Source organism: Crinia signifera, chromosome 7 (assembly GCF_055691185.1).
Source record: "Crinia signifera chromosome 7, ASM5569118v1, whole genome shotgun sequence".
NCBI classification, from domain to species: Eukaryota; Metazoa; Chordata; class Amphibia; order Anura; family Myobatrachidae; genus Crinia; species Crinia signifera.
The window spans coordinates 164,306,347-164,378,435 of record NC_139223.1 but is presented as its reverse complement, the minus strand read 5'-3'; the positions used below and the strand labels follow the sequence as shown (position 1 = coordinate 164,378,435).

At 43.3% G+C, this 72,089-nt stretch overlaps 2 protein-coding genes across 2 annotated transcripts; one reads left to right on the top strand and one right to left on the bottom strand.

Moving 5' to 3' along the window:
• The first annotated feature begins 1,850 nt into the window (after positions 1-1,850).
• On the top strand, positions 1,851-18,740 carry LOC146021266 (gamma-crystallin-4-like). The gene is made up of 3 exons (XM_083155060.1): positions 1,851-1,964; positions 5,030-5,272; positions 18,468-18,740. The coding sequence occupies exons 1-3, from the start codon at positions 1,851-1,853 to the stop codon at positions 18,738-18,740; spliced, it is 630 nt and encodes a 209-aa protein (XP_083011186.1).
• A 2,101-nt stretch (positions 18,741-20,841) lies between these two features.
• Positions 20,842-64,689, bottom strand: LOC146019612 (carboxypeptidase O-like). Its single transcript, XM_083152121.1, has 10 exons — positions 64,624-64,689; positions 61,685-61,809; positions 60,660-60,774; positions 59,326-59,427; positions 55,932-56,036; positions 52,830-52,937; positions 50,725-50,815; positions 45,581-45,783; positions 44,259-44,343; positions 20,842-21,237 (listed from the first exon to the last, which is right to left on the bottom strand). Exons 2-10 carry the CDS (start codon positions 61,720-61,722, stop codon positions 20,942-20,944), a joined length of 1,143 nt encoding a protein of 380 aa, XP_083008247.1. The 5' UTR covers positions 61,723-61,809; positions 64,624-64,689; the 3' UTR covers positions 20,842-20,941.
• Positions 64,690-72,089: the final 7,400 nt, after the last annotated feature.

Here is a 72,089-nt window from a genome sequence, read left to right as displayed (position 1 = left end):
GGGAGGGGGCGCAGGTGTCGGCGAATCGCGGGAGAGGGCGGGGGTCCGCAAAGCGTGGGAGGGGGCGTGAATTGCGCGAGGGGGGGTTGCGAATCACGGGAGGGGGGGTGCACAGGGGGTCCGTGAATTGCGGGGGGGGCACGGGGCGCGATTAATCACCTAGTTGGTTATATATTCTTGTAGAAGGATGGTAGGATGTTGCTGTCATTCAGAATGCATTTACATAAACAGTCATAGTAGCAGTAAAAGGTCTGACTTAAAACACCTACAGTAAAACAGAACAAGTGTTATATAATATACAAAGAATTGGTTGATGATGTGTAGGTTGACGTGCACATAGTTCATAGTTGTCACTGGAAAAAAATTGCTACAAGAAAAAATCAACACAGAAAGTTCAACACATGTAAATGTTGACATAAGTGTGGCACTTCATCGGTGTCCATGTTGACACATGAGAATGAATATGAAAACATTCAAAAAAAGAAAAATAAATCTTCAAAAACTCATGTCAACCTTTTTCATTGTCGACCATAGCCGTGCCAGTGTTTTGCATGTGCCATTTAATCCTGGGGTTGCCGTGAATCGTGCGCGGGGGTGGGGGGGGAGGGAGGAGGTGAGGGGTGTCAGCGAATCACGGGAGGAGGGGTCGTGGGTGGATGCCGTGAATTGCGGGAGGGGGGGTCACGGGGGGGGTGTGTGTGGGTGCCACGAATCGTGGGAGGGGGCGCGGGGGGTTGCAGTGAATCGCGGGAGGGTGAGTCGCGGGGGCTTGCCGCAATGACAGAAGGGGGGTAGTGGGGGGCACCGTGAACCGCGGGAGGGGGGGCCCGGGGGGTTGGCGCGAATCGTGGGAGGGGGGGTCGCGGGGTGCCGCAAATCGCAGGAGGGGGGGGGGGGGTGGGCCGCGAATCGCCACAAGAAAAAATCAGCACAGAAAGGTCAACACATGTAAATGTTGACATAAGTGTGGCACTTCATTGGTGTCCATGTCGACACATGAGAATGAATATGAAAACATTGAAAAAGTGAAAAATAAATCTTGTCAACCTTTTTCATTGTCGACCATAGCCATGTCAGTGTTTTGCATGTGCCATTTAATCGTGGGGATGCCGTGAATGGGGGGGGGGGGGGGGGAGGGAGGTGCATACCTCCCAACATGACCCTCTCCAGGAGGGACACATTGCTCTGTTTCTGTTTCTTCTTAATTTATGGATTGCCATCACCTGTGCTTAAACACCTTTCTTATCAATTACCCTGTTTAAAATGACAGGTGATGACAATCATAAATTAAGATGGAAGTCCACAAACAGAGCATTCTGTCCCTCCTGGAGAGGGTCATGTTGGGAGGTATGGAGGTGTGGGGCGCTCACCTTGTGTGTCTGGTGAGTAGCTGTGTCTTTGCTGTGTAACATGGAGAGGCAGAGGGTGTCTGGCACTGTCTGTGGCTCACTGGGCTGGTTCTCTGTCATGTGAGTCAGTCATGTGAGTCAGAGGCTCCACCCAGCGTTACAGCTTCAGACACACTTTGAGTGACAGATGTAGCCAAATATATAAGATATATATATGTATATGTATATATATATGTATATGTATGTCTCCCCCTTCAGTTAACCATTGACCAAGTTTATACTGCCTTTACTCTGTGTTTTGACAGTGTAATATTCTCCCATGCAGTTTGCAGCCAGTAATGACAAGTGCAAGGGGTCCCCCCTGTCTGAAGTGCCCCGGGCCCCCCGAAGTCACCCTGTCTGACACAAAAGGGAGGCCGCCCCGCCTCTAGAATAAATAATTCCCATCCCGGCACCCCCGGTCACACTGCGTGCCTGGCTCTGCTCCTGATATATCGTGCAATGATCTCTGTATTACTGCACTGTGACTCTGCTGATGGATTCACCACTCGAGCATCTGTATATGATGACAATGACAAGCAAATCCCTCGCACAATGGATGAAGCCCTACTAGATGTTTGTACAAAGCGGCCTCACTCTACACCCTGCAGGGCACAAAGTGACCCGAACACAACGGCTGGGGCCTCATGTGCTTTTTATGCACTTTTTTAGCCTATGTGACATATATAAGGGACATCTGTTAGAAAATCAACAGGGATAGCGGAGCAGCAAATCCATTGACATGGGGAAGGTGAGATACATTCAGCTCATGTATTGTTATTAAGGATACTGCATTTTATGGTATCAGTGACGTAGCTACATATGTGGCAGACCCAGCAGCGGCTTGGGGAAGCAGTGCCAGCAGGGTCTGTGGTGGGCGCCACTGGCTTAACTGAGAGGTGACCTAGGAAGCAGTGAGCGTTGAGCTGGTCCCGCTCCATGCATAACTAATGAGTGGGTACCCAGAGCAGTGCATATTTAATGAGTGGGTCCCATTCATTGCATATGCACGGGGCGGGGACCCACTCATTAAATGTGCACTGCTCTGGGTCCCCGCTCATTAGTTATGCATGGAGCGGGACCAGCTCAGCGCTGACTGCTGCCAGCTCAGCCAGCAGTGTCCGTAGTCCATTGCCTCGCCCCTTCGCGTGGGTGGGGGGTAAAATATTACGCGAAATAAAAAAGTAAAAAAAATATAAAATGTAAAAAAAAAACACGCACAATTGTTTTCTGTATTGTAAAGCAAATTGGCATATAGTATACATCCATATATGTCCATAGTAATTCAATTTATATTCTAATGACATTTCTATAGAATCACAGGTATTAAAGGGGGGGGGAACACAAATGAGTTAAGAGAGCGCAAATTCAGTAAAACGTTATTAGTCAATGTTTATTATACATAAATTCGCTAATAATGACCAATAAATTAATAACATATAAAATATATTTAAAAAATCGGCAATATTCTAATAGATATGGTTCCACCGTAGCCCAAAAGACCAATATTGGAGTTTATTAAGAGCAATAATTCCAAACTCTTTAAGTAAAGTCCCTTGAATTTCAAGGAATAAACCACAGGGAAAACTGTGAAGTGTAATCAAAATAGGGAATAGATGGACATCAGTACAATGTAACAGTCTATGCAGTGGCAGAACTCTGGGAGGCAATGGAGTCATCTGCCGCCGGGCTCCTGCTCCAAAGGGGGCATCTCTCCTCCCCTTCAAGTTTGAATCAGTTAATTGAAAGCAGTTGATATTGCTAATGTGGCAGACTCCCCCTTCTAACAGCATTTTTGCAAGTGTCACACCCTGTATTAGGTAGATTCCCAGTGGTGCAAGTAGAATTTTTTTCTTGGTGGTACTGATAGCCTCCACCAAAAATGTGCGTGGCCATGTGTCATGAGGGGGCGTGGTCACACAAAGCTAGAGGAGTGACTAAATGCCAATACTGGCATCAGGAGACAGAATGAGAAACAGGGAATGACGGGTGGGTTGGCTCTTGCTTGGGGGAGAGCTGAGCAGCTTGTGCTTACAATTGTGGATTTTTGGCGGGGCACAGAGCTTCTCAGCTCAACAGACCACCTTCCTACTTCACCTCAGACCTGGGAATTTCCCGTGTCTGCCCCTTTCACACTGTGCTTTCCATGGTCTGCCTTCCAACAAATGTATGGAATTTGATTGGGTGTTGGGAAATTTGTACAAATTGCTGTAATTGGCTGTTTAAAAACCAGCTTTTATTGGCTGGCTGTCACATATCTCATGATTACATCCACCAATAAGCTTGTTTTTTGGCATCATGTGTGAAAAACCCGGGTGTAGCCTGTTCACACTGCCATACACCAGTGTATTACCCAGGAAAAACCCTGCAAAAAACCTGTGTGTAATTCCCAGGGCATAACACCCGGGAATTTCACAAAGACCCTTTTACACTGAGACAGGACACGGGAAATTACTGCTTGCTCTAGCAAAAACCCAGGTTTTTGCGGCAGTGAGAACGGGGTATAAATCAGCAGTAGCCGGTAGCTGCATACAACACCAATCATAACGCTGGGTGGGCGGGCTGCGGATGCATTATATTTAGACTTAAAATAAAAATAGAATTGACAGTGGGTCAGTGGGGAAAGTGGTACTGCGTACCTGCAGCATATTTCTTACAGGTACTCCGTACCACGCCGTACCCCCTTACTTGCAACACTGTAGATTCCTTGACCTTACTGGGGACAGGCACTTTACTGATTGAGCTATTTGGGGGGCATCAATACTTATCTTGCCTCCGGGCTACTGGGATGAACTGGGATGATACTTTGCCACTGAGTCTATGTGCACCTCCACCTGGAGGGAGCTAAATAAGCTCTTAGTATAGAAGCCGAGATACGGTACAATCTGACCTGTTAAGGCAGACATGTCCAAACTATGGCCCTCCAGCTGTTGTGAAACTACAAGTCCCATCATGCCTTGCCACAGTTTTGCTATTATGGAATGCTAAAACAATGGCAAGGCAAGGAAATAACGGGATTTGAGTATTTAAGCCTGACCGATTTTGTTTGGGAAATGGCTGGAAATTGGCGTCTGCAGATTCGGCTCTGAAATGCTGAAACGCTGAATTGTGACTGAACACACATTTACCGCAATCGCAAATCTGCAATTATACAATTGCATGGCAAATATAGGGCCTAATTCAGACCAGTACATTGTTCTGCGATTATCGGAGAAGACCACTTTACAACGGTTCGCAGGAAAGAGTGACGGGTGGCCAGTGTTTGGGGGTGGTAACTGGATGTTTCCTGGGAGTGACCAGAGAAAAATGTTGACAGATCTAGGCGTTTTGTGGGAAGACCTCTGATGTCATCGAGGGCCCTGATCTGGTATAATCCATTGCATTGCAGAGTAAGTCTACGGATGCGGTGCCATCTGCAGCCATGTAGAGGGGTGATTTTTCACTCTGGCAGGAGTATTGAGCAAATGCTCCCCCCCCCTACCCAGCCTATCCCTAAGTCCAACCCCCCCCCCCCCCAGTACTCTACTTGGAAGCTCAAAGTTCGGTGTATTCAGTTTTCACCAAATAGCTCACATCTAGTTTTAAGTGGGTAATACCAGTACACACAGTTTGCAGATCGTAATCCCTTTGTGTTGCCCCAGATCATCTTCTATGAGGACAGGAACTTCCAGGGGCGCTCCTATGAGTGCAGCTCCGACAGCTCCGACCTGCTGTCCAACTTCAACCAGTGCGGCTCCATCCGCGTTGAGCGCGGGAACTGGATGATCTACGAGTTTCCCAACTACAGGGGGTGCCAGTTTTTCCTAAAGAGAGGCGAATATCCTGATTTCAACCAGTGCTTGGGGTTTGGAGACACCATCAGGTCTTGCAGGATTATACCCCAGGTACCTTCTGCTTTATATATATTTTTTTCCAACCAACATCAGCTCCACTTAATAAAAGTGGAAACCCGGGACATGTTCTAGTGGTTTCTTCATGGTACTTAATCTAGTCCATCAGCTGTAGAAGTTCCCAAACCTCTAAAACACATCCAGGTTATGCAAGAATGGTAAGATCTACTTGATTACAAATTCAATACAAATTAATTCCAGATTGAATTTTGAATCAATTAGAAGAGTAAATACACATCGTAGTAGGAACTCTGACATCCACACCTGAGGAAGGACTTTGATCCGAAAGGTGTTGTGAGGATGTCAGCCTATCGTTTTAACAAAGGGGGTTTCTGTATAAGGACCTTTCCAGCACTTAAGCCACCTGCGGTGGTGTTGAGCTTTTCTTGCTCGGGACTGACCATATGCTGTATGAACATAAATATGCAAAAATAGGATTCAGATCACTAGACCATGCGCTAATAAGCAGCTATTGGAAACCAGACAAAAAGTGAACAGCCAATTCACACACAAATACAATACCAAACAGGATATGAATGGTTTCCTCAGCGCTAATATAGATTCCTTCTGATTCTCATATGAGTATACACCGAAAAAGAAGAAAGAAAAAAACACAATAGTATAATATTGTTTGACAAAAAAGATTAAATGTGATACGCCTTTAAATGTTTGAAGACTCGTACCAGATTTTTTGTCTACCTGATTAAGAGTAGACAAATACGTTTGTGGTTTGAGGGGGATATTCACCACCGAGGGAATCCACTCTATCTTCTATTGCCCGTATTCCAGACTCAAAGGGATAAGAAAGATATCATGGTGCAATACGTTTTATTTAATAAAAACAATTCCTTAAAAATCCACGTGAGGTATATAACAGAGGACTCTCACCATTTGCGCATGTCCACAATGCAATTGTAGACAAAAAGAGCTTTAGTTGTAACAATAACAGGCGTCCCTGGAAACTCCTTCGCAGTGATGAGAGCCTCTGCAATCCTCCTCAGCGTGTAGATAGCCGACCGGTTTCGATACAAAGTATCTTCTTCAAGGCTGGTGTATGGATGACACCCTGTGGGGTTTTTATACCCCAACGGAGAAATGCAGAGGCTCTGCCTAATTCCAGACACAGATTACCTGTCCATTTTAAGTCTCCAGGGATGACACACAATATACATAAAGTCCGTTACACATATTATCGCAAACCCCGCTGCCGCAGCTGTTCTTAATCTGACATATCTCACGCCGGAGACAGTGTTTTCCGGCATCGTCGTCTTTAGCCGGATATGACGTGTGCGTTCCAAAGGCTACGCGTCTGGTGGCCGTCACCGGATGTGAGGTATGCGTTCCATTTGCCGATTTGCGTTCCATGCTGTGCGGAAGTGGGGTTGATACCACTCCGTTTCTCTGTTTCATGTCCTTTAATAGCGTAGATAGCAGCATGTATTCTATTTAAAGTGCGGGTGCTTATGCATCCTCGGGGAAAGAGGTATAAAAATCAGAATATTAGCGAGGATCATATTTATCATAAAAAGGTAACGGATAAAAACAATTAATATCAGACAGAATATAAATATGATAAAAAATGAATAAAAATCATAGAAACCACTTAGTCTCAAAATCCTTATTTAGTCCTCCAGGTATGAGTGTCCCATAATTAAAAATTATTGACATCTCACATTTCGCTAATTTCTTATTAAAATCTCCTCCTCTTGTACCTGGGGTTACTTTTTGTAAAATATAGAAATTCTTTATTTCAGTAGTATTGCACTGGTGGAAATTTTTAAAATGTGCTGATAACGCATGCACATCTAGACCCTTCTTAATATTCCTAAGATGTTCGCTGAGTCTGATTTTAAACGGTCTTGTGGTTCTGCCAATGTAGAACTTAGAACAATTACATTCGATAGCATATATCACATTATTCGAATGGCAAGTCAAAAAATCCCTTATTTTAAAAGTTTTGCCATTAATCTCGAGCACCTCTTTCTTCATTCCAAAAGTATTTGGTATATTTTTACATCCAACACAATCCCCGCATCGATAAAAACCTTTAGATGAAACAATAGATTTTTTGGGGGAAGGTGGGCACATACTCTGGACTAATTTGTTCTTCAGATTCGGGGCTCGTCTGAAGATAATGTTAGGAATTGGGGGGATTTTATCTCCAACAACGGGATCCTTTTGGAGAAGCGACCAATGTTTTTTGAGTATTTTTTTAACACTAAAGTGATGAGATGAAAAATTGGTTGTAAAAGACCATTTAAAACGTTCAGATTGATCACGTTCAGTTCTTCTTTTTTTAACCAGCAGATCATCTCTTTTTAATTGTTCAACTTTAGTTATAGTATTGTCTACAGATTTTTCCTCATATCCACTATTGATGAAATTCGCTTTCATTTCATCTGCTTGTTTCAAATAGACTGAGGTATCGGTACAATTTCTCCGAAGTCTCTGTAATTGGCTCATTGGTATGGTATCGAGCCATTGTTGTTGGTGGCAACTTTCTTTATTAATATATGACCTGGAATCTGTTGGTTTCACAAAATTACGTGTCTTGATAGTGCCATCTTCAATATAGATGACAAGGTCCAAAAAGTTGACATGGTTTTTGCTAATGTCATATGACAATTTAATGCCCCTATCATTAGTGTTGAGGTACTCACAGAAAAGGTCAAGGGTCTCTCTGTCACCTTTCCAAAGAAAAAGGATATCATCTATATACCGCCGCCATGAGACCAGGTTTGCCCCGTATGGGTTGTGGGACCAGATGTAATCGGTCTCCCACGCACCCATAAAAATGTTGGCATAACTGGGGGCAAACCTGGTACCCATGGCGGTCCCCCTTTTTTGTATATAGAAATCCTCCTTAAACAGGAAGTAGTTATTATACAAGATAAATTCAATGCCTTTTACCAAAAATTCTTGTAAATTATGTTCTAAACTGGTTCTCTGTAAGGCCTTTTTAGCTGCGTCGACTCCTTGTTGGTGTTCTATAATTGTATATAATGTCGACACATCCGCTGTTATCAAAAAATAATTATCTTCCCATTTAACTTCTTTTAGAAAGTTTAACACATCTGAAGTGTCCTTTAGATGGGATGGATTGTCTAATACTAACGGTTGAAGATGGTGGTCTATGAACATCGATAGATTAGAAGTAGGGGAGTCTACCCCCGAAATTATGGGCCTTCCAGGGGGATTGAGGGGGTCTTTGTGTGTTTTGGGTAACACGTATATGGTGGGGATAGTAGGTTCCTCTATATAAAGAAATTTTGACTCCATATTAGTTATAGTCCCCTTTTTTTTCATATTTTTCAATAAGTTCTTTTAATGTTTTATTAATTTTGGAGGTTGGATTAATTCTTATTAGCTTATAGGTGTTTTTATCTGCTAATTGTTTAAGTATTTCCTCCTCATAATTTTTTTTATTCAAGAGAACTATCCCCCCCCCCTTATCGGATGGTTTAATGATTAAATTTTTATCATCCGTCAGGCTTTTTAGGCCCTTTTTCTCTTTCAGGGTAAGATTATGTGTAATCTTTTTGGGATCTATTTTACGAATGTCATCCATGACAAGAGTACTGAAGGATTCTAAGAAGCATCCCTTTAAATGGGAGGGAAAAAAGGTTGATTTAGGTTTAAATGGTGTTGGTGGAACAGAGTCTTCTATATTCTCATCCGTTTTCATTAAAAAGAATTTCTTTAAGGTGAGCTTCCGAATGAACTTCTGTATGTCTATGAATACATCAAATTGATTCACAGGAATGGATGGGCAGAATTTTAGGCCCTTTTCCAACACTGCTCTCTCTTCTGCTAGTAACAAATGATCACTGAGATTGAAAATCTTCACAGTTTCAGGTTTTTTCAAATCCGAAACTGTTTTAGACTTTTGGAGTCTCTTTTTTTGTCTTTTTTTCTTAGCATAAATAATCCTTTTTTCCTTATTATTACCTCTACAACCTCTTTTTCTCAAACAGTTTTTTACCTCCAGTGCTGGTGGTTTGTTCCTGATTCTAAAAAACGTGGTCTAATGTTTCTATCATTCTCCAATTCTTGGGGTATATCATTGAGGGGTTCATAATGATTCCTCCATGAATTGGTGACTCTTCTATTTTGGTGTTCTTCCTTATTTACCCATCTCTTAGATCTCCTCCAATTATCATTTTGAGGTGTGGAGTTATTTTTATTATATTCCGGGTTTAAATCCTTTGATTTTTTTTGATTCCTATAGGGAACTTTCTTAAATGGTAATTTAACTGATTGTGGATTTTCCTTTCTAATAGGGAGTGTGTGCTTCTCCCTACCCGTTGGAGAAAGTCTAGGGGTTTCATCCTTGTCAGGTGTTTTGGAGTCTCTCTGTAATTTTTTAAGCTTTCTACTCATTATTACAGACTCTGCCTTTTCTATTTTATGGCATATAATTTCTTCCCGTTCCTTATAGTCGGGGAGGTCTTTAAAAGGAATGGACATCTCTTTAAGATCTTTAATCTCATTATTCAAAGTTTCTAAATCATTTTTTCTTTCCTTAATGATAAGATTTATAAGGTTGCAGGAACAATCGAATAATATGGTATCCCACATTTTCTCAAATGTCCCATTAGATGTTGAGAAGCTGGCTTTTTTATCAACTTTTAAACCCTTTGGAATAATACCTAAACTTAGGTATTTCTCCAATGTGGCAATCTCCCAGATTAATTTACTTTCTTTTAGGAGTGCTTTTTCTAATTTATCTAAAACACCTTCCAGACTCTCGTCGACAATTACTATGTCGTCAATTTGTTTAGAAAACAACTCATTAAGCCGTTTAAGACGTTCATCTCTTGCTTTAAACATGATAGAGCAGCACGGTTGTGATCTGATTTGGCAAAAGAAACACAAATATGCAAAAATAGGATTCAGATCACTAGACCATGCGCTAATAAGCAGCTATTGGAAACCAGACAAAAAGTGAACAGCCAATTCACACACAAATACAATACCAAACAGGATATGAATGGTTTCCTCAGCGCTAATATAGATTCCTTCTGATTCTCATATGAGTATACACCGAAAAAGAAGAAAGAAAAAAACACAATAGTATAATATTGTTTGACAAAAAAGATTAAATGTGATACGCCTTTAAATGTTTGAAGACTCGTACCAGATTTTTTGTCTACCTGATTAAGAGTAGACAAATACGTTTGTGGTTTGAGGGGGATATTCACCACCGAGGGAATCCACTCTATCTTCTATTGCCCGTATTCCAGACTCAAAGGGATAAGAAAGATATCATGGTGCAATACGTTTTATTTAATAAAAACAATTCCTTAAAAATCCACGTGAGGTATATAACAGAGGACTCTCACCATTTGCGCATGTCCACAATGCAATTGTAGACAAAAAGAGCTTTAGTTGTAACAATAACAGGCGTCCCTGGAAACTCCTTCGCAGTGATGAGAGCCTCTGCAATCCTCCTCAGCGTGTAGATAGCCGACCGGTTTCGATACAAAGTATCTTCTTCAAGGCTGGTGTATGGATGACACCCTGTGGGGTTTTTATACCCAAACGGAGAAATGCAGAGGCTCTGCCTAATTCCAGACACAGATTACCTGTCCATTTTAAGTCTCCAGGGATGACACACAATATACATAAAGTCCGTTACACATATTATCGCAAACCCCGCTGCCGCAGCTGTTCTTAATCTGACATATCTCACGCCGGAGACAGTGTTTTCCGGCATCGTCGTCTTTAGCCGGATATGACGTGTGCGTTCCAAAGGCTACGCGTCTGGTGGCCGTCACCGGATGTGAGGTATGCGTTCCATTTGCCGATTTGCGTTCCATGCTGTGCGGAAGTGGGGTTGATACCACTCCGTTTCTCTGTTTCATGTCCTTTAATAGCGTAGATAGCAGCATGTATTCTATTTAAAGTGCGGGTGCTTATGCATCCTCGGGGAAAGAGGTATAAAAATCAGAATATTAGCGAGGATCATATTTATCATAAAAAGGTAACGGATAAAAACAATTAATATCAGACAGAATATAAATATGATAAAAAATGAATAAAAATCATAGAAACCACTTAGTCTCAAAATCCTTATTTAGTCCTCCAGGTATGAGTGTCCCATAATTAAAAATTATTGACATCTCACATTTCGCTAATTTCTTATTAAAATCTCCTCCTCTTGTACCTGGGGTTACTTTTTGTAAAATATAGAAATTCTTTATTTCAGTAGTATTGCACTGGTGGAAATTTTTAAAATGTGCTGATAACGCATGCACATCTAGACCCTTCTTAATATTCCTAAGATGTTCGCTGAGTCTGATTTTAAACGGTCTTGTGGTTCTGCCAATGTAGAACTTAGAACAATTACATTCGATAGCATATATCACATTATTCGAATGGCAAGTCAAAAAATCCCTTATTTTAAAAGTTTTGCCATTAATCTCGAGCACCTCTTTCTTCATTCCAAAAGTATTTGGTATATTTTTACATCCAACACAATCCCCGCATCGATAAAAACCTTTAGATGAAACAATAGATTTTTTGGGGGAAGGTGGGCACATACTCTGGACTAATTTGTTCTTCAGATTCGGGGCTCATCTGAAGATAATGTTAGGAATTGGGGGGATTTTATCTCCAACAACGGGATCCTTTTGGAGAAGCGACCAATGTTTTTTGAGTATTTTTTTAACACTAAAGTGATGAGATGAAAAATTGGTTATAAAAGACCATTTAAAACGTTCAGATTGATCACGTTCAGTTCTTCTTTTTTTAACCAGCAGATCATCTCTTTTTAATTGTTCAACTTTAGTTATAGTATTGTCTACAGATTTTTCCTCATATCCACTATTGATGAAATTCGCTTTCATTTCATCTGCTTGTTTCAAATAGACTGAGGTATCGGTACAATTTCTCCGAAGTCTCTGTAATTGGCTCATTGGTATGGTATCGAGCCATTGTTGTTGGTGGCAACTTTCTTTATTAATATATGACCTGGAATCTGTTGGTTTCACAAAATTACGTGTCTTGATAGTGCCATCTTCAATATAGATGACAAGGTCCAAAAAGTTGACATGGTTTTTGCTAATGTCATATGACAATTTATTGCCCCTATCATTAGTGTTGAGGTACTCACAGAAAAGGTCAAGGGTCTCTCTGTCACCTTTCCAAAGAAAAAGGATATCATCTGATATCCTCGCTAATATTCTGATTTTTATACCTCTTTCCCCGAGGATGCATAAGCACCCGCACTTTAAATAGAATACATGCTGCTATCTACGCTATTAAAGGACATGAAACAGAGAAACGGAGTGGTATCAACCCCACTTCCGCACAGCATGGAACGCAAATCGGCAAATGGAACGCATACCTCACATCCGGTGACGGCCACCAGACGCGTAGCCTTTGGAACGCACACGTCATATCCGGCTAAAGACGACGATGCCGGAAAACACTGTCTCCGGCGTGAGATATGTCAGATTAAGAACAGCTGCGGCAGCGGGGTTTGCGATAATATGTGTAACGGACTTTATGTATATTGTGTGTCATCCCTGGAGACTTAAAATGGACAGGTAATCTGTGTCTGGAATTAGGCAGAGCCTCTGCATTTCTCCGTTGGGGTATAAAAACCCCACAGGGTGTCATCCATACACCAGCCTTGAAGAAGATACTTTGTATCGAAACCGGTCGGCTATCTACACGCTGAGGAGGATTGCAGAGGCTCTCATCACTGCGAAGGAGTTTCCAGGGACGCCTGTTATTGTTACAACTAAAGCTCTTTTTGTCTACAATTGCATTGTGGACATGCGCAAATGGTGAGAGTCCTCTGTTATATACCTCACGTGGATTTTTAAGGAATTGTTTTTATTAAATAAAACGTATTGCACCATGATATCTTTCTTATCCCTTTGAGTCTGGAATACGGGCAATAGAAGATAGAGTGGATTCCCTCGGTGGTGAATATCCCCCTCAAACCACAAACGTATTTGTCTACTCTTAATCAGGTAGACAAAAAATCTGGTACGAGTCTTCAAACATTTAAAGGCGTATCACATTTAATCTTTTTTGTCAAACAATATTATACTATTGTGTTTTTTTCTTTCTTCTTTGGTCTAGTGATCTGAATCCTATTTTTGCATATTTGTGTTTCTTTTGCCAAATCAGATCACAACCGTGCTGCTCTATCATGTTTAAAGCAAGAGATGAACGTCTTAAACGGCTTAATGAGTTGTTTTCTAAACAAATTGACGACATAGTAATTGTCGACGAGAGTCTGGAAGGTGTTTTAGATAAATTAGAAAAAGCACTCCTTAAAGAAAGTAAATTAATCTGGGAGATTGCCACATTGGAGAAATACCTAAATTTAGGTATTATTCCAAAGGGTTTAAAAGTTGATAAAAAAGCCAGCTTCTCAACATCTAATGGGACATTTGAGAAAATGTGGGATACCATATTATTCGATTGTTCCTGCAACCTTATAAATCTTATCATTAAGGAAAGAAAAAATGATTTAGAAACTTTAAATAATGAGATTAAAGATCTTAAAGAGATGTCCATTCCTTTTAAAGACCTCCCCGACTATAAGGAACGGGAAGAAATTATATGCCATAAAATAGAAAAGGCAGAGTCTGTAATAATGAGTAGAAAGCTTAAAAAATTACAGAGAGACTCCAAAACACCTGACAAGGATGAAACCCCTAGACTTTCTCCAACGGGTAGGGAGAAGCACACACTCCCTATTAGAAAGGAAAATCCACAATCAGTTAAATTACCATTTAAGAAAGTTCCCTATAGGAATCAAAAAAAATCAAAGGATTTAAACCCGGAATATAATAAAAATAACTCCACACCTCAAAATGATAATTGGAGGAGATCTAAGAGATGGGTAAATAAGGAAGAACACCAAAATAGAAGAGTCACCAATTCATGGAGGAATCATTATGAACCCCTCAATGATATACCCCAAGAATTGGAGAATGATAGAAACATTAGACCACGTTTTTTAGAATCAGGAACAAACCACCAGCACTGGAGGTAAAAAACTGTTTGAGAAAAAGAGGTTGTAGAGGTAATAATAAGGAAAAAAGGATTATTTATGCTAAGAAAAAAAGACAAAAAAAGAGACTCCAAAAGTCTAAAACAGTTTCGGATTTGAAAAAACCTGAAACTGTGAAGATTTTCAATCTCAGTGATCATTTGTTACTAGCAGAAGAGAGAGCAGTGTTGGAAAAGGGCCTAAAATTCTGCCCATCCATTCCTGTGAATCAATTTGATGTATTCATAGACATACAGAAGTTCATTCGGAAGCTCACCTTAAAGAAATTCTTTTTAATGAAAACGGATGAGAATATAGAAGACTCTGTTCCACCAACACCATTTAAACCTAAATCAACCTTTTTTCCCTCCCATTTAAAGGGATGCTTCTTAGAATCCTTCAGTACTCTTGTCATGGATGACATTCGTAAAATAGATCCCAAAAAGATTACACATAATCTTACCCTGAAAGAGAAAAAGGGCCTAAAAAGCCTGACGGATGATAAAAATTTAATCATTAAACCATCCGATAAGGGGGTGGGGATAGTTCTCTTGAATAAAAAAAATTATGAGGAGGAAATACTTAAACAATTAGCAGATAAAAACACCTATAAGCTAATAAGAATTAATCCAACCTCCAAAATTAATAAAACATTAAAAGAACTTATTGAAAAATATGAAAAAAAGGGGACTATAACTAATATGGAGTCAAAATTTCTTTATATAGAGGAACCTACTATCCCCACCATATACGTGTTACCCAAAACACACAAAGACCCCCTCAATCCCCCTGGAAGGCCCATAATTTCGGGGGTAGACTCCCCTACTTCTAATCTATCGATGTTCATAGACCACCATCTTCAACCGTTAGTATTAGACAATCCATCCCATCTAAAGGACACTTCAGATGTGTTAAACTTTCTAAAAGAAGTTAAATGGGAAGATAATTATTTTTTGATAACAGCGGATGTGTCGACATTATATACAATTATAGAACACCAACAAGGAGTCGACGCAGCTAAAAAGGCCTTACAGAGAACCAGTTTAGAACATAATTTACAAGAATTTTTGGTAAAAGGCATTGAATTTATCTTGTATAATAACTACTTCCTGTTTAAGGAGGATTTCTATATACAAAAAAGGGGGACCGCCATGGGTACCAGGTTTGCCCCCAGTTATGCCAACATTTTTATGGGTGCATGGGAGACCGATTACATCTGGTCCCACCACCCATACGGGGCAAACCTGGTCTCATGGCGGCGGTATATAGATGATATCCTTTTTCTTTGGAAAGGTGACAGAGAGACCCTTGACCTTTTCTGTGAGTACCTCAACACTAATGATAGGGGCATTAAATTGTCATATGACATTAGCAAAAACCATGTCAACTTTTTGGACCTTGTCATCTATATTGAAGATGGCACTATCAAGACACGTAATTTTGTGAAACCAACAGATTCCAGGTCATATATTAATAAAGAAAGTTGCCACCAACAACAATGGCTCGATACCATACCAATGAGCCAATTACAGAGACTTCGGAGAAATTGTACCGATACCTCAGTCTATTTGAAACAAGCAGATGAAATGAAAGCGAATTTCATCAATAGTGGATATGAGGAAAAATCTGTAGACAATACTATAACTAAAGTTGAACAATTAAAAAGAGATGATCTGCTGGTTAAAAAAAGAAGAACTGAACGTGATCAATCTGAACGTTTTAAATGGTCTTTTATAACCAATTTTTCATCTCATCACTTTAGTGTTAAAAAAATACTCAAAAAACATTGGTCGCTTCTCCAAAAGGATCCCGTTGTTGGAGATAAAATCCCCCCAATTCCTAACATTATCTTCAGACGAGCCCCGAATCTGAAGAACAAATTAGTCCAGAGTATGTGCCCACCTTCCCCCAAAAAATCTATTGTTTCATCTAAAGGTTTTTATCGATGCGGGGATTGTGTTGGATGTAAAAATATACCAAATACTTTTGGAATGAAGAAAGAGGTGCTCGAGATTAATGGCAAAACTTTTAAAATAAGGGATTTTTTGACTTGCCATTCGAATAATGTGATATATACTATCGAATGTAATTGTTCTAAGTTCTACATTGGCAGAACCACAAGACCGTTTAAAATCAGACTCAGCGAACATCTTAGGAATATTAAGAAGGGTCTAGATGTGCATGCGTTATCAGCACATTTTAAAAATTTCCACCAGTGCAATACTACTGAAATAAAGAATTTCTATATTTTACAAAAAGTAACCCCAGGTACAAGAGGAGGAGATTTTAATAAGAAATTAGCGAAATGTGAGATGTCAATAATTTTTAATTATGGGACACTCATACCTGGAGGACTAATTAAGGATTTTGAGACTAAGTGGTTTCTATGATTTTTATTCATTTTTTATCATATTTATATTCTGTCTGATATTAATTGTTTTTATCCGTTACCTTTTTATGATAAATATGATCCTCGCTAATATTCTGATTTTTATACCTCTTTCCCCGAGGATGCATAAGCACCCGCACTTTAAATAGAATACATGCTGCTATCTACGCTATTAAAGGACATGAAACAGAGAAACGGAGTGGTATCAACCCCACTTCCGCACAGCATGGAACGCAAATCGGCAAATGGAACGCATACCTCACATCCGGTGATGGCCACCAGACGCGTAGCCTTTGGAACGCACACGTCATATCCGGCTAAAGACGACGATGCCGGAAAACACTGTCTCCGGCGTGAGATATGTCAGATTAAGAACAGCTGCGGCAGCGGGGTTTGCGATAATATGTGTAACGGACTTTATGTATATTGTGTGTCATCCCTGGAGACTTAAAATGGACAGGTAATCTGTGTCTGGAATTAGGCAGAGCCTCTGCATTTCTCCGTTGGGGTATAAAAACCCCACAGGGTGTCATCCATACACCAGCCTTGAAGAAGATACTTTGTATCGAAACCGGTCGGCTATCTACACGCTGAGGAGGATTGCAGAGGCTCTCATCACTGCGAAGGAGTTTCCAGGGACGCCTGTTATTGTTACAACTAAAGCTCTTTTTGTCTACAATTGCATTGTGGACATGCGCAAATGGTGAGAGTCCTCTGTTATATACCTCACGTGGATTTTTAAGGAATTGTTTTTATTAAATAAAACGTATTGCACCATGATATCTTTCTTATCCCTTTGAGTCTGGAATACAGGCAATAGAAGATAGAGTGGATTCCCTCGGTGGTGAATATCCCCCTCAAACCACAAACGTATTTGTCTACTCTTAATCAGGTAGACAAAAAATCTGGTACGAGTCTTCAAACATTTAAAGGCGTATCACATTTAATCTTTTTTGTCAAACAATATTATACTATTGTGTTTTTTTCTTTCTTCTTTTTCGGTGTATACTCATATGAGAATCAGAAGGAATCTATATTAGCGCTGAGGAAACCATTCATATCCTGTTTGGTGCTGTATGAACATAGTCCAACACACAACCTACCAAGGGAAAGATCATTTGAATATTTGATTCCTATCCTTGTAATTTTCTGCTTTTAATTATAAATTTGTACATTTTATAGTAAACGTCTATTGCTCCTTAAATTGGGTAATTATTGATCTCTCTACTGTATACCGTATAGTATGAAGTTGACTACATTGTATCTTGTCATTGTGTAGCACCTATAATTGTCCACCTTTTTCTGCTATTAACATTTGCAAGGGGATATCTCTCACTCCACGAATAATTGGTTCCTTTATTTTGGCTATATTGTGCGCACTCACATACAGTACTCTCTTTATTGTTATAAACCCTCAAATTCTCCTTATATGAAAATACTTTGGGGTATTCATGGGTAGCAAAATACTTTAGACCAGTGGTTACAAACTTGGTCCTCAGGTCACAGGTCATATTTTCAGGTCACCCAGCAGATGAGCTGTTTATCACCAACTGTCACATTTTAAAAATCCACTTTCCAAACTCAATACAGATTATCATTACATTGGCCGTCCCGTTTGCTGAGTACAAATATTGGTGCAAAGGGTGCTACCCAGTTTACCTGCTAATAACTGAATAATAATATTATATAATATAATAATAATGAATACTTTTTTAAAAGTGAAGATGATGGTCATATAACGGTGACCTTTCAGAATGTAACCCGTCCATTTGTGTCCATTGCTCTAGCAAACCTCATGCAAGATTCGGGTTTATGAGAGAGAAGACTTCAAAGGACAAATTATGGAGTTTACAGAAGATTGTCCTCAAGTGTATGAGAAATTCCGCTACCAGGACATCCAGTCCTGCAACGTTCTTGACGGACACTGGATCTTCTATGATGAACCCAACTACAGGGGGCGCCAGTACTACCTGATGCCTGGAGAGTACCGGAGATCCAGTGACTGGGGCGCAGGAAACAGCCGGGTTGGCTCTTTTAGAAGAGCTACAGACTTTCCGTAACTTGCTGGAACACCGCCAGACTTTAGGAGCTGCTAATAAAAGATTAAGATCTACACTTCCGTTATAATTCTAATTTATTTATGTGTTATGCAAACAGTCGTAGGTCTGTACGGCAATGTAAGAAATGACTGTGCCCTCTTTAGTCAACATAGTTGTTATTGGTCAAATCGTTCATTTTGTCTACATTATTATAATTTAAAGATTTCTATATAACCGCGGCCAGTCCCATCGAGAGGTTGGCGGCCCCAATACCTGAGGGTGTGGTTATGCATGAGTGGGTGTGTGGCCACGCACTGTTAACAAATAAAATGGCGGAGCGCTGAAGGGGGCGTGTTCATGCCATCTCACCCAAAGCAACCAATCAGCTTCTATCATTGCCTACACTATACTAGATAAATAATATTTAGAAGTTAATTGGTTGCTTTGAATAACTTCTCCACATCATCTGTTTCAGGGTTTACTACATCCTTTAGTAATTCTGACTACAGAAGAAGGTTTCAATGGTGCAGTAATAAAATCTCAGTATACCCCAGGGTTAATCTCAATGGATAAGAAGATCATTTTGCATAAGGCACGTGGGAAGGAGATAGAAGAATCCATATTTAGGGGCTGATTTTTCAATGAGTTTTATCATATGCAACAAGTTTTAAAACTCATTAGGTATGACAAAGGATTCTTCAGCCAATCAGCTCCTAATGTCTTTTGTTTTTTAAATCACAGTTTCTAGCTGATTGGCTGAAGCACCATTTATCATACACAATGGGGTGTATTCAAATGTTTAACTGCATCCGATCATGCTCATGATGTTTAGATTAAGCTGCGCATAACAGCTAATACCATCCAAACTAATGGGTGCAATTCGAAAAGTCCCATTTAAGTGCTCAAACTGGAACAGGTGACTTTTCGGGTATTTTAGCTCGTCATGACCGGGGGTAGCTAACTCAAATGATGTTAGCACACCCGCTAGCAGAATCATATGAATACCGCTGGTGGGTGCGGGGACAGGTGGTAACAATTGAATACACCCCATTGTGTATGATGAAACTAGTTACATAGTTACATAGTAGGTGAGGCTGAATAAAGACTTGCGTCCATCTAGTTCAACCTATGTTTATAGTAGCTTATCCCTTGTTGTATAGTATGTTCTGATATTTTACAGATTATGTTACTTATTCGTACCCATGGATGTTTTTAACCAATAAATGTTTATCCAACCTTATTTTAAATGTATTTATAGTGTCTGCCGACACCACTTCTCCAGGAAGAGTGGGGCAGATGTATTAAGCCTGGCGAAGAGATAAACTGGAGATAAAGTGGAGAAAAAGTGGAAGGAGATAAAGCACCAGCCAATCAACTTCCAACTGTCATATTTCAAACACAGCTGATTGGCTGGTGCATTATCTCCTTCCACATTTTCTCCACTTTATCTCTAGTTTATCTCTTCGCTAGGCTTAATACATCTGCCCCAGAGTTCCAAAGTTTGACTGCTCTGACTGTAAAGAATTTTTTTCTTCTAAATGAACAAAATCTTTTTTCTTCTAATCTAAACTCGTGCCCTCGCGTCTTAGATTCCTTTCTAGTAAAAAAAAAAGGGTGTTTGACAGTTCCTTATATTGGCCCCTAATATATTTATACATGTTGAGCATGTCCCCACCTTAAACATGTTTTCTCTAGTGTAAATAGTCCCAAATTGTTTAATCTTTCCTCATAGCTTAAATTCTCCATTCCCCTAATAAGCTTTGTTGCTCTTCTTTGGGTTTTTTCTAATTCTATGATGTCCTTTTTATAGTGCGTAGCCCAGAACTGCACTGTTGTGTATGATGAAACTAGTTCTGTGTGATGAAACTAGTTGACAAAAAAGCTGGATACTGCATCAAAAGGTCATAACACTTCTAAAGCGAGCTGGAAAATCAAATTATAGTACCTTGCTGAGTGTTCTTCAATAAATGAACTGACACACAGCGCCATATAATAAAGTGCAATTCTTTTTTATGTCATACAGCAATTCACAGACACTAGTTATTGTGACATTGGGCATTTGAATATAAATTTTCACAGAATTTTGTGTATGATCAATATATTTGATCTTATTGTCCACATGAATTAATTGTTTCAGACACTAATCACTTATCTATTGAACAGCAGTGGAGAATTGCAGTATTCTGTATTTATATATTAGGCCCACAGTACAGATTGTCTAATCAGCGTACTAGAACGTAGTATATACAGAAAGAAAATGAAAGGATCATATGCAGCCAGTGGGAACCAAGAGCAGCTGCACCACCATTATCATCTTCAACCTCAAGCGGTTCAAGGTACTTCTCATTTAAGTGCTCGAACAATGACACCATGGAGACCCACGTTTCCTCACAAGAGGGTTTAATCTGATCCTCTGGCAGCTCAAAGCCAAAGTCCCCTTCGTCTCTCAGCTCATAGGTGTAACTGAACCGGATGTCCTGGTCAGATGCCCAGTCTGCCGCTGATCCAGAGGTATAATCTGAAACAAATAAAGTAGAGATTCTCAAAGGGTTATTCAGATTCAATCGGTCATCTGTGCATTCAAACGGGGGAACGATTGTTTGCAACTGTGCATGTCTATTCTCATGATTCAGATGAGGATCATATCACATTTATGACCAATAAATGCAGATATCTAAGTACTTTGATCTAGGATTGCCAATCCCAGGGCAATTTTCCAATCACAATCCCGGGATTGGTCTTCCTAATAAAAATAATCCGGCCCCACATTTACTTATATGGGTGGGCGGGAGCAGTGTGTCTTGGAGTGGCAGAGTGGTGGTGGAGTTCAGGGCCGGACTGGCCATCTGGCACTTCTGGCAAATGCCAGAAGGGCCGATGGCCTTGTGGGCCGATTTTATGCACACTGAGTGCTGCAGTGCGTCATGTGACGCCGCAGCACCCTTACGCGACAGTGCCTGAGGCTGAGCCGCCCTCCTCTCTAACTCTGTCCTGCTGATGCTTCCGGTCTGCGCCGCCTGTCACAGTGTGTATTACAGGCAGCGGCGCCGGAAGCCTTACACAGCCAGAAGCTGCTCTGTCCCTCCCATGCCCGTCCGCACAGGCAGTAGTAACTGCAGCGTCTCCCTGCTACTTTATGTGTTTCTGTTCCTGACTTCCTGCTACTAAGCACGAAACGGAACGCTTCCCCGTTCCCCCTGCACTCCGATTACAAGCCCTCCCTCTCTACAAGCTGCTGCTGCACGGAGAGCCAGATAGAGGACAGGCAGATTTAACCCTCTGGCATCCGGTTCTTCTACAGTAAGCTCAACGTATATATGTAAGAATGTATGTATGTATATATATATACATTAGAGATGTGCACCGGCCACTTTTCGGGTTTTGGGTTCTGATTACCTTGAGGTTTTGGGTTCTAATGGGTTTTGGCAAAACACCTCCTAAGTGTTTTGGGTTCTGATTTTTTTGTTTAAAAAAAGCATAAAAACAGCTAAAATCGCAGAATTTGGTGGGTTTTTTGCTCCTACGCTATATTAACCTCAATAACATTCATTTACACTCATTTCCAGTGTATTCTGAACACCTCACAATATTGTTTTTAGGGCAAAATTTTGCACCGAGGTAGCTGGATAACTATGCTAAGCCACACAAGTGTGCGGCACAAACACGTGGCTCATGTAAGAGTGGCACTGCAGCGGCAGACAGGATGGCAGTTTTAAAAATTGGCCCAAAAAAGATCTATCTGGCTTGATCATGCACTGTTTACCATGTGCAGCCAAGGAGCGGTGGGCATTTTGTGCAGCACAGAGTTTGTCTGCAAGTGTGTAACTGTTTTGATCACTTTAACATCCAACAAGACCCCTATCTGGCTTGATTGTGTTATTATGATTAATTAATGTAATCTGATTGTTTAATTTTGTGATTATTATTCATTTATTATTACCAGTCGTCTCTTAAATCATTGCCTAATGGGTGTAGGGGAGGGGGCTAATCAATTTTAAGGTGGCAGATGGAAGATGTAATGTAAACCATTACTAGCATTGGTTGCATCAGTGGCAGTAACTGATGGACCCGGCTGTGCAGATAAGGATGCTGACAGCGATGATGTCAAAGGGAGAGCCAGCGAACTGTTGCTCCATGCAGCGCTGGAAAACTTCGCTGCCCGTGGTGATGCCATAGGGAATGCGTAGGAAGACGTAGCACCCAATAGGGGTCATGAAGGCAGTATGCATGGAAGAGGCTCTGTCCAGAGGGATCTGCCAAAACCCACACTTGGCATTCAGGGTGCTAAAGACCGTTGCACCTGGCATGTCAGTGATCACCTGCTCGATGGCGCAGAGTGTGTATCTGTTTTGGTCAGTTTAATATTTCATAAGACCCCTATCCAGTGGCGGGCTGAGCCGGGGGGCAGGGTGCCATGTGACCCCCGGGCCACTTGATCCATTAGCGCAGCGGGCCGCTATAAATCAGCGTTGCTTACCCTCCCCCCGGCCAGGTTACTGCACATGCGCGAAAATCCGGCCCCAGCGTGTTGATACGAAGTAGCGCCGCGGTGACCGGGAGCTCTGACAGGAAGCAATAGTACTATTACCCGTCGGACGGGAGCTCTGACAGGAAGCAAGAGTGCTATTACCCGTCGCCTCCTGCTGCCGGCCAGTGACTCCGGGCAGGCTGATTGACTAGGCAGGGTGACAGCTGCCTTTCAGCCTGCAGCGGCCAGCTGGGAAACCTACAACCTTCTACACACGCCCAGGCAGTTCTGTGCCTGCGCTATGCAGGTAAGGGGAAGATGCTCAGCCCTCGGCTACCTCAACTGCCTGGCTGGCTCTATTCACTGACCGCACGGGGTCCAAAGAGTTCAGCATGCTCAATGTAAGTTACAGTATGTAAGAGGTGAGGGGGGATAGGTGTATAAAGGGTGTCGGTGCAGTGGGTTAGTGATAGGTAGATATATATGTATAATGGATGTGTGTGTGTGTGGGGGGGTGGGCTGATAGTCATGTACTGTATGTATAATGGATGTGAGGGATTACAGTCATGTAGGTGTAATGAATGTGGGAGGGTGATAGGCAGGCATGTAAGTATATGTATGTATAATTGATGTGGGTGGATAGCCAGGCATATATGTATATAAGAGATGGGTGGGGGGTGATTTACATATTATATGGCATATATATATATATATATATATATATATATATATATATATATATATATATATATATATATATATAAGGCTGCAGGTGGGGGAAGGGTAAGGTCTGCCTGACTGTCTGATTGTTAATGTAAGAAAACCATTTAAATATATTGCTGGTGTATGTATTGTAAATTTTAAATACAGTTATATTTTATGAGAAGTCAGTGATGTTCTTATTAGTTTATGTATGTAAGGGACTCCTATTTGTAATTAGCATGCTTTGTGTTGGCTTTACAGTTTTGCTTGTATTAAAGGAAGAGCTCTTTCCTCTGGGTGTATACGGGAGGCTCCCTTTATTTTCACTAAAGGCCCCCATACATTAGGCCGAGTCGGACCCAATTCTCCTGTGAGTCACCTGGCAGCTCCCCGGGAGGCTCACATACAATTTTCAAAATACCTGTCAAATGACCGGCCGTTCTCTAATTGGCTGAGAGAGCGGCCAATCAGAGAACGGCCGGTCATTTGACAGGTATTTTAAAAATCTAATAGCCGCCACTGCACTGCCCGTCCCGCAGCGCTGCTATTTGTGATCACAACATGCCCGGCCAGGTCATGCAGCCGCCCACAAAGAAGTTTAATTGCAGCCGCCCACAAAAAAGTTTAGCCGCCCAAAAAGAAGTGTACTTGCAGCCTCCCAAAAAGAAGTGTAATTGCAGCCGCCCCCAAAGAAGATTAATTGCAGCCGCCCAAAAAGAAGTGTAATTGCAGCCGCCCACAAAACAGTTTAGCCACCCAAAAAGAAGTGTCATTGCAGCTGCCCACAAAACAGTTTAGCCGCCCAAAAAGAAGTTTCATTGCAGCCGCCCACAAAAAAGTTTAGCCGCCCAAAAAGAAGTGTATTGCAGCCGCCCACAAAAAAGTTTAGTCGACCCCAAAGAAGTGTAATTGCAGCCGCCCAAAAAGAAGTGTAATTGCAGCTGCCCACAAAGAAGTTTAATTGCAGCCACCCACAAAAAAGTTTAGGCGCCCAAAAAGAAGTGTAATTGCAGCCGCCCACAAAGAAGTTTAATTGCAGCCGCCCACAAAAAAGTTTAGCCGCCCCCAAAGAAGTGTAATTGCAGCCGCCCCCAAAGAAGTGTATAAGCAGCCGCCCCAAAAGAAGTGTATATGCAACCGCCCACAAAGAAGTGTAATTGCAGCCGCCCACAAAGAAGTTTAATTGCCTCTCAGCAGTGGGCACAGACCAGACAGATAGATGAGGCAGTACTAGTTGTGTGTGTATCTGTTTTGGTCAGTTTAATATTTAACAAGACCCCCTGGCTTGATTCTGATTCTGATTGATTGATTATTAATTAATTTTATGATGTGATTGATTCATGGTTGAAACCCCGTTTAACAACCTGCCTGATCCTGACCCTGATGTGCAGTTTGTCTCTGTGGTGAAAGATCCCAATCTCAAATGGCAGACTGAACAACCTGTGGATAGCCATATTTAAAAAAAATGTGTGGCAGCCCACTACAGGATACCCCCTGTGCCTCTGGAGTGCCCCTGTGCCCCCAAAGAAGTTTAATCGCAGCCGCCCACAAAGAAGTTTAATTGCAGCTGCCCACAAAAAAGTTTAGCTGCCCAAAAAGAAGTGTAATTGCAGCCGCCCCCAAAGAAGTGTAATTGCAGCCGCCCACAAAGAAGTGTAGTTGCAGCCTCCCAAAAAGAAGTGTAATTGCAGCCGCCCCCAAAGAAGTTTAATTGCAGCCGCCCAAAAAGAAGTGTAATTGCAGCCGCCCACAAAACAGTTTAGCCGCCCAAAAAGAAGTGTAATTGCAGCTGGCCACAAAACAGTTTAGCCGCCCAAAAAGAAGTTTCATTGCAGCCGCCCACAAAAAAGTTTAGCCGCCCAAAAAGAAGTGTAATTGCAGCCGCCCACAAAAAAGTTTAGCCGCCCAAAAAGAAGTGTAATTGCAGCCGCCCACAAAACAGTTTAGCCACCCAAAAAGAAGTTTCATTGCAGCCGCCCACAAAAAAGTTTAGCCGCCCAAAAAGAAGTTTCATTGCAGCCGCCCACAAAAAAGTTTAGCCGCCCAAAAAAAAGTGTAATTGCAGCCGCCCACAAAACAGTTTAGTCGCCCAAAAAGAAGTTTCATTGCAGCCGCCCACAAAAAAGTTTAGCCACCCAAAAAGAAGTGTAATTGCAGCCGCCCATAAAAAAGTTTAGGCGCCCAAAAAGAAGTGTAATTGCAGCCGCCCACAAAACAGTTTAGCCGCCCAAAAAGAAGTTTCATTGCAGCCGCCCACAAAAAAGTTTAGCCACCCAAAAAGAAGTGTAATTGCAGCCGCCCACAAAACAGTTTAGCCGCCCAAAAAGAAGTTTCATTGCAGCCGCCCACCAAAAAGTTTAGCCGCCCAAAAAGAAGTTTCATTGCAGCTGCCCACAAAAAAGTTTAGCCGCCCAAAAAGAAGTGTAATTGCAGCCTTCCTGCCCCAGCCCTGACTCCCCCAGGTCAGGGAGATCACATTCTCACCCATGAAGATGGTGATGGTGACACAATTCTAAAAGAGGACAGAGAACAATCTCTTGCACACGAGACCACTGTGCTTGATACAAGACAGACCAGAGTCCACCTAAAGGTGTCGGCTAGTACAGCATCCCTAAAAGTTTCAAGGCTCCAAAAAAAAAGCCTGCAGTGGCAGACTCCCAAATTAATGCAGGGTGAGAGCTGCAACAAGCAGTGGGCGATTGGTGCAGCAATCAAGTGGAATGCAAACAGTTGTATGCATTTAAAAGACCAGTCCCCCACACCAAAAAAACAATTCATAATATCTCCCTGTATAAACTGGCTCTACAGCAACAAGATGTCATCAACACTCATCATCCTCCTCCTCCTCCTCCTCCTCTGATTCCTCGCCCCCTTCAGTGTGTACTTCCTCATTCTCAGAGATTATCAATTCGTCCCCGCTGGACTCCACAATCACAGGTCCCGTTATAATCTCTGGAGGCAATTCCTGGTCTTCATTGAATAAGTGATAATTCATTTTTATAAACATCATTTTCTCAACATTTTTCAGTAGCAACCTCCTTCGCCGCTCACTGACCAGGTTCCCCGCTGCACTGAATACTCTTTCGGAGTACACACTGGAGGGGGGACAACTCAGGTAAAATAGAGCCAGTTTGTACAGGGGTTTCCAAACTGCCTTTTTTTCCTGCCAGTACAGGTAAGGACTGTCTGACATGTCTACTTGGATGCTGTCACCAAAGTAATCATCCACCATTTTTTCAATGTTGACAGCATCCAATGCACCGACAGTAGACATGTCAGCAATCGTTGGCAGGTCCTTGAGTCCGGACCAGATGTCCAAACTCCCTCCTGCCTGCCCTGCATCCCCGCCAGCGGGTTGTGTGGGAAATCGCAGCTGTTTCCTCACAGGCACAGGTGGGGGAGAAAATGAAGGAGGAGCTGATGCCGTGTCACGGTCCCCTTCAGATGACAATCTCCTGACCAGCAGGTCTTTGCACCTTTGTAGACTTGTGTCCGCCGGAAACAGAGACACAACATACGCTTTAAACCGAGGATCGAGCACTGTGGCCAAAATGTATTCCTCTGACTTTAACAGACTGATCACCCTCGTATCCTGGCAAAGCGTATGGAGGGCTTCATCCACAATAGCGACATGCTTTGCGGAATCGCTCCGCTTTAGCTCCTCCTTCACTTTCTCCAGCTGCTTTTGTAACAGCCTGATCAGGGGAATCAGAATATAGAGAAAGAGAACGTGTGTCTTGTTTGTGGTGCACCAGAGAGAATTAATTAGAGTCAATAAAAATTAACCTTTAATTTATTTATTTAAAAAAACTGCGAAATATAAAACCAAAACACAAAAATTGACAGACAAAGTGCAAAATAGTGCGTGTTAAAAACAGCACATGTGGGGACTTGCTTGTGTGTTTTAATGAGTCTCTTTAATGATATATTAGTTTGGTGTTAGCGTCTTTGGAAACAGTTTCTGTCACAAAGTGTGGGAAAAACCTCATATACACTTGTGGCTGTTTTATAAATACACTCCTAGCACTTGAAGTGAAAACTTATTCTTTATCTGTGTTGCCAAATCTCTTACTGTGTTGACACCTGTCTTTTTGTATCACTTGCCGCGGGTTGCTGATTTATCTGTGTGTCGACACTTTAATGTCGATGTAGTCTGAAATTTGAAATAAACTGGTTAGGGGCTTTAATTGCCTCCAATTACCTTTTCCTATTTCAATTTATCAGCTTTTTAGTATCCAAGCAGCTTGTAATAGGGTTAAATTATAACATGCAGGCAGGTATTATTTGCAGCCTAAATTGTCTTTGATGTGCAGACAATGTTGAACGTCTGAGCTGATATTGAAATGACCTGGTTTTGGGGTTTTAATTCCCTCTAATTACCTCTTTCCTATTTCAATCTATCAGCACTTAAGAGCTAAGCAGCGTGTTATAAAGACAATTGTAGTGATTGTGCAGGTACTTTGTTACTGCAAGGCTGGTTGATAATATAATGCCGTTAAGTTACAACATGTAAATAGGTACTAATTACAGCCTCAATTTGTCTTTAATCCCTATGAATCAAGCTGTCAGCGTGTGAAACAGCGCTGATTTGTGAATATTTATCTGATAATCACGCTGGTTACTGAGTGTTAACTTGACAGTGTGTCGATACTGTGGTGTAGACAATGTTAACCATTTGAAATGATATTGATATTGAAATGACCTGGTTTTGGGGGCTTTAATTCCCTCCAATTACCTATTCTTATTTCAATCTATCAGCATTTAATAGCTAAGCAGCGTGTGATAGAGATAATTGTAGCGATTGTGCAGCTACATTTGTTACCGCAGGGTTGTCTGATAGTCACGCTGGTTGCTGAATGTTAATTTGACAGTGTGTCAACACTGTGGTGTAGACAATGTTAAACACTTGAGCTGATATTGAAAGAACTTGGTTTTAGGGGCTTTAATTCCCTCCAATTACCTATTCTTGTTTCAATCTTTCAGCATTTAGTAGTTCAGCAGCGTGTGATAGAGATAATTGTAGCGATTACGCAGCTACATTTGTTACCGCAGGGTTGTCTGATAGTCACGCTGGTTGCTGAATGTTAATTTGACAGTGTGTCGACACTGTGGTGTAGATAATGTTTAAACACTTCAGCTGATATTGAAATGACCTGGTTTTAGGGGCTTTAATTCCCTCCAATTATCTATTCCTGTTTCAATCTCTCAGCATACAGTAGCCCCTGAAACAAGAATAGGTAATTGGAGGGAATTAAAGCCCCTAAAACCAAGTTCTTTCAATATCAGCTCAAGTGTTTAACATTGTCTACACCACAGTGTTGACACACTGTCAAATTAACATTCAGCAACCAGCGTGACTATCAGACAACCCTGCGGTAACAAATGTAGCTGCACAATCGCTACAATTATCTCTATCACACGCTGCTTAGCTATTAAATGCTGATAGATTGAAATAAGAATAGGTAATTGGAGGGAATTAAAGCCCCCAAAACCAGGTCATTTCAATATCAGCTCAAATGGTTAACATTGTCTACACCACAGTGTCGACACACTGTCAAGTTAACACTCAGTAACCAGCGTGATTATCAGATAAATATTCACAAATCAGCGCTGTTTCACACGCTGACAGCTTGATTCATAGGGATTAAAGACAAATTGAGGCTGTAATTAGTACCTATTTACATGTTGTAACTTAACGGCATTATATTATCAACCAGCCTTGCAGTAACAAAGTACCTGCACAATCACTACAATTGTCTTTATAACACGCTGCTTAGCTCTTAAGTGCTGATAGATTGAAATAGGAAAGAGGTAATTAGAGGGAATTAAAACCCCAAAACCAGGTCATTTCAATATCAGCTCAGACGTTCAACATTGTCTGCACATCAAAGACAATTTAGGCTGCAAATAATACCTGCCTGCATGTTATAAATTAACCCTATTACAAGCTGCTTGGATACTAAAAAGCTGATAAATTGAAATAGGAAAAGGTAATTGGAGGCAATTAAAGCCCCTAACCAGTTTATTTCAAATTTCAGACTACATCGACATTAAAGTGTCGACACACAGATAAATCAGCAACCAGCGGCAAGTGATACAAAAAGACAGGTGTCAACACAGTAAGAGATTTGGCAACACAGATAAAGAATAAGTTTTCACTTCAAGTGCTAGGAGTGTATTTATAAAACAGCCACAAGTGTATATGAGGTTTTTCCCACACTTTGTGACAGAAACTGTTTCCAAAGACGCTAACACCAAACTAATATATCATTAAAGAGACTCATTAAAACACACAAGCAAGTCCCCACATGTGCTGTTTTTAACACGCACTATTTTGCACTTTGTCAATTTTTGTGTTTTGGTTTTATATTTCGCAGTTTTTTTAAATAAATAAATTAAAGGTTAATTTTTATTGACTCTAATTAATTCTCTCTGGTGCACCACAAACAAGACACACGTTCTCTTTCTCTATATTCTGATACATCATTTTGTGTCAATCAATTATTTCAATAAGAGGGGGCCTTCATTCATATCTAAACACATAACTACCAATCCTGTGCGGAAGACTACCCAACTCTGTCTTTTGATCAGGGGAATCACCTGACTAATGCAGGCAGTGTCGGAACTGACTTCACGTGTGGCTACTTCAAACGGCTGGAGAACCTTGCACAACACGGAAATCAGCCTCCACTGCGCTTGAGTCAGGTGCAGCCCCGCTCCTCTGCCTATGTCGTAGGTGGCTGTGTAGGCTTGAATGGCCTTTTGCTGCTCCTCCATCCTCTGCAGCATATAGAGGGTGGAGTTCCAGCGCGTCACCACCTCTTGTTTCAGCTGATGGCAGGACAGGTTGTAGAGTTTTTGCTCACGCTCCAGCCTTCGGCAGGCAGTGGCAGAATGCCGAAAGTGTCCCCAAACTTTGCGTGCCACTGCAAGCATCTCCTGCACACTCCTGTCATTTTTATGAAATGCTTCACCACCAAATTTATTGTGTGGGCAAAACATGGCACATGCTGGAAATTGCCCATGTTTAATGCCCGCATAATGTTACTGGCATTGTCCGACACCACAAATCCCCAGGAGAGTCCAAGGGTGGTAAGCCACAGGGAGATGATTTCCCTCAGTTTCTCTAAGAGGTTGTCGGCGTTGTGCCTCTTCTTGAAACCGGTGATACACAGCGTAGCCTGCCTAAGAAGGAGCTGGCATGCAGGAGATGCTGCTGCTGCTGCGGAAGGTGATGCATCTACCCAGTGGGCTGTCACAGTCATATAGTCCTTAGTTTGCCCTGATCCACTTGTCCACATGTCTGTAGTTAAGTGTACAGTGGGTACAGCCGCATTTTTCAGGGCACTGAGGACACTTTTTCTGACCTTCCTGTACATCGCGGGTATCGCCTGCCTAGTGAAGTGGTATCTAGACGGGATTTGGTACCGGGGACACAATACCTGCATCAACCGTTTTAAATCCCACTCCATTGATGGCGGACACTGGACGCACGTCTAACACCAACATAGCTGTCAAGGCCGCAGTTATCCGCTTTGCCATAGGATGACTGCTGTCGTATTTCATCCTCATGGAAAACGACTGTTGGACGGTCAATTGCTTAGTGAAAAACGTAGCGGTCTTACGACTTCCCCTCTGGGATGATGACTGACTTCCCCTCTGGGATGATGACTGACTTCCAGGAGCAGCAGCAGCGGCGGCAGTAGTAGTAGTAGTAGGCGTAGTGCTGCAGGATCCTCCGGAGGAATCTATGGAGTCATTCATGCAGGTGAGATGGACTGCAGGACTCCCCCCTATCCGGATCGAGGAGGAATTTGTGGAGGAGGGAGTTGGTGGTGTGCTTTTCAGGCACTTGGCTCCAAAAGGAGGACCAAGTGATTTAGGTGTCGCTGGACTGCTAGCCGCACTTTCTGGACTAAACACTGAACCATGACGCATCTTTAGGTGACGTTGAAGGGAGGTTGTCCCTAGGTAGGCAAGATCCTTACCCCTGTTTTACAAAAGCTACAAATGGCAATACTTTTGTCGTCCGGATGCGGATAAAAAAAATTCCAGACCGCAGAGGTGGATTTATTGGTCCTTTGTCCAGGCATGACGATGGGCTTTTTCATCCCATGGACAACAACTTTTTCCCCCACAGGTGCCTCATTCCCCCCTGGTGCGTCATTTAAGCAAACCAAGTCTCCATCCTCCTCGACAACTTCCTCCTCAGTGCCAGCTACATCAATATCCTCCTCCTGGTGTACAACATCACCTTCACTAATAAAATCTGGAACTAGACTGTGGGTGATCCTTCCAGCATATGCAGAGGGCGTACTGCAAATGGTGGAAGGAGCCACCTCTTCACGTACAGTGATGGGAAGGTCCGGCATCACAACCACTGCCACCCTAGGGCTCTCCGTGGGGATTTGGTATATGTCTTTAGAAGGATGAGTTTTTTCCAGATTTATTTTCTGAATTTTTTTCTTTTTTTTTTCTGAAAATTTTTCAGACTTTTTTGAGTCTGTGTCAGCCTGACTCTCTTTAATTTCCTATTGGGCGGGGAGAGAGGAGGAGGAGGACTTTCCTCGTCATCTGAAGCTGCACCACTAGTCATGAAGTTAGGCCATGGCCTTAGCCGTTCCTTGCCACTCCATGTCGTAAATGGCATATTGCCAAGTTTAAGTTTCTCTTCCAATGATTTACATTTCATATTTTTATTCCTTTTACGGAAGTTTGTTTTGATTGTACATGCCCTCTGCTTTCACACTGGGCATCGGCCGTGGCAGACGACGTTGTTGGCATTTCATCGTCTATGTCATGACTAGTGGCAGCAGCTCAGAACTATGAGGAAGTGCATCTTCATCTTTCCTTTGTTTGTTAACCTCCATATTTTGGATCTCTACTATTACTGTGGAGTTATGTCACAGAACAGCGCCACTGGAGTGCAATTAATATATGTCAGTGAGTATGCACCAGCAGGCAGTTATACAGATACAGCAGTATTAGGCAGTGAGCCACACACCAGACAGGTACGGCAGTATTAGGCAGAGAGCCCCAGACCAGACAGGTAGATAATGATATACGGCAGTATTTAGGCAGTGAGCCCCAGACCAGATGGTAGATACAGCAGTATTAGTTAGTGAGCCACAGACCACACAGGTACGGCAGTATTAGGCAGAGAGCCCCAGACCACGAAGGTAGATATACGGCAGTATTTTATTTATTAGGCAGTGAGCCCCAGACCAGACGGTAGGTACGGCAGTATTAGGCAGTGAGCCACAGACCACACAGGTACGGCAGTATTAGGCAGAGAGCCCCAGACCACAAAGGTAGATATACGGCAGTATTTTATTTTTTAGGCAGTGAGCCCCAGACCAGACGGTAGATACGGCAGTATTAGGCAGTGAGCCACAGACCCCACAGGTACGGCAGTATTAAGCAGTGAGCCCCAGACCAGACGGTAGATACGGCAGTATTAGGCAGTGAGCCACAGACCACACAGGTACGGCAGTATTAGGCAGTGAGCCCCAGACCAGACGGTACCTGTGTGGTCTGTGGCTCACTGCCTAATACTGCCGTACCTGTGTGGTCTGGGGCTCACTGCCTAATAAATAAAACACTGCCGTATATCTACCTGTGTGGTCTGTGGCTCACTGCCTAATACTGCCATTAGGCAGTGAGCCACAGACCACACAGGTAGATATACGGCAGTGTTTTATTTATTAGGCAGTGAGCCCCAGACCACACAGGTACGGCAGTATTAGGCAAAGAGTCCCAGACTAGACAGGTACGGCAGTATTAGGCAGTGAGCCCCAGACCAGACAGTAGATACGGCAGTATTAGGCAGTGAGCCACAGACCACACAGGTAGATATACGGCAGTATTTTATTTATTAGGCAGTGAGCCCCAGACCAGACGGTAGATACGGCAGTATTAGGCAGTGAGCCACAGACCACACAGGTACGGCAGTATTAGGCAGAGAGCCCCAGACCAGACAGGTACGGCAGTATTAGGCAGAGAGCCCCAGACCACAAAGGTAGATATACGGCAGTATTTATTAGGCAGTGATCCCCAGACCACACAGGTAGATATACGGCAGTATTTATTAGGCAGTGAGCCCCAGACCAGACAGTAGATACAGCAGTATATTAGGCAGTGAGCCCCAGACCACACAGGTAGATATACGGCAGTATTTTATTTATTAGGCAGTGAGCCCCAGACCAGACGGTACATACGGTAGTATAGGCAGTGAGCCCCAAACCACAAAGGTAGAGATACACGGCAGTATTTAATTATTTATTAGGCAGTGAGCCCCAAACCACAAAGGTAGAGATATACGGCAGTATTTAATTATTTATTAGGCAGTGAGCCCCAGACCACACAGGTAGATATACGGCAGTATTTATTAGGCAGTGAGCCCCAGACCAGACAGTAGATACAGCAGTATATTAGGCAGTGAGCCCCAGACCACACAGGTAGATATACGGCAGTATTTTATTTATTAGGCAGTGAGCCCCAGACCAGACGGTACATACGGTAGTATAGGCAGTGAGCCCCAAACCACAAAGGTAGAGATACACGGCAGTATTTAATTATTTATTAGGCAGTGAGCCCCAAACCACAAAGGTAGAGATATACGGCAGTATTTAATTATTTATTAGGCAGTGAGCCCCAGACCACACAGGTAGATATACGGCAGTATTTTATTTATTAGGCAGTGAGGCCCAGACCACAAAGGTATAGATATATACGGCAGTATTTAATTATTTATTAGGCAGTGAGCCCCAGACCACAAAGGTAGAGATATACGGCAGTATTTAATTATTTATTAGGCAGTGAGCCCCAGACCACAAAGGTAGAGATATACGGCAGTATTTAATTATTTATTAGGCAGTGAGCCCCAGACCAGACGGTAGATACGGCAGTATGGGCAGTGAGCCCCAGACCACAAAGGTAGAGATATACGGCAGTATTTACTATTTAATTATTTATTAGGCAGTGAGCCCCAGACCACAAAGGTAGAGATATACGGCAGTATTTAATTATTTATTAGGCAGTGAGCCCCAGACCACACAGGTAGATAATGATATACGGCAGTATTTTATTAGGCAGTGAGCCCCAGACCAGACGGTAGATACGGCAGTATTAGGCAGTGAGCCCCAGACCACACAGGTAACTAGATATACGGCAGTATTATTTATTAGGCAGTGAGCCCCAGACCACAGACCACCACACTGGCAGATTCAGTGCAGACAGCACCAGTGGACTATATATATATCTATATTTATTTAATATAATTAATTAATTATATATATAATAAATGGCACAGCACAGCACCAGAGGTATGCCCCAGCACAGAGGAGACAGTAGTACTACAGGCAGGTACACAGTTAGACTGTTCTCCTAAGCAGAGGAGAACAGAGTACACAGCAGCACTGAGGGAGACAGCCCCAGCAAATAAAGCCTTAGTTTGCCCTGATCCTGCTTATAAAGCCTCGCGAAATCCGACGCCGGGAGATGACGTTCTAATCACGCGGACGGACCGAGTCAGGCGGGAATCTCCGAGCGCTGCTCGGAATCGGGCTCGGAATGATGATGTCCGTGGGGGCTCGGATCTCTGAAATCCGAGCCCGCACATCTCTAATAGAAAGATATTTTATGATCGACCATGTGCCAGTATCACTGAGGGGAGGCGATCGAGCCAAAATCCTTTTAGTGAAAGAATCACAGTGGATTGTCCGGCTGGGCACTACTAGTCCTGGAGGACTTAACGAAAAGATAAATTGGAACAGTCTAATTTAGAGTGGCTGGGAGAAAAATTAAAAAAATAAAAATAAAAATATTGTAGTCTGTCCCTGGACAGCAAGGAGACGGTCTCTTGTTATGACCATTGGGTGACAGCGTTTTCCTTATATTTTTCCTGTCACGGCATGTCTTTGTCTTAGGTCATTTTTGATATTGTGTAATATGCTAGTTAAACATCTAGGTATTGTCCATGTTTAATATTATTGAAGCACTTTGCATTATTCTGTTGTATGTTGTACGTTTGTTTGTTAGGTTTGTAATTTACTGTACGAGCGAGGTGCGGGACTAGAGGTACTAACTAGGAGTGGCGGTGAGCCTACCTGGGGGTACGCTTTGTGTTCCGCCGCTCATTATTGTAATTGATGTTTTACTATGAATGTATATCTATTTTACAGTGTTTTTTGTCCTAACAGGCTGTGCTGCCCTCCAACCACCAGGGGCCGCTACGTCATCGGAGTGCATAGGACCTGTAGGACAGGTGGAACGCATTCAAGCCCGGCTGGAACGCAGGAGCGTCACTTCCGGCTGTGGAGAATGGAGATCCCGGAAGTGCAGGTCCGCGCACCTCCGTTCTGACGGACAGTGGGACCCGGCGGCGGGGGGAGTGCCTGTATGGACAGACGGGGGGTATTTAGGTGAGTAAGTAATGTTGTTCAGTGCTTCTCTCCTGTGTCAGTTGTACCCTGAGGACGGGGTGACTCCCGAAAGCGCTTGGTGCGCAATACACAGTTTTGATTTACCGTTTGGCTGAGTGTTTTATTTGAGTGCCGCCCACCCCCTGGAATTGTATGCAACCATCGGGAAGGCACCTGCTTTTTGCTCTATTGCGGAGAGTGCCGGCATATCGTGGATTCTTGTTTACAGGTTCAGTTTTCCACTCCTTTGGTTTTGGGAGCTGTACTAAGTTGCACGGCACCGCCATCATTTGTGACTTTATTGTCAAGTAGTATTTGGTTACAGAGAAGACTTTCTGTCATCACTTCTATCACACCATGGATTCCCATCCTGCTCATGGCTCATCATCACAGCAAGATCTGAATACAGGACTGGTGTCTACCCCTATAGGGGAGACCTTCAGTTTTTCACAAGCCCAGATTGAGAATATTTTGGCCCAAGAATCCTCTGACCTACCAGACTCTGCACCCAATATGAAAGATCTATTCCATCAGCTTTTTAAGTTAAAAAAACGGGAGATTGATTTCAAATTGCATAGCATCTCCCTGGCGAATTACTTTAAAGAGCATAAAATCCCGAGGGGCTTTAGGGTTCGCAACACCCCGACAATTGGGCGTACCAACCCAGAGTTTGTTCGAAAATGGATCGCCATTTTAAATAAATGTGCTTTCGATCTTATGATTCTTGTGGTCGAAGAGGCCAACCGTGAGTTAACGGTTACTAGGTCAAAAATCTCAACTTTCCAATCTGTTTATAGTGATGATTTGAGCCATGAGAAAAATTTGAAGTGGATACAACAGTTGGAAAATAAGTGCGAAGCTTACCAACGTGACCTGATTAAATTTAAAAATAACAAAAAAATGGCCGTTGAACAGGATTACGAGGACAATCGGGTCTACCGATGGTTATATGGGGGCAACCCCACACAGAATGATCGTCCCACTAATAGGAATCGTAGACCCTGGCATAAAAAAAGTACCCAGTCCGGCAACGAGTTTTCTAGCAGTGACAGTGACTTTATTGTCTCAGAGACGGACGAGGCGAGTGGGCTAAGTACAGTCCCTTTAGGAGGTCGCAAGGCTGCCAAAGGCGCGCGGCCACCCGTCGAGGGGGTCAAAATAAGAGAGGGCAGGGAGATCAGAAAAGCGGCGTCGGTGGCAGCGACAAAGCTGAAGATCTGATCTTCAACCTCTCCGACAGAATTCTGTCAGCAGACGAGATGAGGGTGTTGAATTTAGGGCTCAGTTTCGTGCCCACTAATCGGCACAATGACTTTAATTGGAAATTGAACCTACATAAATTTTCCAGGAAACTGCGGCTCAAGGAGTATTACCAGCATAACCCTATACAACTACCTGATACCATCTTCACCCCTTTTCTTCGCCAAAATTCAAAATCTAATTTTGATCCTGTGTCCACCAATGGGTCATTAAGGACCTTCTCAAGATTAATGGACGATTCAATTACAAGATACTTAGCCACGCCTCACGCCATTCGTCCGAACCTGACCAAAAGAGAGCTGACTGCCCTGAAGTCCTTAGAGTCTGATGAATCTATTATTATTCGCCCGGCAGACAAAGGCGGGGCGATTGTTATACAACGCATCGAAGACTATCGCATGGAAATTGAGCGTCAGCTTCAGGACAAGGATGTGTACAGTAGATTGCCTTGGGATCCCACATCGCTCTATCAAAAGGAGCTATTCGATGTTATTGATAAAGCACATCGCGAGGGAAAAATCCCATCCAAAGTGGTAAAGGCGATCCGGGTACAACACCCCAAAGTCCCAGTCCTGTATACACTGCCTAAATTGCATAAAGATCCTGCTAGACCACCAGGGAGACCAATTGTCTCTGCCAGAGACTCTCTTCTACAACCTACATCACAACTATTGGACAGTATCCTACAACCCCTACTCCCCAGCCAACCGACATTCCTTAAGGACACGACCTCCTTCTTGGTTAAATTACAAGAACTTGCAGATATCCCAGCGGGAACCTTGCTCTGCAGCATGGATGTGTGTAGTTTATACACTTCAATTCCCCATGAAGGGGGGCTTCGAGCCATGAAAGACTTCCTGTCTAAAAATCTGGACAATGATCTGTTCGATCATCAGCTATTCCTAAGCCTTCTGGAGCTGACTCTGACGCGGAATTACTTTCTGTTCGACGGAAAGTTCTATGCCCAGCATAGGGGGTGTGCCATGGGTTCTTCTGTGGCACCCTCCTATGCCAATATTTTTATGTTTGCCGTTGAATATGATTTATTCCTCTCTGACCCGTCCACTAGGGAGCACATGTTGATGTACACTAGGTACATCGATGACGTGTTCCTGTTGTGGACGGGCGGAGAGGAGCGTTTTGTCCAGCTCATGACTCAGGTCAACAATAGCAGCCCATTTATAAAATTTACGTATGTCTGTCACCCAGGAAGTTTGCATTTTCTGGATGTTCAAATCTCTTTAGAAAATGGTAAGATCAGTACGCAGGTATTCAACAAACCTACTGATCGCAACACATTGTTGCGATCAACAAGCTACCACCCACCGGCTCTGAAGAGGGGCCTACCCCTGTCGCAGATGATTCGAACGGCCAGAATCACCAGTGACAGGGAAATGATGCCCGAGAGCTTAGATTGTGTAGTGGATAAATTCCAAACAAGAGGTTATTCACAACAGGAGCTGCTTAAAGCCAAACAAGAGGTGTTGCAGATGAATAGGGCTGACCTATTGAAACCCTCCAGTAGAGACAACTCTAATGTGATTCCCTTGGTCAGTGATTTTTCTACGGTCCACCCCATCCTTCAGAGGGCTACGAAGGCCCTGTGGCCTATCGTTAGCACCGATAAGGACCTCCCCACTTTTCGGGATAAACGTCCCATTATTGCTTTTACCAGAGGGAGGAACCTTAGAGACCAGTTAGTTAAATCAGATATCAATGGCCTGGGAAAAAGCAGACACCCAAATGTGTATGTCAAACCACCTGGATGCTATAGCTGCCATAACTGTATCACGTGTAAATTCATGACAACATGCAAAGAATTCAAACATCCCCACTGTGATAAACAGTTTAACATCAGGTTTGTCTTGACTTGTGATACTACTCATGTGGTCTACATGATCAAATGCCCATGTGGCTTGTGCTATGTGGGTCAGACTTCATGTAAGTTTAAGCAAAGAATGGCAGGTCATAGATCCTCCATTGATCTGGCTTTGAAGGGTCGAAATATAGATCAACCAGTGGCACGGCACTTCAGAGAGGCAGGTCACTCCCTGGAGTCGCTGAGATATTTTATGATCGACCATGTGCCAGTATCACTGAGGGGAGGCGATCGAGCCAAAATCCTTTTAGTGAAAGAATCACAGTGGATTGTCCGGCTGGGCACTACTAGTCCTGGAGGACTTAACGAAAAGATAAATTGGAACAGTCTAATTTAGAGTGGCTGGGAGTAAAAATAAAAAAATAAAAATAAAAATATTGTAGTCTGTCCCTGGACAGCAAGGAGACGGTCTCTTGTTATGACCATTGGGTGACAGGGTTTTCCTTATATTTTTCCTGTCACGGCATGTCTTTGTCTTAGGTCATTTTTGATATTGTGTAATATCGCTCTATCAAAAGGAGCTATTCGATGTTATTGATAAAGCACATCGCGAGGGAAAAATCCCATCCAAAGTGGTAAAGGCGATCCGGGTACAACACCCCAAAGTCCCAGTCCTGTATACACTGCCTAAATTGCATAAAGATCCTGCTAGACCACCAGGGAGACCAATTGTCTCTGCCAGAGACTCTCTTCTACAACCTACATCACAACTATTGGACAGTATCCTACAACCCCTACTCCCCAGCCAACCGACATTCCTTAAGGACACGACCTCCTTCTTGGTTAAATTACAAGAACTTGCAGATATCCCAGCGGGAACCTTGCTCTGCAGCATGGATGTGTGTAGTTTATACACTTCAATTCCCCATGAAGGGGGGCTTCGAGCCATGAAAGACTTCCTGTCTAAAAATCTGGACAATGATCTGTTCGATCATCAGCTATTCCTAAGCCTTCTGGAGCTGACTCTGACGCGGAATTACTTTCTGTTCGACGGAAAGTTCTATGCCCAGCATAGGGGGTGTGCCATGGGTTCTTCTGTGGCACCCTCCTATGCCAATATTTTTATGTTTGCCGTTGAATATGATTTATTCCTCTCTGACCCGTCCACTAGGGAGCACATGTTGATGTACACTAGGTACATCGATGACGTGTTCCTGTTGTGGACGGGCGGAGAGGAGCGTTTTGTCCAGCTCATGACTCAGGTCAACAATAGCAGCCCATTTATAAAATTTACGTATGTCTGTCACCCAGGAAGTTTGCATTTTCTGGATGTTCAAATCTCTTTAGAAAATGGTAAGATCAGTACGCAGGTATTCAACAAACCTACTGATCGCAACACATTGTTGCGATCAACAAGCTACCACCCACCGGCTCTGAAGAGGGGCCTACCCCTGTCGCAGATGATTCGAACGGCCAGAATCACCAGTGACAGGGAAATGATGCCCGAGAGCTTAGATTGTGTAGTGGATAAATTCCAAACAAGAGGTTATTCACAACAGGAGCTGCTTAAAGCCAAACAAGAGGTGTTGCAGATGAATAGGGCTGACCTATTGAAACCCTCCAGTAGAGACAACTCTAATGTGATTCCCTTGGTCAGTGATTTTTCTACGGTCCACCCCATCCTTCAGAGGGCTACGAAGGCCCTGTGGCCTATCGTTAGCACCGATAAGGACCTCCCCACTTTTCGGGATAAACGTCCCATTATTGCTTTTACCAGAGGGAGGAACCTTAGAGACCGGTTAGTTAAATCAGATATCACTGGCCTGGGAAAAAGCAGACACCCAAATGTGTATGTCAAACCACCTGGATGCTATAGCTGCCATAACTGTATCACGTGTAAATTCATGACAACATGCAAAGAATTCAAACATCCCCACTGTGATAAACAGTTTAACATCAGGTTTGTCTTGACTTGTGGGACCGCAAAGTGTCTCACACTAGGTGAGAATAGCAGCGCTCAATTCAATGAATGAGACAAATTTTTGAAAATGTAACAAAATTACTTTTTACTGTTGATTAAAATACAATATAAAAAACATAAATAAAAACAATAATGACAATAATGGTATAATGGTATGGGGGGGGAAAAAAGAAAAGTAAATTGGAATGAAAGTCAAAATGGAAATAATAATAATATATGCCCCGTCTCAATGGACACGTCGGATGTAGCTGTGTCGACACTTTGTGTAGAAAAAATGGGTAAGTGCACTTTACCAATAATTTTCATGGATCCTTCAAACTGGGAGTCCTCACGATGATGACGGCTTATGAAACAGCCGTTGGAGGAATAAATGTCGCCAGAAGTGGAGCAGACCTTGTGTCGGAGTGGAGCCGATCTTGGGGGTTCAAACCACCGAGTTGTCTGCAGCGATATCCCAGGTGTAGATGGAATTAATACAATGGAGAAGTGGCTTCCGTGCTGAGTGAGAGTCCACACTGGTCTAGATGTTGTATACCAGTGGATCAATAGCACGGTGTCCGCCAAATAAACATTCAATGAGAAAGGGTATAAGGAATCCAAATGAAGCTTGAGTGTCACAGCTGGGTCCAGAGGTGGGGGGGCAATCACCTAACGCGTTTCACTGCGTCCTGCAGCTTTATCAAAGGTGTGGGGGACTGTAGGTTTGGGCCAGGTATATATACCATTCTTAATGAAACAATCAAAACACCTGTTGGTTCAATTAACACAGCCAATACATATACCAACCAGGACGCAGTGAAACGTGTTAGGTGATTGCCCCCCCACCTCTGGACCCAGCTGTGACACTTAAGCTTCATTTGGATTCCTTATACCCTTTCTCATTGAATGTTTATTTGGCGGACACCGTGCTATTGATCCACTGGTATACAACATCTAGACCAGTGTGGACTCTCACTCAGCACGGAAGCCACTTCTCCATTGTATTAATTCCATCTACACCTGGGATATCGCTGCAGACAACTCGGTGGTTTGAACCCCCAAGATCGGCTCCACTCCGACACAAGGTCTGCTCCACTTCTGGCGACATTTATTCCTCCAACGGCTGTTTCATAAGCCGTCATCATCGTGAGGACTCCCAGTTTGAAGGATCCATGAAAATTATTGGTAAAGTGCACTTACCCATTTTTTCTACACAAAGTGTCGACACAGCTACATCCGACGTGTCCATTGAGACGGGGCATATATTATTATTATTTCCATTTTGACTTTCATTCCAATTTACTTTTCTTTTTTCCCCCCCCATACCATTATACCATTATTGTCATTATTGTTTTTATTTATGTTTTTTATATTGTATTTTAATCAACAGTAAAAAGTAATTTTGTTACATTTTCAAAAATTTGTCTCATTCATTGAATTGAGCGCTGCTATTCTCACCTAGTGTGAGACACTTTGCGGTCCTTTTTCTTAGTGGGGAGTGACTACCCCCACATCTAAGCAGCAGCTCTTATCAGAGGAACAACTCATAGCCAGGCGCCTGATTATTCCCAGCGAATACTTTTTCCTTGTCTTGACTTGTGATACTACTCATGTGGTCTACATGATCAAATGCCCATGTGGCTTGTGCTATGTGGGTCAGACTTCATGTAAGTTTAAGCAAAGAATGGCAGGTCATAGATCCTCCATTGATCTGGCTTTGAAGGGTCGAAATATAGATCAACCAGTGGCACGGCACTTCAGAGAGGCAGGTCACTCCCTGGAGTCGCTGAGATATTTTATGATCGACCATGTGCCAGTATCACTGAGGGGAGGCGATCAAACCAAAATCCTTTTAGTGAAAGAATCACAGTGGATTGTCCGGCTGGGCACTACTAGTCCTGGAGGACTTAACGAAAAGATAAATTGGAACAGTCTAATTTAGAGTGGCTGGGAGTAAAAATAAAAAAATAAAAATAAAAATATTGTAGTCTGTCCCTGGACAGCAAGGAGACGGTCTCTTGTTATGACCATTGGGTGACAGGGTTTTCCTTATATTTTTCCTGTCACGGCATGTCTTTGTCTTAGGTCATTTTTGATATTGTGTAATATGCTAGTTAAACATCTAGGTATTGTCCATGTTTAATATTATTGAAGCACTTTGCATTATTCTGTTGTATGTTGTACGTTTGTTTGTTAGGTTTGTAATTTACTGTACGAGCGAGGTGCGGGACTAGAGGTACTAACTAGGAGTGGCGGTGAGCCTACCTGGGGGTACGCTTTGTGTTCCGCCGCTCATTATTGTAATTGATGTTTTACTATGAATGTATATCTATTTTACAGTGTTTTTTGTCCCAACAGGCTGTGCTGCCCTCCAACCACCAGGGGCCGCTACGTCATCGGAGTGCATAGGACCTGTAGGACAGGTGGAACGCATTCAAGCCCGGCTGGAACGCAGGAGCGTCACTTCCGGCTGTGGAGAATGGAGATCCCGGAAGTGCAGGTCCGCGCACCTCCGTTCTGACGGACAGCGGGACCCGGCGGCGGGGGGAGTGCCTGTATGGACAGACGGGGGGTATTTAGGTGAGTAAGTAATGTTGTTCAGTGCTTCTCTCCTGTGTCAGTTGTACCCTGAGGACGGGGTGACTCCCGAAAGCGCTTGGTGCGCAATACACAGTTTTGATTTACCGTTTGGCTGAGTGTTTTATTTGAGTGCCGCCCACCCCCTGGAATTATATATATATATATATATATATATATATATATATATCAACAGAGGCAGTGTAGGACTTGTTGTGGCCATTCTAAACAGTGTTCATGGCTGTTGGGGTAACACCCAGATTCATAACATGCTCAGTCTAATCCCAAAAACCCGGGTTCCAAACCCCCGTCCTATCACATTTTTACTTACATAATATGGCTGCTGTAGATCCCACCATGTATACAGCGTTATGTATCTTTTTTGCTTCGTCTGCCGCCTTCTCTGCTGCTTTTGTCTAGAAAGTTAAAAAATACACTTAAGTAGAAGTAATAAATATAGATAAAAAAAATCAAAAACATTTGGTGCATCCACAGAAAAGCTGGGTATACCAATGCACATGCAGACGCATCAATGCCTTCTTGGGGCAGGTGGATGACATCACATGACATCAGCGCCCACACCGAATTTGGCCATCTCTTGCCAGAATAGAAGTCAGGTTAGAATGACTTTTATTAGCTATGGGAAAAATCGTTCAATGGTGAGCGACCAACGCCACTGCCGCAGCTGCAGAGATCCTGAACATAGGGGGTAATTCAGTACCGCTGCTTAACCCCTTGAGTATTATGGCCGGAAATTTTCCGGGCTCAGCTGCGCTGCCGCAGCGGGCTGTCCCGGAAAATTTCCGGGCATACCACTAATATAGAAGAGGTGTGCGCCAGTGGTGTCCAGGTGTGCACCACTGGCGCAGTACCTCTGGAGGACACCCCCCCCCACACACATATCCCACAGTCCCCCCCCCCCGTCACCTTTCCTCCAGTGATCGGTGCGCTGGAGCTCCCCTGTCCTGCCAGCCAGTCCGTCACTCATTTTACAGTGACGTCGGCGGCAGGCTCGGCTTGGGGGGACTCGGGAGCACTCAGGCACCCGAGTCCTCCCGAGCTGCGAACATCCCCCAGCCTGCCGCCGACGTCACTGCTGAATGTGACAGGTGGCTAAGGCAGGGGGGGGGGGCTTCCAGCTCTCTGTGATGGGTTTTGCTGGGGCAGGATAAACCTGCCCTGGTAGGTTTGTCCTGCCCCAGCAAAACCCACCACTCAAGGGGTTAATGCCGCTTGCCCGAAAACCGACCTCCGACCTCCTCCCCCCACAGCCAAATCCCCTCGGTACCATGTGAAGGGATGTACAAGAACACATCCCCTTGCATGCGGCCCTAGGGGAGAGTAATCACTCAATGGTCGCCGACCATCGAAGAATTTCTCTCCCATTCGGAGATAAAAGTCAAGTGTAAACTGACTTTTATTTCCATCCGAGTCCACCATCGAGGGGGCGGGAGCTGACATCATGTGACATCAGCTACCCTCCCCCCTGCAGGCATCGGCCCGCCTGCATTCCAATAAAATGCTGGCCGTTCCCCTGCTCTGGCCCCTGCCCGCCCCCTCCCCCCTTGAAGTCTGAGCTAGCAGTACCCAGAGAGCACAGCAGTATACACATGGTCTTTCTAGCAATATAATGAATAATCCCGGGGTACTTGCCATTTCATAATGATTCACAGATGGGAAATATGTATGACCATATGGAAGTAAAATATATTGTCCATAGGAATGTATGTTAAGGTACATGAGAATATTGGGTTTCAGTGATTCCAGAAGCTTGACCACCCCTTGAGTCTCCAACTCAGAAGCCGGTCTTGGTCCGCAGAAGAGTATGCTCTCGCAGTCCCGCGATGCGCCTGAGGCTGGGCAATAAATACAGATGAAGTCATCATCGGGTAGTAAAACTGTATTAATAATGTAGAGCAGTTTATATGTGCAGATCCTTGTGTGAAGGTGATGAATCATATACATACGTGTTCACTTCAAAGTATGGGATCAAACAAGTGAGGAAAATTTTCGGGATGTTACTAATACTGTAGGTCTGAAAAAGGCATAGACGCAGTTTGGCTGACACAGGTGGACCCATGGACATTCTGTTCCTGGCATGTCCTGCCGATAGTCCGTCGATAGTGTGTCTTGTTGCACACATTGGAAAGTTTGCACGTGACCAGTGGGTGACTCAGTAGGATTCCCAATGGCTGCAGCATTAGGCACTCCTCTACTGCGTCCATCTCTGAATCACCTCCATCATTGGAGATTGTTGACCTGGTTAGCAACCTGGAATCTTGGTGCCAGGTTAACAATCTCTAACTGAACGTTAGCTAAACTAAAGAGCTAATAGTGGACTTCAGCTCAAAGCAGGAGAGGAACTACCATCCCCTGACCATTGACGGGATACCAGTGGAGAGAGTAGACAGTTTCAGGTAGAGAAAACAAAAGGAAAATTTGTGATGCTCTGCGCTGCTGTAGATCTAATAATAGATATTTTAGTCTGCTGATCAAAAAATGATGAACCCGGACACACTGTTTATATCATGAATTATTTATAGAAAGATAGTAATAATAATAATAATAATAAAAAAAACATTACATACAAAAACAAACACAAAATAAAATGTACATCCAGTATATAATAGCTCTAAATAGGGCTTGAATGTTAAAAATAGCACTCTGGGGAATGGGGAGTCTCCAGCACTGAATTGGTTAATAGTAGAAGAATAATTGTATATTATCACGGCGCCCACGATATTAAATCGTACGATATTTCATTGCATCGCATGCCATACACCCGATGCACTGCGATGCGATGAAAGCCCCCTATACGATGTAAAATTGTATAAGCACCCTAATGGGTGCTTTTAAGCACCCTAATGGGTGCTTATAATGTTAAATGCACCCCCACGCCACCCCACACTATAAACGTGAACCCGAAGCGTGGCAAGCGCAGCGTGCCCGCGAGGGGCGGCGGTACGTGTCCTCCGACCTTTTCATACCCCCACTATCCACGTCGGCGTGGAGTTTACTTTATAAAGTGTGGCGAGCGCAGCGAGCCACCGAGCCTAAAGCGTGGCGAGCGCAGCGAGCCCCGCGAGGGGACGCGTATACCTGTGAAGTTATGCGCATCCCCTCACGGGGCTCGATGCACTCGCCACGCTTCGGGCTCGGTGGCTCGCTGTGCTCGCGAAACTTTATACAATCAACACCACGCCGACGTGGATAGTGGGGGTATGAAAAGGTCGGAGGACGCGTAACGCCGCCCCTCGCAGGCTCGCTGCGCTCGTCACGCTTCGGGTTCACGTTTATACTGGGGGTTGGCGTGGGGGTGCATTTAACATTGTAAGCACCCATTAGGGTGCTTATACAATTTTTTATCTCATCCCATCGCATTGTATGCCATATACAATGTCATACAATTTGAAAATTGTATGACATTGGGGAACATCGCGCGATATTGCATCGCATCGCATACCAGCGCATGACTTATGGTCTGTACGACTTAATATCGTGGGCGCCGTGATAATACACAAGTACCATCATTTCTCTTTATAATGACAGTTCAGCACACGGTAGTAGCCTCTGCGCAAACAATAATTAGTGAGCCGGTGTAACAAAATGTAGCCAGTTCCTTAGCATATATGCAGATATGCAGAATAGTCTTTAGTTGGCAAACAGTCAGTCACCGGTTAGGGCAAAAGGTGATGGCACAATCAGATCCTTGTATATACTCACAGAACGTAGCAGGCTATGCAGGGTTCCCCAGAACATAAGAGCGTACCCGCCGCTGTTAACCAGGGTTTGTCCTGCTCAGCTGTTTGGAGGCGGGCAGCCGACAAATGAATGGGGATCGGAGGCGCTCACCGCAGGCAGAGAATGCGCCCGTACTGCTGTTTAAGTTTGGCGGTATTGGAGCAAAGCACGGCGTTCAGCGTGGTTGATGCAAGCCGGCTGGGGTGCCAAGAAAGATAAACTGGGTTGATTGTGCACCGCTAGCCGGCACGTGCTTCGCAGTTCAGCTTCCTCAGGGCTAGTGGCTAGCGGTGCGCAGGCAGTCTGTTGCTATTTTGTTATGTCTCTCTGACATTTATACAGAGAGACACCCTGCTATCCCGACATTTGGGACAGTCAGATCATACTGTATTGGTGTAAGTTACCAGAACAAGTGGAATATCACTGTATCCTCCCTCTGAGGTTCTCTGTTACTCCATTGAGTGAGCTCTATAGGACGTTAAGAGACACTAGAGGTTACATCAACCCAGTTTCTCTTTCTTGGCACGTCATTATAAGATCTGCTAGTAGAGATTGATTGGATCAATTCCAGATCGCAATCCACTGAGCAGATCGAGGCAGATTGAGGCAGCCACACACTGTGCAATCAATCAATACACTTCTTATATGTAACATAAAGCAACAGTTGCCTGCCACCATTGTTTAAAAGTTTTAAACCCCACCTTTGTATGTCCGATTTATGTTTTTTAAATATTTTCGCAGCCTTTTAGAGAAATATTGAATAAAGGTTATGTTTTATTATTTTCTGAGGTGCACCAAAATTTAAGGACACTCCCTTCTTTTCTTCTTTCATGTTTTGCTCATTCATGTTGTGTCCAAAGGTAGCACACCCCTGATCCTCCTAATGTGATACATATCCTTAAGGACATATATAGGGGTCCACCCTGATAATTTCAGTCTGCGATTGACAACCCCCCTCCCCCCTATACATGCTAAGGAACTGGCTACATATTGTTACACCGGCTCACTAATTATTGTTTGCGCAGAGGCTACTACCGTGTGCTCAACTTTCATTATAAAGAGAAATTACTCTTCCACCATTAACCAATTCAGTGCTGGAGACTCCCCATTCCCCAGAGTGCTATTTTTAACATTCAAGCCCTATTTAGAGCTATTATATATGTACATTTTATTTTGTGTTTGTTTTTGTATGTAATGTTTTTTTTTTATTATTATTATTATTATTATTATTATTATTATTATTATTATTATTATTATTATTACTATCTTTCTATATATAATTCATGATATAAACAGTGTGTCCGGGTTCATCATTTTTTGATCAGCAGACTAAAATATCTATTATTAGATCTACAGCAGCGCAGAGCATCACAATTTTTCCTTTTGTTTTCTCTGTCTGTGTTGTTTGAGCTCAGGTGAACTCACTAGATGCCTGCAGCAGATGATTTGAATCTAAATTATATTTAACAAATTTTAGGTTTATATGTAATCATCCAATAAGCGCCAGGATCGGGTGATTGGGTAGAGGCTTATTACCTCCTCCAAACCACACACTTTTTTCTCTAGACAGTTTCAGGTACCTAGGTGTCTACATCACGAAGGACCTGACATGGTCCTGTCATGTTAACTCCCTGGCAAAGAAGGCCCAACAACATCTTTATCATCTTAGATGACTGAAGGACTTAATTTCTATGCCTGCACCATTGAGAGCATCCTGACAGGAAATATCACGGCCTGGTTTGGAAACAGCACCAAAAATGACAGACAAGCTCTTCAGAGGGTTGTTCGATTGGCAGAGCGTACCATCCGTATTGAGCTTCCTGACCTGGACACCATAGGCGAATCTAAGGGGTGGTCTGGGGGTGCACCGGACCACCCATTAGACTGCCTCTCACCAGTACCTTTAAGTAATTAATTTAACACCGCCACTGCCCGGATAATTTTTTCCGCAGGACCCGGGAGGGCTGCGCGCATGCCCGACTGTACTGTCCTCCCATGGTCCTTTGCGGAGCTTGCGTGCCATGATGACGACGCTCCTCCTGCGTCTGCTGCGGCTGGGCTAGCGCACACACTTGTGTTTGTGTGGCGCAGCAGCCCAGCGCACCACACTGCTCCCCGGCTCAGCTCCTGCCCCTGGTGGGTCACACAGTGCTGGTAAGTGTAGCAGTGAGAAACAGACTCACTGCTGCAGACAGTGCCTGGCTTTGCTTTATATTCTTGACCAGCGCCCTGCCCTGTGCCAGCCCAATGGCTTTTATTGGAAAAAAAAATGGCTGTAATCTTTCCCAGTGCCCTGCCCAGTGCCCTACAGGCCCTGTACTACAGTGTAGGGCACTGGGCAGGGCACTGGGAAAGATTACAGCGTTTTTTTTTTTAAATAAAAGCCATTGCTGGCCCAGCAATGGCTTTTATTATAAAACAAAACAGTTGAAATCCTTCCCAGTGCCCTGCCCAGTGCCCAGCAATGGCTTTTATAAAAAAAAAAAAAAAAACGGTGTGATCTTTCTCAGTGCCATGCCCAGTGCCCTACTTGCCCCTGTTAAGACACACCCTTCAAATGAGGCCACACCCCCTTTTAGGCCACACCCCCTAAACATTTCATTCCCTACAGTCTAGGACCACCCATTACCATATTTCTAGATTCGCCTATGCTGGACACTATATACAGCAAGCGATGCTGGACCAAAGCCAGGAAGATAATGCAGGACCTCAGCCATCCCAACAATGGACTCTTCTCTCTGTTGCAGTCAGGGAAACGCTACCGCTCATTGAAGGCAAACACAGAGTGAATGAGAAGGAGCTTTATTCCGCAGGCCATAGGAACCCTCATCCAGACCTCCTAGTACTGGGACTTTCTTTCCTTCTTTCTAGACCTACCCCACACATTCTCTCTACACTCTTCCTCAGCCAATCTACTTATCTGAACATAGAACAATATGTAGTGAATAATAAGCATTTCTATGTATGATTTTGTACGTGACAAATAGAAATTTAATTAGATTTGATTTGATCATATACATTAAATATAAAGCTATAGACGTGTAACCAGCACTTACTGCCCCAATAAAAATCGAAGTTCCGATTAAGGTCTACTCCAAAACAGGTCCCGTTATTATGCGGTGACCGGTTCTTCCTCCAGAGACGTTCCTGGAAGTGACGATGAGATACATAGTTATCACTGCAAATTAAAGTAACCTCCCACATATCTTATAGTACAGTGCAGGGTATAGATGGGGAGATTCTCTATTGGTTGTATTTATCAGCACCCCGATTCACCCCCTTTTATCACATTCAGCACAGTATGGTTCTCTATGTAGCATCTATCAGATACTGTATACTCTGCTAGCACCAGGCTGTCTGGCTCTTCTGGAAAGTCCCTGATGGGACAGCCCGGCTTGATGTCGTAGGCTGAGCCATTTGAATGAATGGCCGACCAACTCTTCCCAGCAGCGATGGATGTAATCCATGATGTGACGATGGTGTAACATTACACATACTGGGTAAGCTGCTACCCAGAGGTGTGGATGGAAACTAAGGTCTACAGAGAGTCTAAGTAGACAATGAATAGGTCATCACCAAAAGGTCAACAGGCAAATGGTCCTATTTTTTTTATTTTTGGGGTATCAAAGTCGACAAGAGTCAACATGGACCACCAACTATTGTAGGGTGTATCTCCGATCCATTACCACTGCACTTGGCACAGTCATACCTTCCAACAGTACCGATTACCGAGGGAATGTCCCGGTTTTCGGGAACATTCCACGTCCCTCCAGTGGCCGTCAGTGTCCCGTGGCGAGGGGGGGGGAGTCCCCCTGTCCCGTGGCGAGGGGTTAGGAGTCCCCCTGTTGGCTGCTGAGCAGCAGTGAATAAATGCTGTACGCACGCACAGCATCTATTCCCGCAGCCAGTGGGCTGGGGGCATGGCTAGAGGCTCACAGAGCCTCTGGGTCATGTCCCCATAGTGTCAAAACAGGGGCATGGCCTCGCGGGCGAGCTGCGAGTATAGGCCACGCCCCCTTTAATTAGGTTATGCCCCCAAAATTTTCACCCCTGTCCTTCCTCCATCTCCCTACAAGTTGGGAGGTATGCAGGGCCGGTGCTAGGGTGTCCGGTGCCCTCCTGCAAACCATACATTTTGCGCCCTTTCACATAGCCATTGCAACAAGCTGCAGCCCGAATGTGGGAGTGTATGCAACATGCGATCCTATGGAGGATCTCGGGTGCATTTACATGTATGCATACACCATCTCAGTGCTGTGTCCGCAAAATGTTGCAGGCACTAAAGGTGCCCATACACGCTGCGAGAACGCATACGTTATGGGCTAGATCGCATCGCACAGCATGCATACAATGTGTGTGCGATCCGAAAGCAGTACAAAATTATGTACAGCACTCGTGACTGAGGGGGAAAGGAGGGGAGAGAAGGAGGAGATGGAAGAAGAGGGGAGGAGAGGACTGGCAGTGGCACTGGCACAGCACACTGAGAAGAAAGGGGAGGCGGCGCTGCGCATTCACAGACAGCGCTACATGCCTCAGCGCAAGTGTCCGTGAGGAAGAGGGGCAGGTCGCAGGAGGACAGTGTGTGCGCGGTGCAGGGAGCTGCTCATCCTTTCCATACTGGTGCCCGCTGCGAGCGGAGTGCAGGTGGCAGTGACAGTGAGGGCTGAGGCAGCTTTAGCAGAGCAGGGAGGGAGACAGCGCCTTTTCGGCATGGCGCCTCCCTGGTTTGCAGGAGCTGCTGAGTGTGTAGCGCCGGCCCTGGAGGTATGCATAGTTTACCATTGCCAATTGGAGTCCATGTGGATGTTAAAGTATAAAAAAGTCCCAAAAATTGTGAAAATTAAAAACTTATGCCCAAAATTTCACGCATCAATCTTTTTCATGTCAATGTTGATTGTTTGCATTTCAATCTTTTGCCAATACCAATGATTGAATGTTGAACCTTTGGTGTTGACAAATGAAGAGTTGTTATTTCATATATAAATTTTATATATTTATGTATTTTGGTCACCAGCCACTAGATGGCGTCCGATGGAGCAATTTGTGTGTTTCTCCATTCAGGAGCTCACACCCATCGGTGCTGATATTACTGGAATGCTGGGTTACTTATAATGACCTATCATAGAGGTGTCATCGCAAGCCCCACATTCCAGCATCTTACTGTAGTAAAGGAATAGATGTATCCGTCTACGTTCAGCACAGGCACAACATAGAAGTCTACTTGCTTCAGGAGCTTGTTCATCAAGGGCTCGTTCTGTCTCGCAAGGATCTGGAAAACAAAGTAATGTGTATGAGGGTTTGGCTAGTACTCGGCGGATGGGCCAATGCATTGGAAGAAGCCGACAGATGCACGTCAATCATTATAAATAAAAATGTGCACATTTACAAAAAATTATTTTTTACCATCGGAATAAGTAATGGTAACAACTTTCAGGATTTTACATTAGATGTTGCTGTCTTGATTTTTTGTATAGACAAGGCCTCCGGAGGGAGGCCTAGATCAGCTGGGGAGGTTTCATCACAGTGTACAGTAGATTATAATGACTATTAGTGCTCACTTACTGTAATAAGTATTATGCTCCTTTACTTTAATGATGACAATTAGCACATGCTTACTGTAATAGGTAATAATTCCCCATTACTTCAATAATGACAATTAGTGCCCCCTGATTCTAATATGTAACAGTGCCTCCTTACTGCAATGATGACTATTAATGCCGACTTACTATTTCAATGCCTATTAGTGCCCGCTTACTGTAATAAGTAATAGTGCCCCTTACTGTAATAATGACTAATAGTGCCCACTTACTGTAATATGTAATAGTGGCCCTTACTGTAAAAATGACTAATAATGCCAGCTTACTGTAATAAGCAATAGTGCCCATTACTGTAATAATGCCTATTAGTGCCCGCTTACTGTTATAAGTAATAGTGCTCCTTACTGTAATAATGCTTATTAGTGCCCGCTTACTGTAATAAATAATAGTGCCCCTTACTGTAATAATGCCTATTAGTGACCGCTTACTTTAATAAGCAATAGTGCCCCTTATTGTAATAATGACTAATAGTGCCGCTTACTGTAATAAGTAATAGTGCCCCTTACTGTAATAATGACTAATAGTGCCAGCTTACTGTAATAAGTAATAAGGCCCCTTACTGTAATAATGACTAATAGTGCCCCCTTACTGTAATAAATAATAGTGCTCCTTACTGTAATAATGCCTATTAGTGCCCGCTTACTGTAATAAGTAATAAGGCCCCTTACTGTAATAATGACTAATAGTGCCCCCTTACTGTAATAAATAATAGTGCTCCCTACTGTAATAATGTCTATTAGTGCCCGCTTACTGTAATAAGCAATATTGCCCATTACTGTGATAATGACTAATAGTGCTAGCTTACTGTAATAAGTAATAGTGCCCCTTACCGTAACAATGACTAATAGTGCCAGCTTATTATAATAAGTAATAGTGCCCCTTACTGTAATAATGCCTATTAGTGCCCACTTACTGTAACAAGCAATAGTGCCCATTACTGTAATAATGACTAATAGTGCCAGCTTACTGTAATAAGCAATAGTGCCCATTACTGTAATAATGCCTATTAGTGCCCGCTTACTGTAATAAGTAATAGTGCCCCTTACTGTAATAATGCCTATTAGTGCCCGCTTACTGTAATAAGCAATAGTGCCCATTACTGTAATAATGACTAATAGTGCCAGCTTACTGTAATAAGTACTAGTGCCCCTTACTGTAATAATGACTAATAGTGCCAGCTTACTGTAATAAGTACTAGTGCTTCTTACTGTAATAATGACTAATAGTGCCAGCTTACTGTAATAAGTAATAAGGCCCCTTACTGTAATAATGACTAATAGTGCCCCCTTACTGTAATAAATAATAGTGCTCCTTACTGTAATAATGCCTATTAGTGCCCGCTTACTGTAATAAGTAATAAGGCCCCTTACTGTAATAATGACTAATAGTGCCCCCTTACTGTAATAAATAATAGTGCTCCTTACTGTAATAATGTCTATTAGTGCCCGCTTACTGTAATAAGCAATATTGCCCATTACTGTGATAATGACTAATAGTGCTAGCTTACTGTAATAAGTAATAGTGCCCCTTACTGTAACAATGACTAATAGTGCCAGCTTATTATAATAAGTAAGAGTGCCCCTTACTGTAATAATGCCTATTAGTGCCCACTTACTGTAATAAGCAATAGTGCCCATTACTGTAATAATGACTAATAGTGCCAGCTTACTGTAATAAGCAATAGTGCCCATTACTGTAATAATGCCTATTAGTGCCCGCTTACTGTAATAAGTAATAGTGCCCCTTACTGTAATAATGCCTATTAGTGCCCGCTTACTGTAATAAGCAATAGTGCCCATTACTGTAATAATGACTAATAGTGCCAGCTTACTGTAATAAGTACTAGTGCCCCTTACTGTAATAATGACTAATAGTGCCAGCTTACTGTAATAAGTACTAGTGCCCCTTACTGTAATAATGACTAATAGTGCCAGCTTACTGTAATAAGTACTAGTGCCCCTTACTGTAATAATGACTAATAGTGCCAGCTTACTGTAATAAGTACTAGTGCCCCTTACTGTAATAATGACTAATAGTGCCAGCTTACTGTAATAACTACTAGTGCCCCTTACTGTAATAATGACTAATAGTGCCCCTTACTGTAATAAGTACTAGTGCCCCTTACTGTAATAATGACTAATAGTGCCAGCTTACTGTAATAACTACTAGTGCCCCTTACTGTAATAATGACTAATAGTGCCCCTTACTGTAATAATGACTAATAGTGACAGCTTACTGTAATAATGACTACTAGTGCCCCTTACTGTAATATGTAATAGTGCCAGCTTACTGTAATAACTACTAGTGCTTCTTACTGTAATAATGACTAATAGTGCCAGCTTACTGTAATAATGCCTATTAGTTACCACTTACTGTAATATGTACTAGTGCCCCTAACTGTAATAATTAATAATGCGCCTCCTTATTGCTATAATGACTATTGGGGTGCAATGAAAATATTGCTGATTGCCCAAATGAGCCAAAATCAGAGAAGGTATGGGCACCAGTGGCTGAAGTGACTGATAACATCTGGGCTCACAATGTCCTGTGATATAATGTTCAGTGTCTGGTGATAACGCTCACTTTCAGGTAACAATAACACAGGGATGACTATTACTCCAGCTGCAAAATGTTAAAAATGAAAAGTAAATATCCTGAGACTGTACCTCTTTTACAAACCACTGGCAGTACGCGGGAGCGATCCATTCCCTAGCATGCATGCCGCAGTCCATGAATACAACTTTCTTTGGTTTGGATGACGGGAATCCGATCTGCAACACAGATATATACAGTACCTTATAGAGACGAAGAGCAGGAAATGAACACACTTCTACAGCAAGAAACAAACTAGATTATAACTAAAATAGGGTTGTGTTTTTTACAACTATATACTAATAAGTTGATTGCAAGTGCTTCCTTGTGGTCTCTGCCACCTGCTGGGGTCTCCTGCATTCGCATAGATAACAGCATTTTACTAATGCATACAATGTCTCTCTGGCAAAGGTTCCCCATTGGAATAGTCAGTACCGCTTCCTCGATATAAATAGGTTATTGAAGATTCATAGTACGGCATCAACACAAATGTCTCCAGGTCCAGAGTACTGTAGCATGTGACATACTGCATTAATATTGTTACATGTTTCATGAGACTGCTGCACACTTCTTCAGACAGTTTATACCTATCTTGTTTTAACAGTGTTATTTCTAGAATAAGACCTTTTATCTCCAGCACAGAACAAGCTAGATTCTGGAACTCTGCATGAATAAGAAGCATGTTTATTCTGATTCCAGCCACAAGATCATCCAGGTATAAGCTGTCTGATGAAGTGGGCAGAAATCCCATCCCAACATTCATGCAGTTTATCACGTGGTGTGCTGGATGACCAAGGCTTGTTTGTATTGATGCCATACTAGGAATCTTAAATAAATAGCATCAAATTAACATAGAAACATAGAATTTGACGGCAGATAAGAACCACTTGGCCCATCTAGTCTGCCCCTTTTTTTAAACATGTTACCTCAAACCATATTTGATCCTTATTTTTTTGTAAGGATATCAATATGCTTATCCCAAGCATGTTTAAATTGTACTACTGTATTTGCGTCTACCACCTCTGTTGGGAGGCTATTCCACTTATCTACTACTCTTTCTGTGAAAAAATTCTTCCTCACATTTCCCCTGAATCTTCCTCCCTCTAGTTTCAGTGCATGTCCTCGTGTTCTGTTGCTCCTCTTCCTGTGAAGAATGTCTCCCACCTGTACCTTGTTAAAGCCCTTGATATATTTGAAAGTTTCTATCATGTCCCCCCTTTCCCTTCTCTGCTCTAAAGTATACATATTAAGATCTTTTAGTCTTTCCTGGTACGTTTTGTGATGTAGGCCATGCACCATTTTAGTTGCTCTTCTTTGTACAGTCTCTAATGTATTTATATCCTTCTGGAGATATGGCAAATTGATCAGTGTTTGTAGCAATGACGTTTTGTTGTTCTTTGTTGCTCTTATTTTTATTTATCATTTTGAGCAAGACGGGATCGTGCTGGAAATTTCTGCAGCACTTTATAATTAGGAAAAAACACATTAGTTTATACTGGAGATTGACCATATTATTGCAGGAAGATAGATCACTAGCATATTCATGGAGACATGGAGGTATATTCAATACTTTTTAGCGTGCTGTGATGGTGAGCAGTGCCGATAGCTCGCTGTCACAGCTCGCAGGTCAGTATTCAACTGACCCCCCCTACACTCACCGTTTCCACCTCGCTGGGTTTTTCCAAGGCTCGCGGGCAAGGGCGGGTGTCAAAACAGCAAGGCTTGCAGCTAAATGCAGCGGGCTCGCTGCATTAGCGGCGAACCTCACAGTTCGGGGAAATCCTTGCAGTCCTCTGATGGCATGAAGCCCCTTGGAACGTTGAATAGGGCAAGCGGCCGATGCGGGGGTTAAATGGCAAGGATTGCTTGTTTTCAGCGATGTGAAAATCAGTTTGAGAAGTTGAAAAATAATAGAGGCTGATAGTCTGGAGGATGATTGTCTGTGGAGGATGATGGTCGATTAGGCTTAGGATCTTCACTCTGAGGATGTCAAGAGTCTGCAGAGGTTGAGGGTCTGAGGGAGTTGCTGGCATGTGGAAGATGATGGTCTGTGGAGAGTGATGTCACAGGAGGCTGAGAGTCTTTGCTCTGGGGTAGCTGAGGGTCTAAGGGGGGGGGGTTGATGGTCACTGGAGGGTGATGGTCTGAGGAGGCTGAGGGACTGAGCTCTGAGGAGGTTGATTGTCTGAGGTCTTGCTGGTCTGAGGGGCTTTGCTCTGAGGAGGATGATGGTCTGAGGTGTCTGAGGGTTTGAGAGGTTTAATGGTCTTCACTCTGAGGTGGCTGAGGTGTTAGTTCGTGGTCTGAGGAAGCTGATAGTCTTATTAGGCTGAGGGCCTGAGCTCTGAGGAGGTTGAGGGTCTTATGGGTTGTTGGTCTGTGAAGGATGAAAGCCTGAGGGACCAAGCTCTGAGGTGGCTGACGGTCTGAGGGATTTGAAGGTCTTTGCTCTGAGGAGGCTGATGTATGAGGAAGCTGATGTGGAAGACCATGTTCTGAGCTCTGAGGAGGTTGATGGTCTATGAAGGCTGAGGAACTGAGCTGTGAGGAGGTTGAGGGTCTGAGTGGTCTGAGCTCCGAGGTGGCTGAGGGTCTGAGGAGGCTTAAGGACTGAGCTCTGAGCAAGCTTGGTGGGTGTTAGAGTACAAAAAAAATGAAAATGGTGGATGAGGTGTTGCAGATGATTTGGTCACAATATAAAGGAGTGAAAGTTTAAACAATTAGTAAGAAAAGTAAAAAGTAATACATGTTGGTCTCCATAGGCGTGCGCAGCACATTTTATTAGGGGGTGCACCACCTATTGTGCATGTCTAACAACACCCATTGGGTGTGTCTAACACCACCAATCAGGCGTGTCTACCATCATCTATTGGCACTCACTACATTATAAAAGTCTCTCAGCCACAACATGATCTCCTGCCTATTTCAGTCAGTTTTTAATCTTCTTATTACGCTCTGTAACAGTTAATGCAAATAAAGTCAAAAACATATATGGACGACACAGGTATGTAGGGATATGACAATGGTCTAGTACAAGTAACAATGCAAAACACACATAATTAAATGATGGGCTCTTCTTTTAATAGAATACAGTTCTAAAAAGGAAAAGTCTATGGTAAAAGGTATTGCTGGTTGCTAGCAGCAGTGAGGTGTATATAAGGGTGGGCACAGCATTAGGGGGTGCCTGTGCACCCCTAACACTCTATGTGCGCACACCTATGTTGGTGTCTATTATCTGACATCCCTCTGGTCACATATGAGAGTGAGGGCAATCAGGCCTAATAGAGGATGGAAATAGAACTTCATGGTCCTTAAATCTTCATTTTGCCACAAAACTTGACCTGATCTCCTGTATATTACCACAGACGTTACCAAGATAGAAGGCAAAACTGTACTTTCCCTTATCCGGAGGACAAACACACAAGACTGTCATGCGTGTAATATGGCACATGTATGTCTATGACTTACTTTGAAGTAGTAGATGGGACGCTCCTCGTATGTGTGCCCCAGAAGATGCTGTGCTACCACATTACTGTGTTTGTCTTTAATCAGTTCCATCCAGGTATAAATCTGTAACAGTATAGAGTATATTAGCCATTGTCTAAATTAAAACCTACATAAATCATTCTATCTATCTATCTATCTATCTATCTATCTATCTATCTATCTATCTATCTAAAAAACGAACCATTGAAAAGTTTCTTCCATCTGCGCCGGTTTCCACTGATCTGCTAAGGAACCAGGCTGAAAGTGGTCATCACTGATATCAAAGACCAGCCCAAAGAATGCCTGGGCACACACCCATAAAACACCATATTCCCACCCCTAAACATTGGCTTCCTGTCAACCAAACTGCTATGCAACTGCTATGCATATGGATATTTATCTGCAAATTGCGGCTGCACATGTGCAATGGGAATGCTGGGCACCCCCGAGATGGCGCTCAAGCCGTCTTAAATAATCTTCCAGGGAAGGGTGACTAGGGCCATTGATTGGTGCTCTAGCTGCGGCCAACAGATGTTACAACAGCAGAACAGCTCCCATGAGACTGAGCAGATACAGCGAACACAACAGTGGCTCCTAACAAAATTAACCCTAGAATGTCTGTGTGTGCCTGTACATGTGGTAGGGAATATAGATTGTAAGCTCCATCGGGACAGGGACTGATTTGAATGTTCAAATATTCTCTGTACAGCGCTGCGGAATAATATCTATTGCAACAAAAATCTATAAAAGCTGAAAGTAAGCTGGGAAATATGAAAGGCTGGGGTAGGCCAGCATTTCCCTTCTTACGGTATTCGGAGGCGGGCAGGGAGCCAGTCACCCTGGCTGCAGCACAGGAGGAATGGAGGAGAGAGCGCGTATAGCACTGATGTGCTGCTGCCCGCGGCGCCAGTAAATGCAGGAAAGGGTGGGCAGCCCATTACTCGGCAGAAGAGAGTAGTCAGCAGTGAGTCCTCTTACCTCTGCAGCTTCCTTGACCCGGAGCTCCCCACAGACCACGGGAGGGTTGAGAAGGGAGGGAGGATGGCGGAGGGAGAAGGGAAACTTGTGCAGCACCAATTATGCATCTGCTGAGGCAGACCGCACCTGGCGCTCCCCGCAGATCTAGCCCCCCCCAAGCCGCCGCAGGGTCTGCAGGACCATAGTTACACCACTGCAACACAATGTGCGAGCCATGATCCAGATGAGGGGGGGAGTTCGCAGCCAAGGGCAGACACGACTACCCCCAGGCTGTCCCGCCCTGTGTAGCTGCACTACATCCATAACCCTAATTATATCTCTGACAGCGCCTTGCTTACCTCATCCATAGGGTGGTATTCAGTGTATGTATACGTGTCCAGGGATATCGCCCTCGCTCTGTTCTCGTGCACAGGCCGGCTGTCAATCAGCTTCTGCACGTCTTCAATCATGATGCTGCGGAGGAAGACAACGTAAGATATATTCTGTGCTGTCACTTTATGTAGCCAAGTGGTTCCGGGTGCTAGATCTGCAGGGTCTAGATAGACAATCAATAGGCCTACCCCAAAATGTCAGGGTCAAAAGGTATATTGTCGTCCCAATATATGAACAATTGCTTACAGAGTTAGTGGTTTCCGAATGGAACATGTTTCTGCGATGGAAGAGGCGCACAGTCCTCACTAATGTGATCACGTCACTTCTTCTTCAGGACTGGAGACGCTACGGTGCACGTGCGGTCTGCGGACCATACAATCACCTTTTGCTCGGGAGGGATCCTATAGATCCACCTCCCAGTAAATACTACAAAGTGTAGCCCATGTGGGCTTTAATGGCTAAAGGCATCTACAGATACCAGGGACAATTTACTGAAGCTTTGTGGTGCTTGGGAAATCTGTCAATAAAGTGTCCCCCATAAAATCTATGTGGTCCCCCTGTTTTGTGGTTAAAAAGGGGACCACGGGAGATATCTGCTGCGGGCACCTAGGGAACACTTTGTGCTGGATGTAATGCTGTGTGGGATTCTGACTTGGAGGTTTTTTTTAAAGGGGCAATCAGTTACACGGCATGGTTATACCTTATAAGTGATCGCCCCTTTAAACAAAGGTTAATTGATTATAGATCAGCCGATACTAAGCTTAATTACATGCAATCGTCTACAACAAAATAACATTATTATACTGGCCATTTGTTACATTGATAGATCTGTATACTTAATGTAATAGATAATAAGTAGGTGCCTCACTATCCTATCATATGTGTTGTATATTCTAAGTACCAGGAGGTTATCTTTCCCTTTTTACAGATAACGAGTATATACTGTCTATGCATATATATGAGCGCCATCATTTGGGTACAGTTAGCGTACTTATAGGGAATGTCCTGCTGGCCAAGCTTCTCTTTCATCTGCAGGACATTGGATACTTGGACCCGGACGTGCACCTCTCTCCCGCTGTATATTCCCTCTACAGTATCCGGCTTCCACAGGTCCAGCTGGACGGAAAGAATAAATAAGTTATTGATAAACCAAAACATCCCTCTGTAAATAAATAATTGAAAAAGAATCGGTAATTCTAGGCAATCAGACGGATTGGATACCGGCCACGGTGTAAAGCCGTGTACACACGGACCCGGTGATTTTGGCTGAGCCCCATGTGTATCAATATGTACTCAATCTGTCAGAGAAGCGGCTAACTATACCCTGCCAACTCGGGAGCCGTGGCCAAATACACAATGTAGAACAAATATTGTTGCCTATTTGGCAGGGCTATAGCAACGCTGTGTGGGCGCACATCGCTATCGCCGGCTGTGTACACACAGGGCGATTTAGGCAAAACGTCTAAGCTATTTAAATTTAGGTGTTTGCCGATCATTTAAAACATGGGTCCTCAAACTGCGGCCCTCCAGATGTTGTGAAACTACAAATCCCAGCATGCCTTGCCACAGTTTTGCTATAAGGGAGTGTTAAAACTGTGGCAAGGCATGCCGGGATTTGTAGTTACACAACATCTGGAGGGCCGCAGTTTGAGGACCCATGGTTTAGAGAAAAGCAAATGACACTATGGCCCAGTTGTATCAAGCTTCAAAAAATTATAAAGTGGAGAGCGATAAACAACCAGCCAATCAGCTCATAACTGTCATTTTTCAACTCCAAACTGTAAAATGACATTTTTTTTTACATCTCCCCGAGTTCTCAAACAGTGATGTCACACTCCCATATGCCATCTATTAGCGGGCCATCTCTATTCAGATAAATATCCACCTCTCAGTCACGTCCTATACATCTCCAATAAATTCCACACACCGTGCGTCTCAATCACTACTGCAACTCTGCCTGTACACACAGGCAACAAAATCGCCATATTTTTTTGTAGGGATTTTCATCCAAAGGCAGCAGCAGCAAAAAAAGGTAAACTCCTTGAACATCGCCATTGCATGCGAGAGCATCAGCATTGTGTGCGAAAACATTGGCATTATGTGTGATAACATTGTAATTGTGTGCAAAAACATCAGCATTGCATATGACTCCAAGCAAAAGTGGTTTGCGTTGCGTTTTCATTTGCAACCAAACTCGCTTCTCCTAAAACCTCCATCCAACTCTGACGCCATAATCCCACCATCCGGATGCTAATTATCCACCTTCTTGCAGATTTCAATACTCAGAACATCACTCTACTGTAGTAGTACAGTAACATTAGTTTTAAAGTAATGAAGGCATTTATTGTGCTGGGCAATGTTCTATCACAATCTTTATTGATGACAAGAACTTACAGTACATTCATAAATTTACACCACTTAATAAGCTACAAGCCTGTTATTCATCTCCATATATGAACTTTTTCTCACCTTTTATTCTCGGAATAGGGAGAGATTTACTAAAGATGCAGCATGCATGGTGCACCGGCATTTAGTCAGCGTGCTTTGACTACAAATATGATCTAGAACACTGGACTTTCGGGCTATACAGTGTGGCAGGGACAGCATACTTCCACATGAGGATAATGTGGAAGAACAGTCCAGGATTTAGAACAGCAGCAGCAGCAGGGCTGTGGAGATCCAGTCCCAACTGAAGCCCAAGACCTGTGCTTTCATAGGTTAAGCTCTCCGCCAGATCAGTATTCTACCCCTTAAGATCACTGGTAGCTGGGAGACTGTGAGGAGGAAAGAACGCAGCTGAAGGTGCTAAATAGAACTTTTGGTACTTGTTTCCTAGAACGGCGCCCATCGCATCGTATTCCATAAGCCTTAATATGGTATGCGATGTGATGCGATCGGACCGGATCTTGTACAATTAAAAATTGTATAGCATCGTATATGCCTTACAATGGCATACAATGTGATGGTATACGCTTTTTAATTGTACAAGCACCCTAATGGGTGCTTACAATGTTAAAAGCACCCCCACGCCACCCCCACTCTCAACACCAACCCGAAGCGTGGCGAGCGCAGCGAGCCCGCGAGGCTCGGCGGTACGCATCCTCCGACCTTTTCATACCCCCACTATCCACGTCGGCGTGAGTTGACTTTAGATAATGTGGCGAGCGTAGCGAGCCACCGAGCCCGAAGCGTGGCGAGTGCAGCGAGCCCCGTGAGGGGACGCGAATACATGTAAAGTAATACGCGTCCCCTCGCGGGGCTCACTGCGCTCGCCAAGCTTCGGGCTCGGTGGCTCGCTACGCTCGCCACACTACATAGAATCAACTCCACGCCGACGTGGATAGTGGGGGTATGAAAAGGTCGAAGGACGCGTGCTAGGAAACAAGTACCAAACTTTTAGATCAGATCTGTTATCAATAAACCCATAGACAAACAAAGGATTCAGGCCAGTGGCCTGTGCCACTATATACAGAGTAAAATCTGATGTGTGTGTCTGTGGACCTGAGTTCCCAACCCTCACACCAGACCATTGGGCCTGCATTCATATGAAGTACTGTGTTTCATTAACTGCACTTTCTTTGGCTGGTGACAATTGCTCTAAAATCAAACATTTGGAAACTCCCTTCCAGAAATCCTGCGTTTGCCACCAACACCCTCAGACACATAATTAAGAAATGGAGTACTGCACTTCGCCTCATTAGTATTATGGTGTGTACACAGGGGCAGATTCTGCCTATATCGATTTGATATCGGAAAGGTCCTGGGTGGCTTAAGAGAGAATGGTGTGCGATTTCTCCAAGGGGAGAATTTGCCACAGTGTAGGGCAGCAAAATGATTGTGCTTTACTCTGATATAAATAAATGTTTATTGAGATAAGGAAAAAAGTAGGACGGATTTCTCCAAGTTAATGAAAATACAATGTATTCTTACCCGCCATTGTTTTGTCAATTCTTGAAGGTACTGCACCTGTTCCTTGGACTGTGGGGTGACTTTTAGGACTTGATCTCTGTAAACAGGAAACAAAAAAGATTCAACGACTTATTTTTTCAAATGACTGGTTACATGTACAGTATATCCACAAAAAATTCCTAGTATACACGAGTATACATGGCCAATACAGCTGATTTTGTTTCTGATATGGAGGAGATGTATTGGTGGGACATTGGTGGGAGATAAAGTGAGTTTGCCAAAAGCAACCAATCAGCTTCTGTCATTTATCTATTTTATCTTAGAAGCTGATTGGTTTCCATGGGAAATGTCTCCACTTGATCTCTCCCCAAGGATCTTCCCCCAGGATGGGATTGCCTTTGAACATTTTTTTTAATACATTCAATTAGTTCTGAAGGTTCCTTTTACGGCAAAGTCAAAATTTAGTTGAAACCCTATGGTTTTGTGGGGGTGTTGGCCCATATCCATTGTTTTTCATGCTGTTGTGTAAGTTTTGATATATTGGGGGTAATTCAGCCCTGATCGCTGCTGAGTGACTTTGCATCAGCCAGTGATCAGGTAGATGCTGTCTGCTATAGTTAAATCCTGCCTTGCGAAATAATGTGCTAGCGAAGAATTGGTAGCTGAGCAAAAATGACCCAAATCCTTCGTTAGACGATCACCATCTACTGATTTCACCACTGGGCACCAGTCATTGCAAACTAGGGACTGAAGACAGGCATAATCCATCAGCAGCTGATGTCGCACACCCTCCCCTAAAACGCTTGGGGACGCCTACATTTTCCTACTCCCGCTTCACATTTTTCTTAGCACGCCCATGAAATGGACGGTTCTGCAGACACCAACTTCCTGGCATTCATCTTGTCAACGGCTAGCGAAGGAGGAAGTAGCAGGATTTCTTCACAGCTCAGCCTCATGCATACTAAGGACTGCACCTATGCACAGTTTGTTGATAATCAGCCACCTGTGAAAATTCGCGACCCATTGTTTTTAATACATTTTTATATATTTTTTGCATATGAATTTTTACTCTATTTTGTGTACCTGGGGCCTGATTCGAAATTATTTTCCATTTTTGTGAAACTTAGCATACCATTGGTGATGCTAGGCTGCGGGGGATGGGTGTCCTGCACAGGGCAACACTCTCCTGCTCACTGGGTTGCTCCCCAAAAGTTTCAGGCACAACACTAAAGGATGAGCTTCTCTGCTTCACAAAAAAATGAAGACCTTATGGCACACGGCCGCTATTTTGCACGGCGGATAAATCTCAACAGACTGCGCATACATGCGGTCCTAAGTATGCATGTACAAGGCCATCCAGCAATGACATCCTCTACTTTTTCTAATCGCTGGCCCATCTCAAAGTGACTGACAGGAAGTAGGCATCTGGGGGTGGTCACCGTCTGTTTCATGGGAGTGCCAAGTAAAATGCAGGCGTGCTGGAAAAAAATGATGAGAGTGTCAGGAAAAATGCTAGGCGTGCTCAAGCATTTTAGTGGAGGGTGTGTGAGCAGGGCCGGCTCTACCACTAGGCAGCTTTAGGCATCTGCCTAGGGCGCCGGGATCTGGGGGGGCGCCACCAAGTCTGCAAATCAAAAAATCAAGGATGTCTATGAGGATCCTTATTGTACTTAATGCAGGTGGCGGCTGTGGAACTTCTAAGACGTCACCTCTATACTTTCCCTTAAATCATACTTCCTACATTGCTGCCCCACCCTCCTTGTACTCTGTTGTGGGTGGCAAAGGGGAGGGTGCAGAGGGCCTCCAGGAAAAGCAGGGGACTTGGCCACCTTCCCGGGGGGGGGGGGGGAGGGGGGGTGTCACGGGGATTGGATGACCACATGATCTAAAAACAATTTGGAGGGGGTGGGGGGATTTGGGGGGGCGGGAGATTGAAGTTTTGCCTAGGGTGCTGAGAAGCCTTGCACCGGCCCTGTGTGTGAGTTCAGCACCAGGACGGATCTGGCTGCATTCATCGCAGCCACTGACTATGTCTCTGGCTACTCTGAGCCTTGCGATGACTGGTGCCCGGTGTAAAAATCATTCGATGTGAACGACTTACAAATAGATGTGTAGCCGTATACATGCATTCCCACAGTGATCACATTAATTTGCAAGGAGGGATTTCACTCTAGTAGGGCGCATCTACTTCTGTTCTGAATTACCCCCATAGAACTCTCCTTCCATGTGTAACATACTGTAGACATACTGTATGTATAGGCAGAAGATCCGGAAGCTTATCAGAGCTGTACATGTGGCAGATAAGGCTGTGATCATGGAGTGAGATAGCGGAGACTGCAGCCAGAGAACAGCGCATCACATGTGGCTATTATATCACTAGTATCATACATATAATTGTTTTATCTGTTAAAGTGTTATGAAGTTTATTTCTACACCATTTGAACAAAAAGCATTCTACAGCCATAGAGGCTGAAATACTAAAGGCGGTATTCAATGTCGGCCAATACTGCCATTTCCAATAGAATTGAAGGCGGATTCCGACAAAACAGATCTGAATTTAAAACAAATCAGATCCATTTTGTCAGAAACGGCCATGGATTGTCGAATACACTCCCGTTTCTCAACAATCCATTCGCCGACACGCCCACTTTACGCCACTCGACAGGTGAAACGTTGCGTTCCGCCTGTCGAGTTGCAGGTGAGCTGGCCGAAAACAGCCCAAGATTCCAACTGTTGGGACGTTCCGACAGCCGGAATCCCACATTGAATACCCTCCTAAGCCTTGGAAAGAGAAAAAGTGGACAGAGATAAAGGGGGTTATTCTGGTTGGTGCGGCCAAACGTGCGTACGTTCCATATCAGCGTACCCTCTCCGTACGCGGCCATTGAGCTAAAGTCCACCCACAAAACAGCCGCATACGGACGGACACAAACACCGACAGAGGGGAGTGGCATACACTTGAGCGTACGCCAACGTACACGGACAGATCACCGCTTAGACTCCGACAACTGGCGTACAACAGAGCATACGCCACCGTTTACGGACGTCTCTCCTCCGTCTTCCCATCGACTTCTTGCGGCTATCTGAGCGTACGCCACCGTGCACAGACGGGTCTCTATTGTTTATTAAATTCATAGCAGATCAGAAAGTGGTACAGTTCTGTATTTTGGGTACTATACAAAGATTGTGTGCAAAATAGTGGCCATGGGCTTAAAACATTGCTGAAACATCCTTTGTAGCTGTTAGATGTGGTTTATGTATTTGTATCATAAATACAAAACATATGTTTGTATTAGAGTGAACACGTTGACACATGTCGACTTGTGTAGATTGAGTGTGCTACTGTGTAAAGTATATGAAAACACGTAGTGAATGTGTATAAATGTTTAACAAATACCTACCTTAGCATATATAAGCAGGTCTTAAAAAGATTCTTACCTTAAATTAAACAAACCTTTAAATGTAGAGAAGTATAGAAAGATAAGCTTCCAATGTGTTTGAGTGCTGTGTGTGGCTTGCAGGTAGTGAAATAATGGTTTGGACTTAATAGACTGCAGCATTGCTTATTACATTCAGGTGTATGTGTTTGAGTAGTAATCAGGGTTAATTAGCAGACCCAGGCGTCCGCTGTCATGCGGTTTCTGTAGGGGTGGTCTGAGGTGGCGGCCGCCTGTTTTGTGTCCGAAAATGAACGGTGTTTTCGCAGATCGAGCGGTAGTAGCACCGTACATTTTTGGTGCACACCCCCGTGTACGCCCATGTTTACGCCCATTTTCCCTCATTATTTCGGCCGCTCACCTCAACACGCCCCTATGCCGCCCACAATGACCGTACTCTCGCGTACAGGTTTTTTCGCACGGAAAGACCCGTCCGTGAGCGTTGTGGAGTGGTCGCGCCTGCGCATTGCAGATGGTACGCATGCGCAGATAAAAAAAAACCCGGTACGTACGCTTACGGACCAGCCGCACCAACCAGAATAAACCCCAAAGTACCAACCAATTAGCTCCTAACTGTCATGTTACAGACTGTGTTTGAAATGTTACTGTAAGGAGCTGATTGGTTGTAAAATGCTTCTAAAAAGATTACTATACAATCAATGCAACATTGAATCAGAAAATACAGTGAACGCACACAAGAAATAGTTTGTGGTATTTATATATGAACCAACATCTTGTTTTTAATTAGATCCTTATGGGGCATTCAAACAGTTTTAGATTTGATTTTGCACCTAGAAGCAAAATTGAATTAAAATCGAATCTAAATCGAACAATGTTAACTGCCTTTTGCCGCACACTGTCCTTGCACTGTCCGTCCTTCCCTCCTTCTTCTTCGATGCCGGGTCTCTTCACCCATCGATATCAAATCAGTATCCACAGCCGCTGCATCGAACCGTCTGTACACCCCTTAACAGCACTAGGTGGGTGGTGCTCCAGAATTTTTAAGTATAAACTTACAAAAGTTGTAAGAGGCAAAATCATACTTATAAAGACTGTATTCTGGGGCACAAAAATCTGATACCACTTTTGTAAATCAGTGCAACATAACAGTGAGTGTCTGGACTTTAAGCAAAAGAGTCATTTTTAACTTACGAAAGACTAAGAAAATCCAGGCGCATATTTAAGTGTAGCACATCAATGTGTTTATGGCTGTACTTAACTTGAAATACTTTACTTTCATATTGAGACAATATTTATTTTGTTTTTGACATTATATTATATGATTTATGAGTAAAGTCAACGACAACTTATGTTTGTTGTTTTATGTAAAAAAAAAAGTATGTATAATTCAGGAAATCCAGTTCGGGAACATTGTAATCACAGAAATAAATTCTCTCTACAAAGTAATATATATAAACAGTATAAAAAAAAAGCTTCTATACGTCATAGAGTAGCTTAAAAGTCACTCGTCCCCTCTCCCCCCCTGATTTGAGCAATTAACAACTTATGTTAGTCCAAAAATTTCAAAACGTGTGTAAAACATAAACAAATGAATAAAATATAACAAGTCTTCAGACCTACAGATCACTGGTCAACTGGTACTGGGGAAACAGCAATATTGTTCTGAATAAAAAAAAAAAGTCATGCTCATGTGACCATTTTCATAAATAAATGTGTGCAGTAATTGTACCTTTATTACTAATTTAATAACTAGCAGTATAATCACAGGTATCCGCGTCCCTTCGCGGGCTTCACAGGTATCCGCGGGGCTCGCTTAGCTCGCCACGCTTCGGGCTCGGTGGCACGCTGCGCTCGCCACACTTTCTATTCTCAATTCCACGCCGATGTGGATAGTGGGGGTATGAAAAGGTCGGAGGACGCGTACCGCCGCCCCACGCTGGCTCACTGCGCTTGCCACGCTTCGGGTTCACGTTTATAGTGGGGGGGTAGCATGGGGGTGCATTTCACATTGTAAGCACCCATTAGGGTGCTTATACAATTTTAAATCGCATTGCATCGCATTGTATGGCATTGTATGCAATACACAATGTCATACAATTTTAAAATTGTATGACATTGTACAATATCGTGCGATATCGCATCGCATCGCATACCATCGCATGCCTTATGGTATGCGATGCGATGGGCGCCGCTATAATACACAAGTACCATATTTTTTATCTATATATCAATGTTTTTTATCTATATATCAATGTTTAAATAGCTCCAACCACAGACACAGTGTTCCTGAACCTTTTTTTACTTCTGCAGCCTAACCGTCCTCTCCAGCAGATTACCCCTAACCCTCCCCTCCCTCTGCCGAATCTCCCTACTGCAGCCCAACCCTAACCCAACCCCTGCAACCTTACCTTAACCAACCCTGGACTACTTACATTAAGACTGTTGGGATTCCGGTGTTTAGATTCTGACTGGCAGGATCCTGTCCACTGAGATGACTACTACTCCTTTTAAGAAACTGTTGTGTGTATTATTTCCCTCCACCCAAAACACCTGTTTTCTTAATACCATGAACAATACAGGGTACACAGTCCTGCCAAGGAAATAGGTAATGCCAATTTACTTTTAAATTGCCATTCTATTTGCGGTGTTTTAAAATTGCCATAAATCAATGGTTATTCCACTTTTCAGCTTACAAACCTATAGATTGTAAATCCCATGAAGAGATCAGCCCTGTAAAACACATGTAAACGAATCAATTCTTTTAGCTGTGTTTTTGTGTTTTCAATGCAATATTTCAGTTGCACTTAACTGATGCAATCTATTTTATATTTTAAATATTCTTTTAAGAATTAATGATGATTATAATATGCTTTATTGTATCTTTCTTTGCGGATAGAATTTTATTTTTATGACTCAAATTATCCTAGTCCTCTACTCTGTTTTATGATGTACAGTATATAAAACAAGAAAACAATTCATAAATATGTTGTGATTGGCCTTGCACATCCATCTTCATCGTGTCATAAAGAAACAAATAGTTGGACACGATGACAGTAACATATCGGCAGTTAAGGTTTGCCATAAAGACATTGTTAGATAACTGCAATATGCTGAAAATTACAGCACATTTGGATTTTGTTCGTTTTTAATAAACAAAAATACTAATCATTACTTTTTGCTTCTCTCCTAGTCAATAATAATACTAATGATAAAAATAATAGTAACCTTAAACCTAAAGGATAAGAAAGGGTCAGACTAGATGGACCAAGTGGTTCTTATCTTTCAAATTCCAAGTTTCAATAATTTTATTTTGACATTGTTTTTCATTGTATATCCCCCCCCCCCCCCCCCCCAAGAACGCGGCCTTCATCTTTTCTCTCTTCTCTTTCATCCTTCTGTTATAACTAGGGTGGCCAATCCCGGGATCGGTGGTATCCTGGGATTTGGCTCCAAAATAGCAAGGATTTCAATCTCGGGATTGGAGTTTCCAGTCCCAGGATTTTGGGATTAAACAGTCTTATTGTGCAGTCTAATTCTGGGCAGCATCTGAGCACCCACTCAGATGCTGCTGGGCTGTTCCTGATCCTCGGCGTTTGGCTCTGCATAGAGTGATGTCAGAGGCCACCACCCCATTCTGGTGTAATCCCTGCACCCGGTAGCCGCCCGCCTTTGGCAGCAACCACGGTCCTGCACTAGCACACACCCCTGTCTTCCGCTCCCAGCCGCACTGATCAGCCGCCACTCCCGCAACCGCCGATCATCTGCACTCTAGCTCCCAGCCGCACCATGTGGGTATGTGCGTGGCTGACAGTTTGGGGAGGGGGGGTGGGATTGAGCATTTTTCAATCCTGAAACCTGGGATTGAAAAAATGCCCTGGGTTTGGCATCATTCGTTATAACCTTAAAGGTTATCTATGAAAATGTGTTAATTACTATTTTTTTTAATGTGATTGTTTAACCTATTTATTTATTTTGGTATTGTCAATAAAAATGATTGGATAAAAAAAAATTATACTTCTTCGTAGTCCAGAAACTCTCTAAAATATAGCATTGGTTGTCAATAAATTAAACTGTCCTATGCATGATATT

What these genes read in the sequence shown, in the direction of transcription:
- LOC146021266 (XM_083155060.1), top strand. Translation starts at nt 1,851, where the DNA reads ATGATCTCTGTATTACTGCACTGTGACTCTGCTGATGGATTCACCACT. An exon ending in TGGATGAAGCCCTACTAGAT is followed by an intron (nt 1,965 to 5,029) that starts GTTTGTACAAAG and finishes GTGTTGCCCCAG; the next exon opens with ATCATCTTCTATGAGGACAG. An exon ending in CTTGCAGGATTATACCCCAG is followed by an intron (nt 5,273 to 18,467) that starts GTACCTTCTGCT and finishes CCATTGCTCTAG; the next exon opens with CAAACCTCATGCAAGATTCG.
- LOC146019612 (XM_083152121.1), bottom strand. Translation starts at nt 61,722, where the DNA reads ATGAAAGAGAAGCTTGGCCAGCAGGACATTCCCTATAA. An exon ending in AATACCACCCTATGGATGAG is followed by an intron (nt 59,428 to 60,659) that starts GTAAGCAAGGCG and finishes ATACTGTTACAG; the next exon opens with ATTTATACCTGGATGGAACT. An exon ending in GCCAGTGGTTTGTAAAAGAG is followed by an intron (nt 52,938 to 55,931) that starts GTACAGTCTCAG and finishes TTTGTTTTCCAG; the next exon opens with ATCCTTGCGAGACAGAACGA.